Here is a 72,089-nt window from a genome sequence, read left to right as displayed (position 1 = left end):
ATTTAATTCCCATGCAATTTCTGTGCTTCATCGTCAATAAGAAGGTCAGCTGGATACAGTAAACCTGAAGTGAAGCATCGGAATCTATAACTAGTGTCACAGGAATGGTTCAAAACATAGTCAGTAGGAAGAGACAATTATTTTGTACTTAAGTCGGCATTGTGCCATTTGTATTTAATTAAGATGCAATTTCTGTGTTTCATCGTCAATAAGAAGGTCAGAGGGACACAGTAAACCTGTAGTGAAGCATCGGAATCTGTAACTAGTGTCACAGGAATGGTTCAAAACATAGACAGTAAGAAGGGTCAGTCTTCTTGTACTGAAGTCGGCATTGTGCCTTTTGTATTTAATTCCGATGCAATATCTGTGTTTCTTCGTCATTAAGAAGGTCAGAGGGATACAGTAAACCTGAAGTGAAGTATCGGAATCTATAACTAGTGTAACAGAAATGGTTCAAACCATTGACAGTAAGATGAGTTAGTGTTCTTGTACTGAAGTCGGCATTGTGCCTTTTGTATTTAATTAAGATGCTATTTCTGTGTTTCATCGTCAATAAGAAGGTCAGAGGGATACAGTAAACCTGAAGTGAAGCATCGGAATCTATAACTAGTGTCACAGGAATGGTTCAAAACATAGACAGTAAGAAGGGTCAGTCTTCTTGTACTGAAGTCGGCATTGTGCCTTTTGTATTTAATTCCGATGCAATATCTGCGTTTCTTCGTCATTAAGAAGGTCAGAGTTATACAGTAAAACTGAAGTGAAGCATCGGAATCTATAACTAGTGTCACAGAAATGGTTCAAAACATAGACAGTAAGAAGAGCCAGTCTTCTTGTACTTGAGTCTGCATTGTGCCTTTTGTATTTAATTAGGATGCAATTTCTGTGTTTCATTGTCAATAAGAAGGTCAGAGGAATACAGTAAACCTGAAGTGAAGCATCGGAATCTATAACTAGTGTAACAGGAATGGTTCAAACCATTGACTGTCAGATGAGTTGGTGTTCTTGTACTGAAGTCGGCATTGTGCCTTTTGTATTTAATTAAGATGCTATTTCTGTGTTTCACCGTCAATAAGAAGGTCAGAGGGATACAGTAAACCTGAAGTGAAGCATCGGAATCTATAACTAGTGTCACAGGAATGGTTCAAAACATATACAGTAAGAAGAGTCAGTCTTCTTGTACTTAAGTCGGCATTGTGCCTTTTGTATATAATTACGATGCAATTTCTGTGTTTCGTCGTCAATAAGAAGGTCAGCTGGATACAGTTACCTGAAGTGAATCATCGGAATCTATAACTAATGTCACCGGAATTGTAGAAAACATTGACAACAAGAAGAGTCAGTCTTCTTGTACTTAAATCGGCATTGTGACCTTTGTATTTAATTAAGATGCAATTTCTGTGTTTCATCGTCGATAAAGAGGTCAGAGGGATACAGTAAAACTGAAGTGAAGCATGGGAACCTATAACTAGTGTCACAGGAATGGTTCAAATCATAGACAGTAAGAAGAGTCAGTCTTCTTGTACTTATGTCGGCATTGTGCCTTTTGTATTAAATTCCGATGCAATTTCTGTGTTTCATCGACAATAAGAAGGTCAGAGGGATACAGTAAAACTGAAGTGAAGCATGGGAACCTATAACTAGTGTCACAGGAATGGTTCAAAACATAGACAGTAAGAAGAGTCAGTCTTCTTGTACTTAAGTCTGCATTTTGCCTTTTGTATTTAATTCCGATGCAATTTCTGTGCTTCATCGTCAATAAGAAGGTCAGCTGGATACAGTAAACCTGAAGTGAAGGATCGGAATCTATAACTAGTGTCACAGGCATGGTTCAAAACGTAGTCAGTAGGAAGAGTCGGTTATCTTGTACTTAAGTCGGCATTGTGCCTTTTGTATTTAATTAAGATGCAATTTCTGTGTTTCATCGTCAATAGGAAGGTGAAACGGATACAGTAAACCTGAAGTGAAGCAATGGAATCTATAACTAGTGTCACAGGAATGGTTCAAATCATAGACAGTAGGAAGAGTCAGTCTTCTTCTACTTAAGTCGGCATTGTGCCTTTTGTATTTAATTCCGATGCAATTTCTGTGTTTCATCGTCAATTAGAAGGTCAGAGGGATACAGTAAAACTGAAGTGAACCATGGGAACCTGTAACTAGTGTCACAGGAATGGTTCAAATCATAGACAGTAAGAAGAGTCAGTCTTCTTGTACTTAAGTCGGCATTTTGCCTTTTTGTATTTAATTCCGATGCAATTTCTGTGCTTCATCGTCAATAAGAAGGTCAGCTGGATACAGTAAACCTGAAGTGAAGCATCGGAATCTATAACTAGTGTCACAGGAATGGCTCAAAACATAGACAGTAAGAAGAGCCAGTCGGCTTGTACTTGAGTCGGCTTTCCTGCCTTTTGTATTTAATTCCGATGAATTTTCTGTGTTTGATCGTCAATAAGAAGGTCAGAGGGATATAGTAAACCTGAAGTAAACCATCGGAATCTATAACTAGTGTCACAGGAATGGTTCAAAACATTGACAGTAAGAAGAGTCAGTCTTCTTGTACTTAAGTCGGCATTGTGCCTTTTTGTATACAATTCCGATGCAATTTCTGTGTTTCATCGTCAATAAGAAGCTCACAGGGATACAGTAAACCTGAAGTGAAGCATCGGAATCTATAACTAGTGTCACAGGAAAGGTTCAAATCATAGACAGTAAGAAGAGTCACTCTTTTTGTGCTTAAGTCGGCATTTTGCCATTTGTATTTAATTCCGATGCAATTTCTGTGTTTCATCGTCAATACGAAGGTCAGAGGGATACAGTGAACCTAAAGTGAAGCATCGGAATCTATAACTAGTGTCACAGGAATGGTCCAAGCAAAGACAGTGGGATGGGTCAGTCTTCTTGTACTTAAGTCGGCATTGTGCCTTTTGTATTTAATTCCGATGCAATATCTGTGTTTCTACGTCAATAAGAAGGTCAGAGGGATACAGTACACCTGAAGTGAAGCATCAGAATCTATAACTAGTGTCACAGAAATGGTTTAAATCATAGATAGTAAGAAGAGCCAGTCTTCTTGTACTTGAGTCGGCATTGTGCCTTTTGTATTTAATTCCGATGCAATTTATGTGTTTCTTTGTCTATAAGAAGGTCAGAGGGAATCAGTAAACCTACAGTCAAGCATCGGAAACTATAACTAGTATCACAGGAAAGGTTAGAAACATAGACAGTAAGAAGAGTCAGTCTTTTTGTACTTAAGATGCATTGTGCCTTTTGTGTTTAATTCCGATGCAATTTCTGTGATTCATCGTCAATACGAAGGTCAGAGGGATACAGTAAACCTGAAGTGAAGCATCGGTATCTATAACTAGTGTCACAGGAACGGTTCAAAACTTAGACAGTAAGAAGGGTCAGTCTTCTTGTACTTGAGTCGCATGGTGCCTTTTGTATTAAATTCCGATGCAATTTCTGTGTTTCATCGTCAATAAGAAGGTCAGAGGGATACAGTAAACCTGAAGTGAAGCATCGGAATCTATAACTAGTGTCACAGGAATGGTTCAAAACATAGACAGTAAGAAGGGTCAGTCTTCTTGTAGTGAAGTACTCATTGTGCCTTTTGTATTTAATTCCGATGCAATATCTGTGTTTCTTCGTCATTAAGAAGGTCAGAGTTATACAGTAAAACTGAAGTGAAGCATCGGAATCTATAACTAGTGTCACAGAAATGGTTCAAAACATAGACAGTAAGAAGAGCCAGTCTTCTTGTACTTGAGTCGGCATTGTGCCTTTTGTATTTAATTAGGATGCAATTTCTGTGTTTCATTGTCAATAAGAAGGTCAGATGGATAAAGTAAACCTGAAGTGAAGCATCGGAATCTATAACTAGTGTCACAGGAATGGTTCAAAACATAGACAGTAAGAAGACCCATTCTTTTTGTACTTAAGTCGGCATTGTGCATTTTGTATTTGATTCCGATGCAATTTACGTGTTTCATCGTCATTAAGAACGTCAGAGGGAAGTGAAGCATCGGAATCTATAACTAGTGTAACAGGAATGGTTCAAACCATTGACTGTCAGATGAGTTAGTGTTCATGTACTGAAGTCGGCATTGTGCCTTTTGTATTTAATTAAGATGCTATTTCTGTGTTTCATCGTCAATAAGAAGGTCAGAGGGATACAGTAAACCTGAAGTGAAGCATCGGAATCTATAACTAGTGTCACAGGAATGGTTCAAAACATATACAGTAAGAAGAGTCAGTCTTCTTGTACTTCTGTCGGCATTGTGCCTTTTGTATATAATTACGATGCAATTTCTGTGTTTCGTCGTCAATAAGAAGGTCAGCTGGATACAGTTACCTGAAGTGAATCATCGGAATCTATAACTAATGTCACCGGAATGGTAGAAAACATTGACAATAAGAAAAGTCAGTCTTCTTGTACTTAAGTCGGCATTGTGCCTTTTGTATTTAATTAAGATGCAATTTCTGTGTTTCATCGTCGATAAAGAGGTCAGAGGGATACAGAAAACCTGAAGTGAAGCATCGGAATCTAAAACTAGTGTCACAGGATTGGTTCAAAGCATAGACTTTGGAAAGAGTCAGTCTTCTTGTACTTATGTCGGCATTGGGCCTTTTATATTTAATTCCGATTGCAATTTCTGTGTTTCATCGTCAATAAGAAGGTCAGAGGGATACAGTAAAACTGAAGTGAAGCATGGGAACCTATAACTAGTGTCACAGGAATGGTTCAAATCATAGACAGTAGGAAGAGTCAGTCTTCTTCTACTTAAGTCGGCATTGTGCCTTTTGTATTTAATTCCGATGCAATTTCTGTGATTCATCGTCAATAAGAAGGTCAGAGGGATACAGTAAAACTGAAGTGAAGCATGGGAACCTGTAACTAGTGGTCACAGGAATGGTTTCAAATCATAGACAGTAAGAAGAGTCAGTCTTCTTGTACTTAAGTCGGGCATTTTGCCTTTTGTATTTAATTCCGATGCAATTTCTGTGCTTCATCGTCAATAAGAAGGTCAGCTGGATACAGTAAACCTGAAGTGAAGCATCGGAATCTATAACTAGTGTCACAGGAATGGCTCAAAACATAGACAGTAAGAAGAGCCAGTCGTCTTGTACTTGAGTCGGCTTTGTGCCTTTTGTATTTAATTCCGATGGATTTTCTGTGTTTGATCGTCACATAAGAAGGTCAGAGGGATATAGTAAACCTGAAGGAAACCATCGGAATCTATAACTAGTGTCACAGGAATGGTTTAAAGCATTGACAGTAAGAAGAGTCAGTCTTCTTGTACTTAAGTCGGGATTGTGCCTTTTGTATATAATTCCGATGCAATTTCTGTGTTTCATCGTCAATAAGAAGCTCACAGGGATACAGTAAACGAGTAAACCTGAAGTGAAGCATCGGAATCTATAACTAGTGTCACAGGAATGGTTCAAATCATAGACAGCAAGAAGAGTCACTCTTTTTGTACTTAAGTCGGCATTTTGCCATTTGTATTTAATTCCGATGCAATTTCTGTGTTTCATCGTCAATACGAAGGTCAGAGGGTAACAGTCAACCTGAACTGAAGCATCGGAATCTATAACTAGTGTCACAGGAATGGTTCAAAACAAAGACAGTGGGATGGGTCAGTCTTCTTGTACTTAAGTCGTCATTGTGCCTTTTGTATATAATTCCGATGCAATTTCTGTGTTTCATCGTCAATAAGAAGCTCACAGGGATACAGTAAACCTGAAGTGAAGCATCGGAATCTATAACTAGTGTCACAGAAATGGTTTAAATCATAGACAGTTAGAAGAGCCAGTCTTCTTGTACTTGAGTCGGCATTGTGCCTTTTGTATTTAATTCCGATGCAATTTATGTGTTTCTTTGTCTATAAGAAGGTCAGAGGGAATCAATAAATCTAAAGTCAAGCATCGGAATCTATAACTAGTGTAACAGGAATGGTTCAAACCATTGACTGTCAGATGAGTTAGTGTTCTTGTACTGAAGTCGGCATTGTGCCTTTTGTATTTAGTTAAGATGCAATTTCTGTGTTTCATCGTCGATAAAGAGGTCAGAGGGATACAGAAAACCTGAAGTGAAGCTTCGGAATCTAAAACTAGTGTCACAGGATTGGTTCAAAACGTAGACATTAGGAAGAGTCAGTCTTCTTGTACTTATGTCGGCATTGTGCCTTTCGTATTTAATTCCGATGCAATTTCTGTGTTTCATCGTCAATAAGAAGGTCAGAGGGATACAGTGGACCTGAAGTGAAGCATCGGAATCTATAACTAGTGTCACAGGAATGGTTCAAAACAAAGACAGTGGGATGGGTCAGTCTTCTTGTACTTAAGTCGTCATTGTGCCTTTTGTATTTAATTCCGAGCAATATCTGTGTTTCTACGTCAATAAGAAGGTCAGAGGGATACAGTAAACCTGAAGTGAAGCATCGGAATCTATAACTAGTGTCACAGAAATGGTTTAAATCATAGACAGTAAGAAGAGCTAGTCTTCTTGTACTTGAGTCGGCATTGTGCCTTTTGTATTTAATTCAGATGCAATTTATGTGTTTCATCGTCGATAAAGAGGTCAGAGGGATACAGAAAACCTGAAGTGAAGCATCGGAATCTAAAACTAGTGTCACAGGATTGGTTCAAAACATAGACATTAGGAAGAGTCAGTCTTCATGTACTTATGTCGGTATTGTGCCTTTTGTATTTAATTCCGATGCAATTTCTGTGCTTCATCGTCAATAAGACGGTCAGCTGGATACAGTAAACCTGAAGTGAAGCATCGGAAACTATAACTAGTGTCACAGGAATGGTTCAAAACGTAGTCAGTAGGAAGAGTCAGTTATCTTGCACTTAAGTCGGCATTGTGCCTTTTGTATTTAATTAAAATGCAATTTCTGTGTTTCATCGTCAATAGGAAGGTCAGAGGGATACAGTAAAACTGAAGTGAAGCATGGGAATCTGTAACTAACGTCACAGGAATGGTTCAAATCATAGACAGTAAGAAGAGTCAGTCTTCTTGTACTTAAGTCGGCATTTTGCCTTTTGTATTTAATTCCGATGCAATTTCTGTGCTTCATCGTCAATAAGAAGGTCAGCTGGATACAGTAAACCTAGTGTCACAGGAATGGCTCAAAACATAGACAGTAAGAAGTGCCAGTCGTCTTGTACTTGAGTCGGCATTGTGCCTTTTGTATTTAATTCCGATGAATTTTCTGTGTTTGATCGTCAATAAGAAGGTCAGAGGGATACAGTGAACCTGAAGTGAAGCATCGGAATCTATAACTAGTGTCACAGGAATGGTTCAAAACAAAGACAGTGGGATGGGTCAGTCTTCTTGTACTTAAGTCGTCATTGTGCATTTTGTATTTAATTCTGATGCAATATCTGTGTTTCATCGTCAATACGAAGGTCAGAGGGATACAGTAAACCTGAAGTGAAGCATCGGCATCAATAACGAGTGTCACAGGAATGTTTCAAATCATAGACAGTAGGAAGAGTCAGTCTTCTTCTACTTAAGTCGGCATTGTGCCTTTTGTATTTATTTCCGATGCAATAAATGTGTTTCTTTGTCTATAAGAAGGTCAGAGGGAATCAGTAAACCTAAAGTCAAGCATCGGAATCTATAACTAGTGTCACAGGAAAGGTTCAAATCTTAGACAGTAAGAAGGGTCAGTCTTCTTGTACTTAAGTCGGCATTGTGCCTTTTGTATTTAATTCCGATGCAATATCTGTGTTTCTTCGTCAATATGAAGGTCAGAGGGATATAGTAATCCTGAAGGGATGCATCGGAATCTATAACTAGTGTCACAGAAATGGTTCAAAACATAGACAGTAAGAAGAGCCAGTCTTCTTGTACTTGAGTCGGCATTGTGCCCTTTGTATTAAATTCCGGTGCAATTTCTGTGTTTCATCGTCAATAAGAAGGTCAGTGGGATACAATAAACCTGAAGTGAAGCATCGGAATTTATAACTAGTGTCACAGAAATGGTTCAAAACATAGACAGTAAGAAGAGCCAGTCTTCTTGTATTTGAGTCGGCATTGTGCCTTTTGTATTTAATTAGGATGCAAGTTCTGTGTTTCATTGTCAATAAGAAGGTCAGAGGGATACAGTAAACCTGAAGTGAAGCATCGGAATCTATAACTAGTGTCACAGGAATGGTTCAAAGCATAGACAGTAAGAAGACCCATTCTTTTTGTACTTAAGTCGGCATTGTGCATTTTGTATTTAATTCCGATGCGTTTTACGTGTTTCACCGTCAATAAGAAGGTCACCTGGATACAGTAAACCTGAAGTGAAGCATCGGAATCTATAACGAGTGTCACAGGAATGGTTCAAATCATAGACAGTAGGAAGAGTCACTCTTCTTATACTTAAGTCGGCATTGTGCCTTTTGTATTTAATTCCGATGCAATTTCTGTGTTTCATCGTCAATAAGATGGTCAGAGGGATACAGTACAACCGAAGTGAAGCATGGGAACCTGTAACTAGTGTCACAGTAATGGTTCAAAACATAGACAGTAAGAAGAGTCAGTCTTCTTGTACTTAAGTCGGCATTTTGCCTTTTGTATTTAATTCCGATGCAATTTCTGTGCTTCATCGTCAATAAGAAGGTCAGCTGGATACGGTAAACCTGAAGTGAAGCATCGGAATCTATAACGAGTGTTACAGGAATGGCTCAAAACATAGACAGTAAGAAGAGCCAGTCGTCTTGTACTTGAGTCGGCATTGTGCCTTTTGTATTTAATTCTGATGCAATATCTGTGTTTCTACGTCAATAAGAAGGTCAGAGGGATACAGTAAACCTGAAGTGAAGCATCGGAATCTATAACTAGTGTCACAGAAATGGTTTAAATCATAGACAGTAAGAAGAGCCAGTCTTCTTGTGCTTGAGTCGGCATTGTGCCTTTTGTATTTATTTCCGATGCAATTTATGTGTTTCTTTGTCTATAAGAAGGTCAGAGGGAATCAGTAAACCTAAAGTCAAGCATCGGAATCTATAACTAGTGTCACAGGAAAGGTTCGAAACATAGACAGTAACCAGAGTCAGTCTTTTTGTACTTAAGATGGCATTGTGCCTTTTGTATTTAATTCCGATGCAATTTCTGTGTTTCATCCTCAATACGAAGGTCAGAGGGATACAGTAAACCTGAAGTGAAGCATCGGCATCTATAACGAGTGTCACAGGAATGGTTCAAATCATAGACAGTAGGAAGAGTCAGTCTTCTTCTACTTAAGTCGGCATTGTGCCTTTTGTACTTAATTCCGATGCAATTTCTGTGTTTCATCGTCAATAAGAAGGTCAGAGGGATACAGTAAAACTGAAGTGAAGCATGGGAATCTGTAACTAGTGTCACAGGAATGGTTCAAATCATAGACAGTAAGAAGAGTCAGTCTTCTTGTACTTAAGTCGGCATTTTGCCTTTTGTATTTATTTCCGATGCAATATATGTGTTTCTTTGTCTATAAGAAGGTCAGAGGGAATCAGTAAACCTAAAGTCAAGCATCGGAATCTATAATTAGTGTCACAGGAAAGGTTCAAATCTTAGACAGTAAGAAGGGTCAGTCTTCTTGTACTTAATTCGGCATTGTGCCCTTTGTATTAAATTCCGATGCAATTTCTGTGTTTCATCGTCAATAAGAAGGTCAGTGGGATACAATAAACCTGAAGTGAAGCATCGGAATCTATAACTAGTGTCACAGGAATGGTACAAAGCATAGACATTAAGAAGGGTCAGTCTTCTTGTACTGAAGTCGTCATTGTGCCTTTTGTATTTAATTCTGATGCAATATCTGTGTTTCATTGTCAATAAGAAGGTCAGAGGGATACAGTAAACCTGAAGTGAAGCATCGGAATCCATAACTAGTGTCACAGGAATGGTTCAAAGCATAGACAGTAAGAAGACCCATTCTTTTTGTACTTAAGTCGGCATTGTGCATTTTGTATTTAATTCCGATGCGTTTTACGTGTTTCACCGTCAATAAGAAGGTCACCTGGATACAGTAAACCTGAAGTGAAGCATCGGAATCTATAACGAGTGTCACAGGAATGGTTCAAATCATAGACAGTAGGAAGAGTCAATCTTCTTATACTTAAGTCGGCATTGTGCCTTTTGTGTTTAATTCCGATGCAATTTCTGTGTTTCATCGTCAATAAGAAGGTCAGAGGGATACAGTAAAACCCAAGTGAAGCATGGGAACCTGTAACTAGTGTCACAGTAATGGTTCAAAACATAGACAGTAAGAAGAGTCAGTCTTCTTGTACTTAAGTCGGCATTTTGCCTTTTGTATTTAATTCCGATGCAATTTCTGTGCTACATCGTCAATAAGAAGGTCAGCTGGATACGGTAAACCTGAAGTGAAGCATCGGAATCTATAACTAGTGTCACAGGAATGGTTCAAATCATAGACAGTAAGAAGAGTCACTCTTTTTGTACTTAAGTCGGCATTTTGTCATTTGTATTTAATTCCGATGCAATTTCTGTGTTTCATCGTCAATACGAAGGTCAGAGGGATACAGTGAACCTGAAGTGAAGCATCGGAATCTATAACTAGTGTCACAGGAATGGTTCAAAACAAAGACAGTGGGATGGGTCAGTCTTCTTGTACATAAGTCGTCATTGTGCCTTTTGTATTTAATTCTGATGCAATATCTGTGTTTCTACGTCAATAAGAAGGTCAGAGGGATACAGTAAACCTGAAGTGAAGCATCGGAATCTATATCTAGTGTCACAGAAATGGTTTAAATCATAGACAGTAAGAAGAGCCAGTCTTCTTGTACTTGAGTCGGCATTGTGCCTTTTGTATTTATTTCCGATGCAATTTCTGTGTTTCTTTGTCTATAAGAAGGTCAGAGGGAATCAGTAAACCTAAAGTCAAGCATCGGAATCTATAACTAGTGTCACAGGAAAGGTTCGAAACATAGACAGTAACCAGAGTCAGTCTTTTTGTACTTAAGATGGCATTGTGCCTTTTGTATTTAATTCCGATGCAATTTCTGTGTTTCATCGTCAATACGAAGGTCAGAGGGATACAGTAACCCGAAGTGAAGCATCGGTATCTATAACTAGTGTCACAGGAATGGTTCAAAACTTAGACAGTAAGAAGGGTCAGTCTTCTTGTACTTAAGTCGGCATTGTGCCTTTTGTATTTAATTCCGATGCAATATCTGTGTTTCTTCGTCAATAAGAAGGTCAGAGGGTTATAGTTATCCTGAAGGGATGCATCGGAATCTATAACTAGTGTCACAGAAATGGTTCAAAACATAGACAGTAAGAAGAGCCAGTCTTCTTGTACTTGAGTCGGCATTGTGCCTTTTGTATTAAATTCCGATGCAATTTCTGGGTTTCATCGTCAATAAGAAGGTCAGTGGGATGCAGTAAACCTGAAGTGAAGCATCGGAATCTATAACTAGTGTCACAGGAATGGTTCAAAACATAGACAGTAAGAAGGGTCAGTCTTCTTGTACTGAAGTCGGCATTGTGCCTTTTGTATTTAATTCCGATGCAATTTATGTGTTTCTTTGTCTATAAGACGGTCAGAGGGAATCAGTAAACCTAAAGTCAAGCATCGGAATCTATAACTAGTGTCACAGGAAAGGTTCGAAACATAGACAGTAAGAAGAGTCAGTCTTTTTGTACTTAAGATGGCATTGTGCCTTTTGTATTTAATTCCGATGCAATTTCTGTGTTTCATCGTCAATACGAAGGTCAGAGGGATACAGTAAACCTGAAGTGAAGCATCGGTATCTATAACTAGTGTCACAGGAATGGTTCAAAACGTAGACAGTAAGAAGGGTCAGTCTTCTTGTACTTAAGTCGGCATTGTGCCTTTTGAACTTAATTCCGATGCAATATCTGTGTTTCTTCGTCATTAAGAAGGTCAGAGTTATACAGTAAAACTGAAGTGAAGCATCGGAATCTATAACTAGTGTCACAGAAATGGTTCAAAACATAGACAGTAAGAAGAGCCAGTCTTCTTGTACTTGAGTCGGCATTGTGCCTTTTGCATTTAATTAGGATGCAAATTCTGTGTTTCATTGTCAATAACAAGGTCAGAGGGATACAGTAAACCTGAAGTGAAGCATCGGAATCTATAACTAGTGTCACAGGAATGGTTCAAAACATAGACAGTAAGAAGGCCCATTCATTTTGTACTAAGTCGGCATTGTGCACTTTGTATTTAATTCCGATGCAATTTACGTGTTTCATCGTCAATAAGAAGGTCAGAGGGATACAGTAAACCTGAAGTGAAGCATCGGAATCTATAACTAGTGTCACAGGAATGGTTCAAAACATATACAGTAAGAAGAGTCAGTCTTCTTGTACTTAAGTCGGCATTGTGCCTTTTGTATATAATTACAATGCAATTTCTGTGTTTCGTCGTCAATAAGAAGGTCAGCTGGATACAGTTACCTGAAGTGAATCATCGGAATCTATAACTAATGTCACCGGAATGGTAGAAAACATTGACAATAAGAAGAGTCAGTCTTCTTGTACTTAAGTCGGCATTGTGCCTTTTGTATTTAATTAAGATGCAATTTCTGTGTTTCATCGTCGATAAAGAGGTCAGAGGGATACAGTAAAACTGAAGTGAAGCATGGGAACCTATAACTAGTGTCACAGGAATGGTTCAAATCATAGACAGTAAGAAGAGTCAGTCTTCTTGTACTCAAGTCGGCATTTTGCATTTTGTATTTAATTCCGATGCAAATTCTGTGCTTCATCGTCAATAAGAAGGTCAGCTGGATACAGTAAACCTGAAGTGAAGCATCGGAATCTATAACTAGTGTCACAGGAATGGCTCAAAACATAGACAGTAAGAAGAGCCAGTCTTCTTGTACTTGAGTCGTCATTGTGCCTTTTGTATTTAATTCCGATGAATTTTCTGTGTTTCATCGTCAATAAGAAGCTCACAGGTATACAGTAAACCTGAAGTGAAGCATCGGAATCTATAACTAGTGTCACAGGAATGGTTCAAAACGTAGTCAGTAGGAAGAGTCAGTTATCTTGTACTTAAGGCGGCATTGTGCCTTTTGTATTTAATTAAAATGCAATTTCTGTGTTTCATCGTCAATAGGAAGGTGAAAGGGATATAGTAAACCTGAAGTGAAGCATCGGAATCTATAACGAGTGTCACAGGAATGGTTCAAATCATAGACAGTAGGAAGAGTCAGTCTTCTTCTACTTAAGTCGGCATTGTGCCTTTTGTATTTAATTCCGATGCAATTTCTGTGTTTCATCGTCAATAAGAAGGTCAGAGGGATACAGTAAAACTGAAGTGAAGCATGGGAACCTGTAACTAGTGTCACAGGAATGGTTCAAATCATAGACAGTAAGAAGGGTCAGTCTTCTTGTACTTAAGTCGGCATTTTGCCTTTTGTATTTAATTCCGATGCAATTTCTGTGCTTCATCGTCAATAAGAAGGTCAGCTGGTTACAGTAAACCTGAAGTGAAGCATCGGAATCTATAACTAGTGTCACAGGAATGGCTCAAAACATAGACAGTAAGAAGAGCCAGTCGCCTTGTACTTCAATCGGCATTGTGCCTTTTGTATTTAATTCCGATGAATTTTCTGTGTTTGATCGTCAATAAGAAGGTCAGAGGGATATAGTAAACCTGAAGTAAACCATCGGAATCTATAACTAGTGTCTCAGGAATGGTTCAAACATTGACAGTAAGAAGAGTCAGTCTTCTTGTACTTAAGTCGGCATTGTGCCTTTTGTATATAATTCCGATGCAATTTCTGTGTTTCATCGTCAATAAGAAGCTCACAGGGATACAGTAAACCTGAAGTGTAGCATCGGAATCTATAACTAGTGTCACCGGAATGGTTCAAATCATAGACAGTAAGAAGAGTCACTCTTTTTGTACTTAAGTCGGCATTTTGCCATTTGTATTTAATTCCGATGCAATTTCTGTGTTTCATCGTCAATACGAAGGTCAGAGGGATACAGTGAACCTGAAGTGAAGCATCGGAATCTATAACTAGTGTCACAGGAATCGTTCAAAACAAAGACAGTGGGATTGGTCAGTCTTCTTGTACTTAAGTCGTCATTGTGCCTTTTGTATTTAATTCCTATGCAATATCTGTGTCTCTACGTCAATAAGAAGGTCAGAGGGATACAGTAAACCTGAAGTGAAGCATCGGAATCTATAACTAGTGTCACAGAAATGGTTTAAATCATAGACAGTAAGAAGAGCCAGTCTTCTTGTACTTGAGTCGGCATTAAGCCTTTTGTATTTAATTCCGATGCAATTTATGTGTTTCTTTGTCTATAAGAACGTCAGAGGGAATCAGTAAACCTAAAGTCAAGCATCGGAATCTATAACTAGTGTCACAGGAAAGATTCGAAACATAGACAGTAAGAAGATTCAGTCTTTTTGTACTTAAGATGGCATTGTGCCTTTTGTATTTAATTTCGATGCAATTTCTGTGTTTCATCGTCAATACGAAGGTCAGAGGGATACAGTAAACCTGTAGTGAAGCATCGGTATCTATAACTAGTGTCACAGGAATGGTTCAAAACGTAGACAGTAAGCAGGGTCAGTCTTCTTGTACTTAAGTCGGCATTGTGCCTTTTGTATTTAATTCCGATGTAATATCTGTGTTTCTTCGTCATTAAGAAGGTCAGAGTTATACAGTAAAACTGAAGTGAAGCATCGGAATCTATAACTAGTGTCACAGAAATGGTTCAAAACATAGACAGTAAGAAGAGCCAGTCTTCTTGTACTTGAGTCGGCATTGTGCCTTTTGCATTTAATTAGGATGCAATTTCTGTGTTTCATTGTCAATAAGAAGGTCAGAGGGATACAGTAAACCTGAAGTGAAGCATTGGAATCTATAACTAGTGTCACAGGAATGGTTCAAAACATAGACAGTAAGAAGACCCAGTCTTTTTGCACTTAAGTCGGCATTGTGCACTTTGTATTTAATTCCGATGCAATTTACGTGTTTCATTGTCAATAAGAAGGTCAGAGGGATACAGTAAACCCGAAGTGAAGCATCGGAATCTATAACTAGTGTAACAGGAATGGTTCAAACCATTGACTGTCAGATGAGTTAGTGTTCTTGTATTGAAGTCGGCATTGTACCTTTTGTATTTAATTAAGATGCTATTTCTGTGTTTCATCGTCAATAAGAAGGTCAGAGGGATACAGTAAACATGAAGTGAAGCATCGGAATCTATAACTAGTGTCACAGGAATGGTTCAAAACATATACAGTAAGAAGAGTCAGTCTTCTTGTACTTAAGTCGGCATTGTGCCTTTTGTATATAATTACAATGCAATTTCTGTGTTTCATCGTCAATAAGAAGGTCAGCTGCATACAGTAAACCTGAAGTGAAGCATCGGAATCTATAACTAGTGTCACAGGAATGGCTCAAAACATAGACAGTAAGAAGAGCCAGTCTTCTTGTACTTGAGTCGGCATTGTGCCTTTTGTATTTAATTCCGATGAATTTTCTGTGTTTCATCGTCAATAAGAAGCTGACAGGTATACAATAAACCTGAAGTGAAGCATCGGAATCTATAACTAGTGTCACAGGAATGGTTCAAAACATAGACAGTAAGAAGAGTCAGTCTTTTTGTACTTAACACGGCATTGTGCCTTTTGTATTTAATTCCGATGCAATTTCTGTGTTTCATCGTCAATACGAAGGTCAGAGGGATACAGTAAACCTGAAGGGAAGCATCGGAATCTATAACTAGTGTCACAGAAATGGTTTAAATCATAGACAGTAAGAAGAGCCAGTCTTCTTGTACTTGAGTCGCCATTGTGCCTTTTGTATTTAATTCAGATGCAATTTATGTGTTTCTTTGTCTATAAGAAGGTCAGAGGGATTCAGTAAACCTAAAGCCAAGCATCGGAATCTATAACTAGTGTCACAGGAATGGTTCAAAACATAGACAGTAAGAAGAGTCAGTCTTTTTGTACTTAACACGGCATTGTGCCTTTTGTATTTAATTCCGATGCAATTTCTGTGTTTCATCGTCAATACGAAGGTCAGAGGGATACAGTAAACCTAAAGTGAAGCATCGGTATCTATAACTAGTGTCACAGGAATGGTTCAAAACTTAGACAGTGAGAAGGGACAGTCTTCTTGTACTTGAGTCGGCATTGTGCCTTTTGTATTTAATTAGGATGCAATTTCTGTGTTTCATTGTCAATAAGAAGGTCAGAGGGATACAGTAAACCTGAAGTGAAGCATCGGAATCTATAACTAGTGTCACAGGAATGGTTCAAAACATAGACAGTAAGAAGACCCATTCTTTTAGTACTTAAGTCCGCATTGTGCATTTTATATTTAATTCCGATGCAATTTACGTGTTTCATCGTCAATAAGAAGGTCAGAGGGACACAGTAAACCCGAAGTGAAGCATCGGAATCTATAACTAGTGTCACAGGAATGGTTCAAAACATAGTCAGTAGGAAGAGACTGTTATTTTGTACTTAAGTCGGCATTGTGCCATTTGTATTTAATTAAGATGCAATTTCTGTGCTTCATCGTCAATATGAAGGTGAAAGGGATACAGTAAACCTGAAGTGAAGCATCGGAATCTATAACTAGTGTCACAGGAATGGTTCAAAACATAGACAGTAGGAAGAGTCAGTCTTCTTGTACTTAAGTCGGCATTGTGCCTTTTGTATTTAATTCCAATGCAATTTCTGTGTTTCATCGTCAATAAGAAGGTCACAGGGATACAGTAAAACTGAAGTGAAGCATGGGAACCTATAACTAGTGTCACAGGAATGGTTCAAATCACAGACAGTAAGAAGAGTCAGTCCTCTTGTACTTAAGTCGGCATTTTGCCTTTTGTATTTAATTCCGATGCAATTTCTGTGCTTCATCGTCAATAAGAAGGTCAGCTGGATACTGTAAACCTGAAGTGAAGCATCGGAATCTATAACTAGTGTCACAGGAATGGCTCAAATCATAGTCGGCATTGTGCCTTTTGTATTTAATTCCGATGAATTTTCTGTGTTTCATCGTCAATAAGAAGCTCACAGGGATACAGTAAACCTGAAGTGAAGCATCGGAATCCACAACTAGTGTCACAGGAGTGGTTCAAAAGATAGACAGTAAGAAGAGTCACTCTTTTTGTTCTTAAGTCGGCGTTGTGCCATTTGTATTTAATTCCGATGCAATTTCTGTGTTTCATCGTCAATACGATGGTCAGAGGGATACAGTGAACCTGAAGTGAAGCATCGGAATCTATAACTAGTGTCACAGGAATGGTTCAAAACAAAGACAGTAGGATGGGTCAGTCTTCTTGTACTTAAGTCGGCATTGTGCCTTTTGTATTTAACTCCGATGCAATATCTGTGTTTCTTCGTCAATACGAAGGTCAGAGGGATACAGTAAACCTAAAGTGAAGCATCGGTATCTATAACTAGTGTCACAGGAATGGTTCAAAACTTAGACAGTAAGAAGGGACAGTCTTCTTGTACTTAAGTCGGTATTGTGCCTATTGTATTTGATTCCTATGTAATATCTGTGTTTCTTCGTCAATAAGAAGGTCAGAGGGATACAGTAATCCTGAAGGGAAGCATCGTAATCTATAACTAGTGTCACAGAAATGGTTCAAAACATAGACAGTAAGAAGAAGCATTCCTCTTGTACTTGAGTCGGCATTGTGCCTTTTGTATTAAATTCCGATGTAATTTCTGTGTTTCATCGTCAATAAAAAGGTCAGAGGGATACAGTAAACCCGAAGTGAAGCATCAGAATCTATAACTAGTGTCACAGGAATGGTTCAAAACATAGACAGTAAGAAGGGTCAGTCTTCTTGTACTTAAGTCGGCATTGTGCCTTTTGTATTTAATTCCGATGCAATATCTGTGTTTTTTCGTCATTAAGAAGTTCAGACGGATAGAGTAAAACTGAAGTAAAGCATCGGAATCTATAACTAGTGTCGCAGAAATGGTTCAAAACATAGACAGTAAGAACAGCCAGTCGTCTTGTACTTGAGTCGGCATTGTGCCTTTTGTATTTAATTAGGATGCAATTTCTGTGTTTCATCGTCAATAAGAAGGTCAGAGGGATACAGTAAACCTGAAGTGAAGCACCGGAATCTATAACTAGTGTCACAGGAATGGTTCAAAACATAGACACTAAGAAGACCCATTCTTCTTGTACTTAAGTCGGCATTGTGCCTTTTGTATTTAATTCCGATGCAATTTACGTGTTTCATCGTCAATAAGAAGGTCAGAGGGATACAGTAAACCTGAAGTGAAGCATCGGAATCTATAACTAATGTCACAGGAATGGTTCAAATCATAGACAGTGAGAAGAGTCACTCTTTTTGTACTTAAGTCGGCATTTTGCCATTTGTATTTAATTCCGATGCAATTTCTGTGTTTCATCGTCAATACGAAGGTCAGAGGGATACAGTGAACCTGAAGTGAAGCATCGGAATCTATAACTAGTGTCACAGGAATGGTTCAAAACAAAGACAGTGGGATGGGTCAGTCTTCTTGTACTTCAGTCGGCATTGTGCCTTTTGTATTTAATTCCGATGCAATATCTGTGTTTCTACGTCAATAAGAAGGTCAGAGGGATACAGTAAACCTGAAGTGAAGCTTCGGAATCTATAACTAGTGTCACAGATATGGTTTAAATCATAGACAGTAAGAAGAGCCAGTCTTCTTGTACTTGAGTCGGAATTGTGCCTTTTGTATTTAATTCCGATGCAATTTATGTGTTTCTTTGTCTATAAGAAGGTCAGAGGGATTCAGTAAACCTAAAGTCAAGCATCGGAATCTATAACTAGTGTGACAGGAATGGTTCAAAACATAGACAGTAAGAAGAGTCAGTCTATTTGTACTTAAGACGGCATTGTGCCTTTTGTATTTAATTCCGATGCAATTTCTGTGTTTCATCGTCAATACGAAGGTCAGAGGGATTCGGTAAACCTAAAGTGAAGCATCGGTATCTATAACTAGTGTCACAGGAATGGTTCAGAACATAGACAGTAAGAAGAAGCATTCTTCTTGTACTTGAGTCGGCATTGTGCCTTTTGTATTAAATTCCGATGTCATTTCTGTGTTTCATCGTCAATAAAAAGGTCAGAGGGATACAGTAAACCTGAAGTGAAGCATCGGTATCTATAACTAGTGTCACAGGAATGGTTCAGAACATAGACAGTAAGAAGAAGCATTCTTCTTGTACTTAAGTCGGCATAGTGCCTTTTGTATATAATTACGATGCAATTTCTGTGTTTCATCGTCAATAAGAAGGTCAGCTGGATACAGTTACCTGAAGTGAATCATCGGAATCTATAACTAATGTCACCGGAATGGTAGATAACATTGACAGTAAGAAGAATCAGTCTTCTTGAACTTAAGTCGGCATTGTGCCTTTTGTATTTAATTAAGATGCAATTTCTGTGTTTCATCGTCAATAAAGAGGTCAGAGGGATACAGAAAACCTGAAGTGAAGCATCGGAATCTATAACTAGTGTCACAGGAATGGTTCAAAACATAGTCAGTAGGAAGAGTCAGTTATCTTGTACTTAAGAGGGCATTGTGCCTTTTGTATTTAATTAAGATGCAATTTTTGTGTTTCATCGTCAATAGGAAGGCGAAAGGGATACAGTAAACCTGAAGTGGAGCTTCGGAATCTATAACTAGTGTCACAGGAATGGTTCAAAACATAGACAGTAGGAAGAGTCAGTTTTCTTGTACTTAAGTCGGCATTGTGCCTTTTGTATTTAATTCCGATGCAATATATGTGTTTCTTCATCAATAAGAAGGTCAGAGGGATACAGTTATTTTGAAGGGAAGCATCGGAATCTATAACTAGTGTCACAGAAATTGTTGAAAAAAAAGACAGTAATAACAGGCATTCTTCTTGTACTTGAGTCGGCATTGTGCCTTTTGTATTAAATTCCGATGCAATTTTTGTGTTCCATCGTCAATAGGAAGGTGAAAGGGATACAGTAAACCTGAAGTGAAGCTTCGGAATCTATAACTAGTGTCACAGGAATGGTTCAAATCATAGACAGTAGGAAGAGTCAGTCTTCTTGTACTTAAGTCGGCATTGTGCCTTTTGTACATAATTCCGATGCAATTTCTGTGTTTCATCGTCAATAAGAAGCTCAGAGGGACACAGTAAACCTGATGTGAAGCATCGGAATCAATAACTAGTGTCAGAGGTATGGTTCAAAACATAGACAGTAAGAAGATTCAGTTTTCTTGTACTTAAGTCGGCATTGTGCCTCTTGTATATAATTACGATGCAATTTCTGTTTTTCATCGTCAACAAGAGGGTCAGCTGGATACAGTTACCTGAAGTGAATCATCGGAATCTATAACTAATGTCACCTGAATGGTAGAAAACATTGACAGTAAGAAGAGTCAGTCCTCTTGTACTTAATTCGGCATTGTGCATTTTGTATTTAATTAAGATGCAATTTCTGTTTCATCGTCAATAAAGATGTCAGAGCGATACAGAAAACCTGAAGTGAAGCATCGGAATCTAAAACTAGTGTCACAGGATTGGTTCAAAACATAGACATTAGGAAGAGTCAGTCTTCTTGTACTGAAGTCGGCATTGTGCCTTTTGTATTGAATTAAGATGCAATTTATGTGTTTCATCGTCAATAGGAAGGTGAAAGGGGTACTTTAAACCTGAAGTGAAGCTTCGGAATCTATAACTACTGTCACAGGAATGGTTCAAAACATAGACAGTAGGAAGAGTCATTCTTCTTGTACTAAAGTCGGCATTGTGCCTTTTGTACACAATTCCGATGCAATTTCTGTGTTTCATCGTCAATAAGAAGGTCAGCTGGATACAGTAAACCTGAAGTGAAGCATCGGAATCTATAACTAGTGTCACAGGAATGGTTCAAAACATAGTCAGTAGGAAGAGTCAGTTATCATGTACTTAAGTCGGAGTTGTGCCTTTGTATTGAATTAAGATGCAATTTCTGTGTTTCATCGTCAATAGGAAGGTGAAAGGGGTACTGTAAACCTGAAGTGAAGCTTCGGAATCTATAACTACTGTCACAGGAATGGTTCAAAACATAGACAGTAGGAAGAGTCAGTCTTCTTGTACTAAAGTCGGAATTGTGCCTTTTGTACACAATTCCGATGCAATTTCTGTGTTTCATCGTCAATAAGAAGGTCAGCTGGATACAGTAAACCTGAAGTGAAGCATCGGAATCTATAACTAGTGTCACAGGAATGGTTCAAAACATAGTCAGTAGGAAGAGTCAGTTATCTTGTACTTAAGTCGGCGTTGTGCCTTTTGTATTGAATTAAGATGCAATTTCTGTGTTTCATCGTCAATAGGAAGGTGAAAGGGGTACTGTAAACTTGAAGTGAAGCTTCGGAATCTATAACTACTGTCACAGGAATGGTTCAAAACATAGACAGTAGGAAGAGTCAGTCTTCTTGTACTAAAGTCGGCATTGTGCCTTTTGTACACAATTCCGATGCAATTTCTGTGTTTCATCGTCAATAAGAAGGTCAGCTGGATACAGTTACCTGAAGTGAATCATCGGAATCTATAACTAATGTCACCGGAATAGTAGAAAACATTGACAGTAAGAAGAGTCAGTCTTCTTGTTCTTAATTCGGCATTGTGCCTTTTGTATTTAATTAAGATGCAATTTCTGTGTTTCATCGTCAATTGGAAGGTGAAAGGGATACTGTAAACCTGAAGTGAAGCATCGGAATCTATAACTAGAGTCACAGGAATGGTTCAAAACTTAGACAGTAAGAAGAGTCAGTGGGCATTGTGACTCTTGTATTTAATTCCGATATAATTTACGTTGTTCGTTTTGTATTTAATTCCGATTCAATTTCTGTGTTTCATCGTCAATAAGAAGGACCAAGGTCTACAGTAAACCTGCAGTAAAACATCGGAATCTATAACTAGTGTCACAGGAATGGTTCAAACATAGTCAGTAAGATGAGTCAATCTTCTTGTATTTAAGTCGGCATTGTGCCTCTTGTACTCAATTCCGATTCAATTTCTGTGTCTCATTGTCAATACGATGGTCAGAGGGATACAGTAAACCTGAAGTAAAGCATCGGAATGTGGAAATTTTGTCACAGGAATGGTTCAAAACATAGACAGTAGAAAGAGTCAGTCTTCTTGTACTTAAGTCGGCATTGTGCCATTTGTATTTAGTTCCGATGCAATTTCTGAGTTTAATCGTCAATAAGAAGGTCCAAGGGATACAGTAAACCTGAAGTGAAGCATCGGAATCTATATCTAGTGTCACAGGAATGGTTCAAAACAAAGTCAGTAAGAAGAGTCAGTCTTCTTGTACTTAACTCGGCATTGTGCCTTTTGTATTTAATTCCGATGTAGTTTCTGTGTTTCATCGTCAATAGGACGGTCCAAGGGATACAGTAAACCTGAAGTGAAGCATCGGAATCTACAACTAGTGTCACAGGAATGGATCAAGATATGGTCAGTAAGAAGATCCAGTCTTCTTGTACTTAAGTCGACATTGTGCCTTTTCTATTTAATTCCGTTGCAATTTCTGCGTTTCATCGTCAAAAAGAAGGTCAGAGGGATACAGTAAACCTGAAGTGAAGCATCGGAATCTATAAGTAGTGTCACAGTAATGGTTCAAAACATAGACAGTAGGAAGAGTCAGTTTTCTTCTACTTAAGTCGGCATTGTGCCTTTTGTATTTAATTCCGATGCAATATCTGTGTTTCATCGTTGATATGAAGGTCAGAGGGATACAGTAAACCTGAAGTGAAGCATCGGAATCTAGAACTTTTGTCACAGGAATGGTTCAAAACATAGACAGTAAGAAGAGTCAATCTTCTTGAATTTAAGTCGGCATTGTGCCTTTTGTACTCAATTCCGATTCAATTTCTGTGTCTCATCGTCAATACGATGGTCAGAGGCATACAGTAAAATGGAAGTGAAGCATCGGAATCTAGAACTTTTGTCACAGGAATGGTTCAAAACATAGACAGTAAGAAAGGTCCGTCTTCTTGTACTTAAGTATTCATTGTGCCTTTTGTATTTAATTCCGATGCAATTTCTGTGTGTCATCGTCAATAAGAAGTTCCAAGGGATACACTAAACCTGAAATGAAGCATCGGAATCTCTAACTAATGTAACGGGAAAGGTTCATCACATGGTCGGTAAGAAGAGTCTGTCTGCTTGTACTTAAGACGGCAATGTGCCTTTTCTATTTAATTCCGATGCAATTTCTGTGTTTCATCGTCAATAAGAAGGTCCAAGGGATACAGTAAACATGAAGTGGAGCATCGGAATCCATATCTAGTGTAACAGGAATGGTTCAACACATAGTCAGTAAGAAGAGTCAGTCTGCTTGTACTTAAGTCTGCATTGTGCCTTTGTATTTAATTCCGATGCACTATCTGTGTTTCATCGTTGATATGAAGGTCAGAGGGTTACAGTAAACCTGAAGTGAAACATCGGAATCTAGAACTTTTGTCACAGGAATGGTTCAAAACATAGACAGTAATAAGGGTCCGTCTTCTTGTACTTAAGTATTCATTGGGCCTTTTGTATTTAATTCCGATGCAATTTCTGTGTTTCATCGTCAATGAGAACGACCAAGGGATACAGAAGTACATAGTCAGTAAGAAGAGTCAGTCTGCTTGTACTTAAGTCTGCATTGTGCCTTTGTATTTAATGCCGATGCACTATCTGTGTTTCATCGTTGATATGAAGGTCAGAGGGTTACAGTAAACCTGAAGTGAAACATCGGAATCTAGAACTTCTGTCACAGGAATGGTTCAAAACATAGACAGTAATAAGGGTCCGTCTTCTTGTACTTAAGTATTCATTGGGCCTTTTGTATTTAATTCCGATGCAATTTCTGCGTTTCATCGTCAATGAGAACGACCAAGGGATACAGAAAACCTGAAGTGAATCATCGGAATCTATAACTAGTGTCACAGGAATGGTTCATACAAAGTCAGTAAGAAGAGTCAGTCTTCTAGTACTTAATTCGGCAATGTGCCTTTTGTATTTAATTCAGATGCTATTTCAGTGTTTCTTCGTCAATACGAGGGTCCAAGGGATACAGTACAGCTGAAGTGAAGCATCGGAATCTGTAACTAGTGTCACAGGAATGGTACAAAACATAGTCAGTAAGAAGAGTGAATCTTTTTGTATTTAAGTCGGCATTGTGCCTTTTGTATTCAATTCCGATTCAATTTCTGTAATTCATCGTCAATAAGATTGTCAGAAGGATACAGTAAACCTGAAGTGAAGCATCGGAATGTAGAACTTTTGTCACAGGAATTGTTCAAAACATAGACAGTAAGAAGGGTCCGTCTTCTTGTACTTAAGTATTCATTGTGCATTTGTATTTAATTCCGATGCAATTTCTGTGTTTCATCGTCAATAACAAGGACCAAGGTATACAGTAAACCTGAAGTATAGCATCGGAATCCATAACTAGTGTCACAGGAATGGTTCAAAACATAGACACTAAGAAGAGTCAGTCTGCTTGTACTTAAGTCGGCATTGTGAATTTTCTATTTAATTCCGACGCAATTTCTGTGTTTCATCGTCAAAAAGATGGTCAGAGGGATACAGTAAGCCTCAAGTGAAGCATCGGAATCTATAAGTAGTGTCAAAGGAATGGTTCAAAACATAGACAGAAGGAAGAGTCAATCTTCTTGTACTTAAGTTGGCATTGTGCGTTTTGTATTTAATTCCGATGCACTATCTGTGTGTCATCGTCAATAAGAAGGTCCAAGGGATACAGTGAATCTGAAATGAAGCATCGGAATCTATAACTAGTGTCACACGAATGGTTCAAAACATAGACAGTAGGAAGAGTCAGTCTTCTTGTACTTAAGTCGGCATTGTGCCTTTTCTATTTAATTCCGATCCAATTTCTGTGTTTCGTCGCCAATAAGAAGGTCCAAGGGATACAGTAAACCTGACGTGAAGCGTCGGAATCTATAACTAATGTCACAGGATTCGTTCAAAGCATAGACAGAAGGAAGTGACAGTCTTCTTGTACTTAAGTCGGCATTGTGCCTTTTGTATTTAATTCCGATGCGATATCTGTGTTTCATCGTTGATATGAAGGTCAGAGGGTTACAGTAAACCTGAAGTGAAGCCTCGGATTCTAGAACTTTTGTCACAGGAATGGTTCAAAACATAGACAGTAAGAAGAGTCAATCTTCTTGTATTTAAGTCGGCATTGTGTCTTTTGTATTCAATTCCGATGCAATTTCTGTGTTTCATCGTCAATAAGAAGGACCAAGGGATACAGTAAACCTGAAGTGAAGCATCGGAATCTATAACTAGTGTCACAGGAATGGTTGATACAAAGTCAGTAAGAAGAGTCAGTCTTCTAGTACTTAAGTCGGCAATGTGCATTTTGCATTTAATTCAGATGCTATTTCTGAGATTCATCGTCAATAATAAGGTCAGAGGGACACAGTAAACCGGAAATGAAGCATCGGAATCTATAACTAGTGTCACAGGAATGGATCCAAACATAGTAAGAAGAGTCAGTCTTCTTGTACTTCAGTCGGCATTGTGCATTTACTATTTAATTCCGATGCAATTTCTGTGTTTTGTCACCAATAAGAAAGACCAAGGGATACAGTAAACCTGACGTGAAGCATCGGAATCTCTAACTAGTGTCACAGGAATGGTTCCAAACATAGACAGTAGGAAGAGTCAGTCTTCTTGTACATAAGTCGGCATTGTGCCTTTTCTATTTAATTCCGATGCAATTTCTGTGTTTTGTCACCAATAAGAAAGACCAAGGGATACAGTAAACCTGACGTGAAGCATCGGAATCTATAACTAATGTCACAGGATTCGTTCAAAACATAGACAGAAGGAAGAGACAGTCTTCTTGTACTTAAGTCGGCATTGTGCCTTTTGTACTTAATTCCGATGCAATATCTGTGTTTCATCGTTGATATGAAGGTCAGAGTAATACAGTAAACCTGAAGTGAAGCATCGGAATCTATAACTTTTGTCACAGGAATGGATTAAAACATTGACAGTAAGAAGGGTCCGTCTTCTTGCATTTAAGTATTCATTGTGCCTTTTGTATTTAATTCCGATGCAATTTCTGTGTTTCATCGTCAATAAGAAGGACCAAGGGATACAGTAAACTTGAAGTGAAGCATCGGAATCTATAACTAGTGTCACTGGAATGGTTCATACAACGTCAGTAAGAAGAGTCAGTCTTCTAGTACTGAAGTCGGCAATGTGCCTTTTGTATTTAATTCAGATGCTATTTCTGTGTTTCATCGTCAATAAGAAGGTCAGAGGGACACAGTAAACCTGCAGTGAAGCATCGGAATCTATAACTAGTGTCAAAGGATTGGTTCAAACCACAGACACTAAGAAGGGTCCATCCTCTTGTGCTTAAGTATTCATTGTGCGTTTTGTATTTATTTCCGATTCAATTTCTGTGTTTCATCGTCAATAAGAAGGACCAAGGTCTACAGTGAACCTGCAGTAAAACATCGGAATCTATAACTAGTGTCACAGGAATGGTTCAAACATAGTCAGTAAGATGAGTCAATCTTCTTGTATTTAAGTCGGCATTGTGCCTATTGTACTCAATTCCGATTCAATTTCTGTGTTTCATTGTCAATACGATGGTCAGAGGGATACAGTAAACCTGAAGTGAAGCATCGGAATCTGGAACTTTTGTCACAGGAATGGTTCAAAACATGGGCAGTAGAAGAGTCAGTCTTCTTGTACTTAAGTCGGCATTGTGCCATTTGTATTTAGTTCCGATGCAATTTCTGAGTTTAATCGTCGATACGAAGGTCAGAGGGATACAGTAAACCTGAGGTGAAGCATCGGTATCTCTAACTAGTGTCACAGGAATGGTTCTAAATTTAGACAGTAAGAAGTGTCAGTCTTCTTGTACTTCAGTCGGCATTGTGCCTTTTGTATTTAATTCCGATGCAATATCTGTGTTTCTTCGTCAATAAGAAGGTCAGAGGGATACAGTTATTTTGAAGGGAAGCATCGGAATCTATAACTAGTGTCACAGAATTTGTTGAAAAAAAAGACAGTAAGAAGAGGCATTCTTCTTGTACTTGAGTCGGCATTGTGCCTTTTGTATTAAATTCCGATGCAATTTTTGTGTTCCATCGTCAATAGGAAGGTGAAAGGGATACAGTAAACCTGAAGTGAAGCTTCGGAATCTATAACTAGTGTCACAGGAATGGTTCAAAACATAGACAGTAGGAAGAGTCAGTCTTCTTGTACTTAAGTCGGCATTGTGCCTTTTGTACATAATTCCGATGCAATTTCTGTGTTTCATCGTCAATAAGAAGCTCAGAGGGACACAGTAAACCTGATGTGAAGCATCGGAATCAATAACTTGTGTCAGAGGTATGGTTCAAAACATAGACAGTAAGAAGATTCAGTTTTCTTGTACTTAAGTCGGCATTGTGCCTCTTGTATATAATTACGATGCAATTTCTGTTTTTCATCGTCAACAAGAGGGTCAGCTGGATACAGTTACCTGAAGTGAATCATCGGAATCTATAACTAATGTCACCTGAATGGTAGAAAACATTGACAGTAAGAAGAGTCAGTCTTCTTGTTCTTAATTCGGCATTGTGCCTTTTGTATTTAATTAAGATGCAATTTCTGTGTTTCATCGTCAATTGGAAGGTGAAAGGGATACTGTAAACCTGAAGTGAAGCATCGGAATCTATAACTAGAGTCACAGGAATGGTTCAAAACTTAGACAGTAAGAAGAGTCAATCTTCTTGTATTTAAGTCGGCATTGTGTCTTTTGTATTCAATTCCGATGCAATTTCTGTGTTTCATCGTCAATAAGAAGGACCAAGGGATGCAGTAAACCTGAAGTGAAGCATCGGAATCTATAACTAGTGTCACAGGAATGGTTCAAAACATAGTCAGTAGGAAGAGTCAGTTATCTTGTACTTAAGTCGGCGTTGTGCCTTTTGTATTGAATTAAGATGCAATTTCTGTGTTTCATCGTCAATAGGAGGGTGAAAGGGGTACTGTAAACCTGAAGTGAAGCTTCGGAATCTATAACTATTGTCACAGGAATGGTTCAAAACATAGACAGTAGGAAGAGTCAGTCTTCTTGTACTAAAGTCGGCATTGTGCCTTTTGTACACAATTCCGATGCAATTTCTGTGTTTCATCGTCAATAAGAAGGTCAGCTGGATACAGTTACCTGAAGTGAATCATCGGAATCTATAACTAATGTCACCGGAATGGTAGAAAACATTGACAGTAAGAAGAGTCAGTCTTCTTGTTCTTAATTCGGCATTGTGCCTTTTGTATTTAATTAAGATGCAATTTCTGTGTTTCATCGTCAATTGGAAGGTGAAAGGGATACTGTAAACCTGAAGTGAAGCATCGGAATCTATAACTAGAGTCACAGGAATGGTTCAAAACTTAGACAGTAAGAAGAGTCAGTCGGCATTGTGACTCTTGTATTTAATTCCGATATAATTTACGTTGTGCGTTTTGTATTTAATTCCGATTCAATTTCTGTGTTTCATCGTCAATAAGAAGGACCAAGGTCTACAGTAAACCTGCAGTAAAACATCGGAATCTATAACTAGTGTCACAGGAATGGTTCAAACATAGTCAGTAAGATGGGTCAATCTTCTTGTATTTAAGTCGGCATTGTGCCTCTTGTACTCAATTCCGATTCAATTTCTGTGTCTCATTGTCAATACGATGGTCAGAGGGATACAGTAAACCTGAAGTAAAGCATCGGAATCTGGAACTTTTGTCACAGGAATGGTTCAAAACATAGACAGTAGAAAGAGTCAGTCTTCTTGTACTTAAGTCGGCATTGTGCCATTTGTATTTAGTTCCGATGCAATTTCTGAGTTTAATCGTCAATAAGAAGGTCCAAGCGATACAGTAAACCTGAAGTGAAGCATCGGAATCTATATCTAGTGTCACAGGAATGGTTCAAAACAAAATCAGTAAGAAGAGTCAGTTTTCTTGTACTTAACTCGGCATTGTGCCTTTTGTATTTAATTCCGATGTAGTTACTGTGTTTCATCGTCAATAGGACGGTCCAAGGGATACAGTAAACCTGAAGTGAAGCATCGGAATCTACAACTAGTGTCACAGGAATGGATCAAGATATGGTCAGTAAGAAGTTCCAGTCTTCTTGTACTTAAGTCGACATTGTGCCTTTTCTATTTAATTCCGATGCAATTTCTGCGTTTCATCGTCAAAAAGAAGGTCAGAGGGATACAGTAAACCTGAAGTGAAGCATCGGAATCTATAAGTAGTGTCACAGTAATGGTTCAAAGCATAGACAGTAGGAAGAGTCAGTTTTCTTCTACTTAAGTCGGCATTGTGCCTTTTGTATTTAATTCCGATGCAATATCTGTGTTTCATCGTTGATATGAAGGTCAGAGGGATACAGTAAACCTGAAGTGAAGCATCGGAATCTAGAACTTTTGTCACAGGAATGGTTCAAAACGTAGACAGTAAGAAGAGTCAATCTTCTTGAATCTAAGTCGGCATTGTGCCTTTTGTACTCAATTCCGATTCAATTTCTGTGTCTCATCGTCAATACGATGGTCAGAGGCATACAGTAAAATGGAAGTGAAGCATCGGAATCTAGAACTTTTGTCACAGGAATGGTTCAAAACATAGACAGTAAGAAAGGTCCGTCTTCTTGTACTTAAGTATTCATTGTGCCTTTTGTATTTAATTCCGATGCAATTTCTGTGTGTCATCGTCAATAAGAAGTTCCAAGGGATACAGTAAACATGAAGTGGAGCATCGGAATCCATATCTAGTGTAACAGGAATGGTTCAACACATAGTCAGTAAGAAGAGTCAGTCTGCTTGTACTTAAGTCTGCATTGTGCCTTTGTATTTAATTCCGATGCACTATCTGTGTTTCATCGTTGATATGAAGGTCAGAGGGTTACAGTAAACCTGAAGTGAAACCTCGGAATCTAGAACTTTTGTCACAGGAACGGTTCAAAACATAGACAGTAATAAGGGTCCGTCTTCTTGTACTTAAGTATTCATTGAGCCTTTTGTATTTAATTCCGATGCAATTTCTGTGTTTCATCGTCAATGAGAACGACCAAGGGATACAGAAAACCTGAAGTGAATCATCGGAATCTATAACTAGTGTCACAGGAATGGTTCATACAAAGTCAGTAAGAAGAGTCAGTCTTCTAGTACTTAAGTCGGCAATGTGCCTTTTGTATTTAATTCAGATGCTATTTCAGTGTTTCTTCGTCAATACGAGGGTCCAAGGGATACAGTACAGCTGAAGTGAAGCATCGGAATCTGTAACTAGTGTCACAGGCATGGTACAAAACATAGTCAGTAAGAAGAGTGAATCTTTTTGTATTTAAGTCGGCATTGTGCCTTTTGTATTCAATTCCGATTCAATTTCTGTAATTCATCGTCAATAAGATTGTCAGAGGGATACAGTAAACCTGAAGTGAAGCATCGGAATGTAGAACTTTTGTCACAGGAATTGTTCAAAACATAGACGGTAAGAAGGGTCCGTCTTCTTGTGCTTAAGTATTCATTGTGCATTTGTATTTAATTCCGATGCAATTTCTGTGTTTCATCGTCAATAAGAAGGACCAAGGTATACAGTAAACCTGAAGTATAGCATCGGAATCCATAACTAGAGTCACAGGAATGGTTCAAAACATAGACACTAAGAAGAGTCAGTCTGCTTGTACTTAAGTCGGCATTGTGAATTTTCTATTTAATTCCGACGCAATTTCTGTGTTTCATCGTCAAAAAGATGGTCAGAGGGATACAGTAAGCCTCAAGTGAAGCATCGGAATCTATAAGTAGTGTCAAAGGAATGGTTCAAAACATAGACAGAAGGAAGAGTCAATCTTCTTGTACATAAGTTGGCATTGTGCGTTTTGTATTTAATTCCGATGCACTATCTGTGTGTCATCGTCAATAAGAAGGTCCAAGGGATACAGTAAATCTGAAATGAAGCATCGGAATCTATAACTAGTGTCACAGGAATGGTTCAAAACATAGACAGTAGGAAGAGTCAGTCTTCTTGTACTTAAGTCGGCATTGTGCCTTTTGTATTTAATTCCGATGCAATATCTGTGTTTCATCGTTGATATGAAGGTCAGAGGGTTACAGTAAAACTGAAGTGAAGCATCGGAATCTAGAACTTTTGTCACAGGAATGGTTCAAAACATAGACAGTAAGAAGAGTCAATCTTCTTGTATTTAAGTCGGCATTGTGTCTTTTGTATTCAATTCCGATGCAATTTCTGTGTTTCATCGTCAATAAGAAGGACCAAGGGATGCAGTAAACCTGAAGTGAAGCATCGGAATCTATAACTAGTGTCACAGGAATGGTTGATACAAAGTCAGTAAGAAGAGTCAGTCTTCTAGTACTTAAGTCGGCAATGTGCCTTTTGCATTTAATTCAGATGCTATTTCTGAGATTCATCGTCAATAATAAGGTCAGAGTGACACAGTAAACCGGAAATGAAGCATCGGAATCTATAACTAGTGTCACAGGAATGGTTCAAAACATAGTCAGTAAGAAGAGTCAATCTTCTTGTTTTTAAGTCGGCTTTGTGCCTTTTGTACTCAATTCCGATTCAATTTCTGTGTCTCATCGTCAATACCATGGTCAGAGGGATACAGTAAAATTGAAGTGAAGCATCGGAATCTATACCTAGTGTCACAGGAATTGTTCAAACATAGACAGTAGGAAGAGTCAGTATTCTTGTACTTAAGTTGGCATTGTGCCTTTTGTATTTAATTCCGATGCACTATCTGTGTGTCATCGTCAATAAGAAGGTCCTAGGGATACAGTAAATCTGAAATGAAGCATCAGAATTTATAACTAGTGTCACAGGAATGGTTCAAATATAGACAGTAGGAAGATTCAGTCTACATGTACTTAATTCGGCATTGTGCCTTTTGTATTTATATCCAAAGCAATTTCTGTGTTTCATCGTCAATAAGAAGGTCAGAGGGATACAGTAAACCTGAAGTGAAGCATCGGAATCTCTAACTAGTGTCACAGGAATGGTTCCAAACATAGACAGTAGGAAGAGTCAGTCTTCTTGTACATAAGTCGGCATTGTGCCTTTTCTATTTAATTCCGATGCAATTTCTGTGTTTTGTCACCAATAAGAAAGTCCAAGGGATACAGTAAACCTGACGTGAAGCATCGGATTCTATAACTAATGTCACAGGATTCGTTCAAAACATAGACAGAAGGAAGAGTCAGTCTTCTTGTACTTAAGTCGGCATTGTGCCATTTGTATTTAGTTCCGATGCAATTTCTGAGTTTAATCGTCAATAAGAAGGTCCAAGGGATACAGTAAACCTGAAGTGAATCATCGGAATCTATATCTAGTGTCACAGGAATGGTTCAAAACAAAGTCAGTAAGAAGAGTCAGTCTTCTTGTACTTAACTCGGCAATGTGCCTTTGGTATTTAATTCCGATGTAGTTTCTGTGTTTCATCGTCAATAGGACGCTCCAAGGGATACAGTAAACCTGAAGTCAAGCATCGGAATCTATAACTAGTGTCACAGGAATGGATCAAGATATGGTCAGTAAGAAGAGGCAGTCTTCTTGTACTTAAGTCGACATTGTGCCTTTTCTATTTAATTCCGATGCAATTTCTGCGTTTCAACGTCAAAAAGAAGGTCAGACGGATACAGTAAACCTGAAGTGAAGCATCGGAATCTATAAGTAGTGTCACAGTAATGGTTCAAAACATAGACAGTAGGAAGAGTCAGTTTTCTTGTACTTAAGTCGGCATTGTGCCTTATCTATTTAATTCCGATGCAATTTCTGTGTTTCGTCGCCAATACGAAGGTCCAAGGGATACAGTAAACCTGACGTGAAGCATCGGAATCTATAACTAATATCAGAGGATTCGATCAAATCTTAGACAGTAGGAAGAGTCAGTCTTCTTGTACTTAAGTTGGCATTGTGCCTTTTGTATTTTATTCCGATGCACTATCTGTGTGTCATCGTCAATAAGAAGTTCCAAGGGATACAGTAAACCTGAAATGGAGCATCGGAATCCATAACTAGTGTCACAGGAAAGGTTCCAAACATAGACAGTAGGAAGAGTCAGTCTTCTTGTACTTAAGTCGGCATTGATCCCTTTTCAATTGAATTCCGATGCAATTTTGTGTTATCGTCAATAAACAAGTCAGAGGGATACAGTAAACCTGAAGTGAAGCATCGGAATCTATAACTAGTGTCACAGGAATGCTTCACATAAAGTCAGTAAGAAGAGTCAGTCTTCTAGTACTTAAGTCGGCAATGTGCCTTTTGTATTTAATTCAGATGCTATTTCAGTGTTTCTTCGTCAATACGAGGGTCCAAGGGATACAGTACAGCCGAAGTGAAGCATCGGAATCTGTAACTAGTGTCACAGGAATGGTACAAAACATAGGCAGTAAGAAGAGTGAATCTTCTTGTATTTAAGTCGGCATTGTGCCTTTTGTATTCAATTCCGATTCAATTTCTGTGTTTCATCGTCAATAAGATTGTCAGAGGGATACAGTAAACCTGAAGTGAAGCATCGGAATCTAGAACTTTTGTCACAGGAATGGTTCAAAACATAGACAGTAGGAAGAGTCAGCCTTCTTGTACTTACGTCGGCATTGTGCCTTTTGTATTTAATTCAGATGCTATTTCTGTGTTTCATCGTCAATAAGAAGGACCAAGGTATACAGTAAACCTGAAGTATAGCATCGGAATCTATAACTAGTGTCACAGGAATGGTTCAAAACATAGACACTAAGAAGAGTCAGTCTTCTTGTACTTAAGTCGGCATTGTGCCTTTTCTATTTAATTCCGACGCAATTTCTGTGTTTCATCGTCAAAAAGATGGTCAGAGGGATACAGTAAACCTGAAGTGAAGCATCGGAATCTATAAGTAGTGTCAAAGGAATGGTTCAAAACATAGACAGAAGGAAGAGTCAAACTTCTTGTACTTAAGTTGGCATTGTGCCTTTTGTATTTAATTCCGATGCACTATCTGTGTGTCATCGTCAATAAGAAGGTCCAAGGGATACAGTAAATCTGAAATGAAGCATCGGAATCTATAACTAGTGTCACAGGAATGGTTCAATACATAGACAGTAGGAAGAGTCAGTCTTCTTGTACTTAAGTCGGCATTGTGCCTTTTCTATTTAATTCCGATGCAATTTCTGTGTTTCGTCGCCAATAAGAAGGTCCAAGGGATACAGTAAACCTGACGTGAAGCGTCGGAATCTATAACTAATGTCACAGGGTTCGTTCAAAGCATAGACAGAAGGAAGAGACAGTCTTCTTGTACTTAAGTCGGCATTGTGCCTTTTGTATTTAATTCCGATGCAATATCTGTGTTTCATCGTTGATATGAAGGTTAGAGGGATACAGTAAACCTGAAGTGAAGCATCGGAATCTAGAACTTTGGTCACAGGAATGGTTCAAAACATAGACAGTAATAAGGGTCCGTCTTCTTGTACTTAAGTATTCATTGGGCCTTTTGTATTTAATTCCGATGCAATTTCTGTGTTTCATCCTCAATGAGAACGACCAAGGGATACAGAAAACCTGAAGTGAATCATCGGAATCTATAACTAGTGTCACAGGAATGGTTCATACAAAGTCAGTAAGAAGAGTCAGTCCTCTAGTACTTAAGTCGGCAATGTGCCTTTTGTATTTAATTCAGATGCTATTTCTGTGTTTCATCGTCAATAAGAAGGACCAAGGTATACAGTAAACCTGAAGTATAGCATCGGAATCTATAACTAGTGTCACAGGAATGGTTCAAAACATAGACACTAAGAAGAGTCAGTCTTCTTGTACTTAAGTCGGCATTGTGCCTTTTCTATTTAATTCCGACGCAATTTCTGTGTTTCATCGTCAAAAAGATGGTCAGAGGGATACAGTAAACCTGAAGTGAAGCATCGGAATCTATAAGTAGTGTCACAGGAATGGTTCAAAACATAGTCAGTAAGAAGAGTCAATCTTCTTGTATTTAAGTCGGCTTTGTGCCCTTTGTACTCAATTCCGATTCAATTTCTGTGTCTCATCGTCAATACCATGGTCAGAGGGATACAGTAAAATTGAAGTGAAGCATCGGAATCTATACCTAGTGTCACAGGAATTGTTCAAACATAGACAGTAGGAAGAGTCAGTATTCTTGTACTTAAGTTGGCATTGTGCCTTTTGTATTTAATTCCGATGCACTATCTGTGTGTCATCGTCAATAAGAAGGTCCTAGGGATACAGTAAATCTGAAATGAAGCATCGGAATTTATAACTAGTGTCACAGGAATGGTTCAAATATAGACAGTAGGAAGATTCAGTCTACATGTACTTAATTCGGCATTGTGCCTTTTGTATTTATATCCAAAGCAATTTCTGTGTTTCATCGTCAATAAGAAGGTCAGAGGGATACAGTAAACCTGAAGTGAAGCATCGGAATCTCTAACTAGTGTCACAGGAATGGTTCCAAACATAGACAGTAGGAAGAGTCAGTCTTCTTGTACATAAGTCGGCATTGTGCCTTTTCTATTTAATTCCGATGCAATTTCTGTGTTTTGTCACCAATAAGAAAGTCCAAGGGATACAGTAAACCTGACGTGAAGCATCGGAATCTATAACTAATGTCACAGGATTCGTTCAAAACATAGACAGAAGGAAGAGACAGTCTTCTTGTACTTAAGTCGGCATTGTGCCTTTTGTACTTAATTCCGATGCAATATCTGTGTTTCATCGTTGATATGAAGGTCAGAGGGATACAGTAAACCTGAAGTGAAGCATCGGAATCTATAACTTTTGTCACAGGAATGGATCAAAACATTGACAGTAAGAAGGGTCCGTCTTCTTGCTTTTAAGTATTCATTGTGCCTTTTGTATTTAATTCCGATGCAATTTCTGTGTTTCATCGTCAATAAGAAGGACCAAGGGATACAGTAAACTTGAAGTGAAGCATCGGAATCTATAACTAGTGTCACTGGAATGGTTCATACAACGTCAGTAAGAAGAGTCAATCTTCTAGTACTGAAGTCGGCAATGTGCCTTTGGTATTTAATTCCGATGTAGTTTCTGTGTTTCATCGTCAATAGGACGGTCCAAGGGATACAGTAAACCTGAAGTCAAGCATCGGAATCTATAACTAGTGTCAAAGGATTGGTTCAAACCACAGACACTAAGAAGGGTCCATCCTCTTGTGCTTAAGTATTCATTGTGCGTTTTGTATTTATTTCCGATTCAATTTCTGTGTTTCATCGTCAATAAGAAGGACCAAGGTCTACAGTAAACCTGCAGTAAAACATCGGAATCTATAACTAGTGTCACAGGAATGGTTCAAACATAGTCAGTAAGATGAGTCAATCTTCTTGTATTTAAGTCGGCATTGTGCCTCTTGTACTCAATTCCGATTCAATTTCTGTGTTTCATTGTCAATACGATGGTCAGAGGGATACAGTAAACCTGAAGTGAAGCATCGGAATCTGGAACTTTTGACACAGGAATGGTTCAAAACATAGACAGTAGAAAGAGACAGTCTTCTTGTACTTAAGTCGGCATTGTGCCATTTGTATTTAGTTCCGATGCAATTTCTGAGTTTAATCGTCAATAAGAAGGTCCAAGGGATACAGTAAACCTGAAGTGAAGCATCGGAATCTATATCTAGTGTCACAGGAATGGTTCAAAACAAAGTCAGTAAGAAGAGTCAGTCTTCTTGTACTTAACTCGGCAATGTGCCTTTGGTATTTAATTCCGATGTAGTTTCTGTGTTTCATCGTCAATAGGACGGTCCAAGGGATACAGTAAACCTGAAGTCAAGCATCGGAATCTATAACTAGTGTCACAGGAATGGATCAAGATATGGTCAGTAAGAAGAGGCAGTCATCTTGTACTTAAGTCGACATTGTGCCTTTTCTATTTAATTCCGATGCAATTTCTGCGTTTCAACGTCAAAAAGAAGGTCAGACGGATACAGTAAACCTGAAGTGAAGCATCGGAATGTATAAGTAGTGTCACAGTAATGGTTCAAAACATAGACAGTAGGAAGAGTCAGTTTTCTTGTACTTAAGTCGGCATTGTGCCTTATCTATTTAATTCCGATGCAATTTCTGTGTTTCGTCGCCAATACGAAGGTCCAAGGGATACAGTAAACCTGACGTGAAGCATCGGAATCTATAACTAATATCAGAGGATTCGATCAAATCATAGACAGTAGGAAGAGTCAGTCTTCTTGTACTTAAGTTGGCATTGTGCCTTTTGTATTTTATTCCGATGCACTATCTGTGTGTCATCGTCAATAAGAAGTTCCAAGGGATACAGTAAACCTGAAATGAAGCATCGGAATCTCTAACTAATGTAACAGGAAAGGTTCATCACATAGTCAGTAAGAAGAGTCTGTCTGCTTGTTATTAAGACGGCATTGTGCCTTTTCTATTTAATTCCGATGGAATTTCTGTGTTTCATCGTCAATAAGGAGGTCCAAGGGATACAGTAAACATGAAATGGAGCATCGGAATCCATAACTAGTGTCACAGGAAAGGTTCCAAACATAGACAGTAGGAAGAGTCAGTCTTCTTGTACTTAAGTCGGCATTGATCCCTTTTCAATTGAATTCCGATGCAATTTTGTGTTTCATCGTCAATAAACAAGTCAGAGGGATACAGTAAACCTGAAGTGAAGCATCGGAATCTATAACTAGTGTCACAGGAATGGTTCATATAAAGTCAGTAAGAAGAGTCAGTCTTCTAGTACTTAAGTCGGCAATGTGCCTTTTGTATTTAATTCAGATGCTATTTCAGTGTTTCTTCGTCAATACGAGGGTCCAAGGGATACAGTACTGCCGAAGTGAAGCATCGGAATCTGTAACTAGTGTCACAGGAATGGTACAAAACATAGGCAGTAAGAAGAGTGAATCTTCTTGTATTTAAGTCGGCAATTCCGATTCAATTTCTGTGTTTCATCGTCAATAAGATTGTCAGAGGGATACAGTAAACCTGAAGTGAAGCATCGGAATCTAGAACTTTTGTCACAGGAATGGTTCAAAACATAGACAGTAGGAAGAGTCAGCCTTCTTGTACTTAAGTCGGCATTGTGCCTTTTCTATTTAATTCCGATGCAATTTCTGTGTTTCGTCGCCAATAAGAAGGTCCAAGGGATACAGTAAACCTGACGTGAAGCATCGGAATCTAGAACTTTTGTCACAGGAATGGTTCAAAACATAGACAGTAATAAGGGTCCGTCTTCTTGTACTTAAGTATTCATTGGGCCTTTTGTATTTAATTCCGATGCAATTTCTGTGTTTCATCGTCAATGAGAACGACCAAGGGATACAGAAAACCTGAAGTGAATCATCGGAATCTATAACTAGTGTCACAGGAATGGTTCATACAAAGTCAGTAAGAAGAGTCAGTCTTCTAGTACTTAAGTCGGCAATGTGCCTTTTGTATTTAATTCAGATGCTATTTCTGTGTTTCATCGTCAATAAGAAGGACCAAGGTATACAGTAAACCTGAAGAATAGCATCGGAATCTATAACTAGTGTCACAGGAATGGTTCAAAACATAGACACTAAGAAGAGTCAGTCTTCTTGTACTTAAGTCGGCATTGTGCCTTTTCTATTTAATTCCGACGCAATTTCTGTGTTTCATCGCCAAAAAGATGGTCAGAGGGATACAGTAAACCTGAAGTGAAGCATCGGAATCTATAAGTAGTGTCAAAGGAATGGTTCAAAACATAGACAGAAGGAAGAGTCAAACTTCTTGTACTTAAGTTGGCATTGTGCCTTTTGTATTTAATTCCGATGCACTATCTGTGTGTCATCGTCAATAAGAAGGTCCAAGGGATACAGTAAATCTGAAATGAAGCATCGGAATCTATAACTAGTGTCACAGGAATGGTTCAATACATAGACAGTAGGAAGAGTCAGTCTTCTTGTACTTAAGTCGGCATTGTGCCTTTTCTATTTAATTCCGATGCAATTTCTGTGTTTCGTCGCCAATAAGAAGGTCCAAGGGATACAGTAAACCTGACGTGAAGCGTCGGAATCTATAACTAATGTCACAGGGTTCGTTCAAAGCATAGACAGAAGGAAGAGACAGTCTTCTTGTACTTAAGTCGGCATTGTGCCTTTTGTATTTAATTCCGATGCAATATCTGTGTTTCATCGTTGATATGAAGGTTAGAGGGATACAGTGAACCTGAAGTGAAGCATCGGAATCTAGAACTTTTGTCACAGGAATGGTTCAAAACATAGACAGTAAGAAGAGTCAATCTTCTTGAATTTAAGTCGGCATTGTGCCTCTTGTACTCAATTCCGATTCAATTTCTGTGTCTCATCGTCAATACGATGGTCAGAGGCATACAGTAAAATGGAAGTGAAGCATCGGAATCTAGAACTTTTGTCACAGGAATGGTTCAAAACATAGACAGTAAGAAAGGTCCGTCTTCTTGTACTTAAGTATTCATTGTGTCTTTTGTATTTAATTCCGATGCAATTTCTGTGTGTCATCGTCAATAAGAAGTTCCAAGGGATACAGTAAACCTGAAACGAAGCATCGGAATCTATAACTAGTGTCACAGGAATGGTTCAATACATAGACAGTAGGAAGAGTCAGTCTTCTTGTACTTAAGTCCACATTGTGCCTTTTCTATTTAATTCCGATGCAATTTCTGTGTTTCGTCGCCAATAAGAAGGTCCAAGGGATACAGTAAACCTGACGTGAAGCGTCGGAATCTATAACTAATGTCACAGGATTCGTTCAAAGCATAGACAGAAGGAAGAGACAGTCTTCTTGTACTTAAGTCGGCATTGTGCCTTTTGTATTTAATTCCGATGCAATATCTGTGTTTCATCGTTGATTTGAAGGTTAGAGGGATACAGTAAACCTGAAGTGAAGCATCGGAATCTAGAACTTTGGTCACAGGAATGGTTCAAAACATAGACAGTAATAAGGGTCCGTCTTCTTGTACTTAAGTATTCATTGGGCCATTTGTATTTAATTCCGATGCAATTTCTGTGTTTCATCCTCAATGAGAACGACCAAGGGATACAGAAAACCTGAAGTGAATCATCGGAATCTATAACTAGTGTCACAGGAATGGTTCATACAAAGTCAGTAAGAAGAGTCAGTCTTCTAGTACTTAAGTCGGCAATGTGCCTTTTGTATTTAATTCAGATGCTATTTCTGTGTTTCATCGTCAATAAGAAGGACCAAGGTATACAGTAAACCTGAAGTATAGCATCGGAATCTATAACTAGTGTCACAGGAATGGTTCAAAACATAGACACTAAGAAGAGTCAGTCTTCTTGTACTTAAGTCGGCATTGTGCCTTTTCTATTTAATTCCGACGCAATTTCTGTGTTTCATCGTCAAAAAGATGGTCAGAGGGATACAGTAAACCTGAAGTGAAGCATCGGAATCTATAAGTAGTGTCAAAGGAATGGTTCAAAACATAGACAGAAGGAAGAGTCAATCTTCTTGTACTTAAGTTGGCATTGTGCCTTTTGTATTTAATTCCGATGCACTATCTGTGTGTCATCGTCAATAAGAAGGTCCAAGGGATACAGTAAATCTGAAATGAAGCATCGGAATCTATAACTAGTGTCACAGGAATGGTTCAATACATAGACAGTAGGAAGAGTCAGTCTTCTTGTACTTAAGTCCACATTGTGCCTTTTCTATTTAATTCCGATGCAATTTCTGTGTTTCGTCGCCAATAAGAAGGTCCAAGGGATACAGTAAACCTGACGTGAAGCGTCGGAATCTATAACTAATGTCACAGGATTCGTTCAAAGCATAGACAGAAGGAAGAGACAGTCTTCTTGTACTTAAGTCGGCATTGTGCCTTTTGTATTTAATTCCGATGCAATATCTGTGTTTCATCGTTGATTTGAAGGTTAGAGGGATACAGTAAACCTGAAGTGAAGCATCGGAATCTAGAACTTTGGTCACAGGAATGGTTCAAAACATAGACAGTAATAAGGGTCCGTCTTCTTGTACTTAAGTATTCATTGGGCCATTTGTATTTAATTCCGATGCAATTTCTGTGTTTCATCCTCAATGAGAACGACCAAGGGATACAGAAAACCTGAAGTGAATCATCGGAATCTATAACTAGTGTCACAGGAATGGTTCATACAAAGTCAGTAAGAAGAGTCAGTCTTCTAGTACTTAAGTCGGCAATGTGCCTTTTGTATTTAATTCAGATGCTATTTCTGTGTTTCATCGTCAATAAGAAGGACCAAGGTATACAGTAAACCTGAAGTATAGCATCGGAATCTATAACTAGTGTCACAGGAATGGTTCAAAACATAGACACTAAGAAGAGTCAGTCTTCTTGTACTTAAGTTGGCATTGTGCCTTTTCTATTTAATTCCGACGCAATTTCTGTGTTTCATCGTCAAAAAGATGGTCAGAGGGATACAGTAAACCTGAAGTGAAGCATCGGAATCTATAAGTAGTGTCACAGGAATGGTTCAAACATAGTCAGTAAGAAGAGTCAATCTTCTTGTATTTAAGTCGGCTTTGTGCCTTTTGTACTCAATTCCGATTCAATTTCTGTGTCTCATCGTCAATACCATGGTCAGAGGGATACAGTAAAATTGAAGTGAAGGCATCGGAATCTATACCTAGTGTCACAGGGAATTGTTCAAACATAGACAGTAGGAAGAGTCAGTATTCTTGTACTTAAGTTGGCATTGTGCCTTTTGTATTTAATTCCGATGCACTATCTGTGTGTCATCGTCAATAAGAAGGTCCTAGGGATACAGTAAATCTGAAATGAAGCATCGGAATTTATAACTAGTGTCACAGGAATGGTTCAAATATAGACAGTTGGAAGATTCAGTCTACATGTACTTAATTCGGCATTGTGCCTTTTGTATTTATATCCAAAGCAATTTCTGTGTTTCATCGTCAATAAGAAGGTCAGAGTGATACAGTAAACCTGACGTGAAGCATCGGAATCTATAACTAATGTCACAGGATTCGTTCAAAACATAGACAGAAGGAAGACAGTCTTCTTGTACTTAAGTCGGCATTGTGCCTTTTGTACTTAATTCCGATGCAATATCTGTGTTTCATCGTTGATATGAAGGTCAGAGGGATACAGTAAACCTGAAGTGAAGCATCGGAATCTATAACTTTTGTCACAGGAATGGATCAAAACATTGACAGTAAGAAGGGTCCGTCTTCTTGCATTTAAGTATTCATTGTGCCTTTTGTATTTAATTCCGATGCAATTTCTGTGTTTCATCGTCAATAAGAAGGACCAAGGGATACAGTAAACTTGAAGTGAAGCATCGGAATCTATAACTAGTGTCACTGGAATGGTTCATACAACGTCAGTAAGAAGAGTCAATCTTCTAGTACTGAAGTCGGCAATGTGCCTTTTGTATTTAGTTCAGATGCTATTTCTGTGTTTCATCGTCAATAAGAAGGTCAGAGGGACACAGTAAACCTGAAGTGAAGAATCGGAATCTATAACTAGTGTCAAAGGATTGGTTCAAACCACAGACACTAAGAAGGGTCCATCCTCTTGTGCTTAAGTATTCATTGTGCGTTTTGTATTTATTTCCGATTCAATTTCTGTGTTTCATCGTCAATAAGAAGGACCAAGGTCTACAGTAAACCTGCAGTAAAACATCGGAATCTATAACTAGTGTCACAGGAATGGTTCAAACATAGTCAGTAAGATGAGTCAATCTTCTTGTATTTAAGTCGGCATTGTGCCTCTTGTACTTAATTCCGATTCAATTTCTGTGTTTCATTGTCAATACGATGGTCAGAGGGATACAGTAAACCTGAAGTGAAGCATCGGAATCTGGAACTTTTGTCACAGGAATGGTTCAAAACATAGACAGTAATAAGGGTCCGTCTTCTTGTACTTAAGTATTCATTGGGCCTTTTGTATTTAATTCCGATGCAATTTCTGTGTTTCATCGTCAAAAAGATGGTCAGAGGGATACAGTAAACCTGAAGTGAAGCATCGGAATCTATAAGTAGTGTCACAGGAATGGTTCAAAACATAGTCAGTAAGAAGAGTCAATCTTCTTGTACTTAAGTCGGCATTGTGCCTTTTCTATTTAATTCCGACGCAATTTCTGTGTTTCATCGTCAAAAAGATGGTCAGAGGGATACAGTAAACCTGAAGTGAAGCATCGGAATCTATAAGTAGTGTCAAAGGAATGGTTCAAAACATAGACAGAAGGAAGAGTCAAACTTCTTGTACTTAAGTTGGCATTGTGCCTTTTGTATTTAATTCCGATGCACTATCTGTGTGTCATCGTCAATAAGAAGGTCCAAGGGATACAGTAAATCTGAAATGAAGCATCGGAATCTATAACTAGTGTCACAGGAATGGTTCAATACACAGACAGTAGGAAGAGTCAGTCTTCTTGTACTTAAGTCGGCATTGTGCCTTTTCTATTTAATTCCGATGCAATTTCTGTGTTTCGTCGCCAATAAGAAGGTCCAAGGGATACAGTAAACCTGACGTGAAGCGTCGGAATCTATAACTAATGTCACAGGGTTCGTTCAAAGCATAGACAGAAGGAAGAGACAGTCTTCTTGTACTTAAGTCGGCATTGTGCCTTTTGTATTTAATTCCGATGCAATATCTGTGTTTCATCGTTGATATGAAGGTTAGAGGGATACAGTAAACCTGAAGTGAAGCATCGGAATCTAGAACTTTGGTCACAGGAATGGTTCAAAACATAGACAGTAATAAGGGTCCGTCTTCTTGTACTTAAGTATTCATTGGGCCTTTTGTATTTAATTCCGATGCAATTTCTGTGTTTCATCCTCAATGAGAACGACCAAGGGATACAGAAAACCTGAAGTGAATCATCGGAATCTATAACTAGTGTCACAGGAATGGTTCATACAAAGTCAGTAAGAAGAGTCAGTCTTCTAGTACTTAAGTCGGCAATGTGCCTTTTGTATTTAATTCAGATGCTATTTCTGTGTTTCATCGTCAATAAGAAGGACCAAGGTATACAGTAAACCTGAAGTATAGCATCGGAATCTATAACTAGTGTCACAGGAATGGTTCAAAACATAGACACTAAGAAGAGTCAGTCTTCTTGTACTTAAGTCGGCATTGTGCCTTTTCTATTTAATTCCGACGCAATTTCTGTGTTTCATCGTCAAAAAGATGGTCAGAGGGATACAGTAAACCTGAAGTGAAGCATCGGAATCTATAAGTAGTGTCACAGGAATGGTTCAAAACATAGTCAGTAAGAAGAGTCAATCTTCTTGTATTTAAGTCGGCTTTGTGCCTTTTGTACTCAATTCCGATTCAATTTCTGTGTCTCATCGTCAATACCATGGTCAGAGGGATACAGTAAAATTGAAGTGAAGCATCGGAATCTATACCTAGTGTCACAGGAATTGTTCAAACATAGACAGTAGGAAGAGTCAGTATTCTTGTACTTAAGTTGGCATTGTGCCTTTTGTATTTAATTCCGATGCACTATCTGTGTGTCATCGTCAATAAGAAGGTCCTAGGGATACAGTAAATCTGAAATGAAGCATCGGAATTTATAACTAGTGTCACAGGAATGGTTCAAATATAGACAGTAGGAAGATTCAGTCTACATGTACTTAATTCGGCATTGTGCCTTTTGTATTTATATCCAAAGCAATTTCTGTGTTTCATCGTCAATAAGAAGGTCAGAGGGATACAGTAAACCTGAAGTGAAGCATCGGAATCTCTAACTAGTGTCACAGGAATGGTTCCAAACATAGACAGTAGGAAGAGTCAGTCTTCTTGTACATAAGTCGGCATTGTGCCTTTTCTATTTAATTCCGATGCAATTTCTGTGTTTTGTCACCAATAAGAAAGTCCAAGGGATACAGTAAACCTGACGTGAAGCATCGGAATCTATAACTAATGTCACAGGATTCGTTCAAAACATAGACAGAAGGAAGAGACAGTCTTCTTGTACTTAAGTCGGCATTGTGCCTTTTGTACTTAATTCCGATGCAATATCTGTGTTTCATCGTTGATATGAAGGTCAGAGGGATACAGTAAACCTGAAGTGAAGCATCGGAATCTATAACTTTTGTCACAGGAATGGATCAAAACATTGACAGTAAGAAGGGCCCGTCTTCTTGCATTTAAGTATTCATTGTGCCTTTTGTATTTAATTCCGATGCAATTTCTGTGTTTCATCGTCAATAAGAAGGACCAAGGGATACAGTAAACTTGAAGTGAAGCATCGGAATCTATAACTAGTGTCACTGGAATGGTTCATACAACGTCAGTAAGAAGAGTCAATCTTCTAGTACTGAAGTCGGCAATGTGCCTTTGGTATTTAATTCCGATGTAGTTTCTGTGTTTCATCGTCAATAGGACGGTCCAAGGGATACAGTAAACCTGAAGTCAAGCATCGGAATCTATAACTAGTGTCAAAGGATTGGTTCAAACCACAGACACTAAGAAGGGTCCATCCTCTTGTGCTTAAGTATTCATTGTGCGTTTTGTATTTATTTCCGATTCAATTTCTGTGTTTCATCGTCAATAAGAAGGACCAAGGTCTACAGTAAACCTGCAGTAAAACATCGGAATCTATAACTAGTGTCACAGGAATGGTTCAAACATAGTCAGTAAGATGAGTCAATCTTCTTGTATTTAAGTCGGCATTGTGCCTCTTGTACTCAATTCCGATTCAATTTCTGTGTTTCATTGTCAATACGATGGTCAGAGGTATACAGTAAACCTGAAGTGAAGCATCGGAATCTGGAACTTTTGACACAGGAATGGTTCAAAACATAGACAGTAGAAAGAGACAGTCTTCTTGTACTTAAGTCGGCATTGTGCCATTTGTATTTAGTTCCGATGCAATTTCTGAGTTTAATCGTCAATAAGAAGGTCCAAGGGATACAGTAAACCTGAAGTGAAGCATCGGAATCTATATCTAGTGTCACAGGAATGGTTCAAAACAAAGTCAGTAAGAAGAGTCAGTCTTCTTGTACTTAACTCGGCAATGTGCCTTTGGTATTTAATTCCGATGTAGTTTCTGTGTTTCATCGTCAATAGGACGGTCCAAGGGATACAGTAAATCTGAAGTCAAGCATCGGAATCTATAACTAGTGTCACAGGAATGGATCAAGATATGGTCAGTAAGAAGAGGCAGTCATCTTGTACTTAAGTCGACATTGTGCCTTTTCTATTTAATTCCGATGCAATTTCTGCGTTTCAACGTCAAAAAGAAGGTCAGACGGATACAGTAAACCTGAAGTGAAGCATCGGAATGTATAAGTAGTGTCACAGTAATGGTTCAAAACATAGACAGTAGGAAGAGTCAGTTTTCTTGTACTTAAGTCGGCATTGTGCCTTATCTATTTAATTCCGATGCAATTTCTGTGTTTCGTCGCCAATACGAAGGTCCAAGGGATACAGTAAACCTGACGTGAAGCATCGGAATCTATAACTAATATCAGAGGATTCGATCAAATCATAGACATTAGGAAGAGTCAGTCTTCTTGTACTTAAGTTGGCATTGTGCCTTTTGTATTTTATTCCGATGCACTATCTGTGTGTCATCGTCAATAAGAAGTTCCAAGGGATACAGTAAACCTGAAATGAAGCATCGGAATCTCTAACTAATGTAACAGGAAAGGTTCATCACATAGTCAGTAAGAAGAGTCTGTCTGCTTGTTATTAAGACGGCATTGTGCCTTTTCTATTTAATTCCGATGGAATTTCTGTGTTTCATCGTCAATAAGGAGGTCCAAGGGATACAGTAAACATGAAATGGAGCATCGGAATCCATAACTAGTGTCACAGGAAAGGTTCCAAACATAGACAGTAGGAAGAGTCAGTCTTCTTGTACTTAAGTCGGCATTGATCCCTTTTCAATTGAATTCCGATGCAATTTTGTGTTTCATCGTCAATAAACAAGTCAGAGGGATACAGTAAACCTGAAGTGAAGCATCGGAATCTATAACTAGTGTCACAGGAATGGTTCATATAAAGTCAGTAAGAAGAGTCAGTCTTCTAGTACTTAAGTCGGCAATGTGTCTTTTGTATTTAATTCAGATGCTATTTCAGTGTTTCTTCGTCAATACGAGGGTCCAAGGGATACAGTACTGCCGAAGTGAAGCATCGGAATCTGTAACTAGTGTCACAGGAATGGCACAAAACATAGGCAGTAAGAAGAGTGAATCTTCTTGTATTTAAGTCGGCATTGTGCCTTTTGTATTCAATTCCGATTCAATTTCTGTGTTTCATCGTCAATAAGATTGTCAGAGGGATACAGTAAACCTGAAGTGAAGCATCGGAATCTAGAACTTTTGTCACAGGAATGGTTCAAAACATAGACAGTAGGAAGAGTCAGCCTTCTTGTACTTAAGTCGGCATTGTGCCTTTTCTATTTAATTCCGATGCAATTTCTGTGTTTCGTCGCCAATAAGAAGGTCCAAGGGATACAGTAAACCTGACGTGAAGCATCGGAATCTAGAACTTTTGTCACAGGAATGGTTCAAAACATAGACAGTAATAAGGGTCCGTCTTCTTGTACTTAAGTATTCATTGGGCCTTTTGTATTTAATTCCGATGCAATTTCTGTGTTTCATCGTCAATGAGAACGACCAAGGGATACAGAAAACCTGAAGTGAATCATCGGAATCTATAACTAGTGTCACAGGAATGGTTCATACAAAGTCAGTAAGAAGAGTCAGTCTTCTAGTACTTAAGTCGGCAATGTGCCTTTTCTATTTAATTCAGATGCTATTTCTGTGTTTCATCGTCAATAAGAAGGACCAAGGTATACAGTAAACCTGAAGAATAGCATCGGAATCTATAACTAGTGTCACAGGAATGGTTCAAAACATAGACACTAAGAAGAGTCAGTCTTCTTGTACTTAAGTCGGCATTGTGCCTTTTCTATTTAATTCCGACGCAATTTCTGTGTTTCATCGCCAAAAAGATGGTCAGAGGGATACAGTAAACCTGAAGTGAAGCATCGGAATCTATAAGTAGTGTCAAAGGAATGGTTCAAAACATAGACAGAAGGAAGAGTCAAACTTCTTGTACTTAAGTTGGCATTGTGCCTTTTGTATTTAATTCCGATGCACTATCTGTGTGTCATCGTCAATAAGAAGGTCCAAGGGATACAGTAAATCTGAAATGAAGCATCGGAATCTATAACTAGTGTCACAGGAATGGTTCAATACATAGACAGTAGGAAGAGTCAGTCTTCTTGTACTTAAGTCGGCATTGTGCCTTTTCTATTTAATTCCGATGCAATTTCTGTGTTTCGTCGCCAATAAGAAGGTCCAAGGGATACAGTAAACCTGACGTGAAGCGTCGGAATCTATAACTAATGTCACAGGGTTCGTTCAAAGCATAGACAGAAGGAAGAGACAGTCTTCTTGTACTTAAGTCGGCATTGTGCCTTTTGTATTTAATTCCGATGCAATATCTGTGTTTCATCGTTGATATGAAGGTTAGAGGGATACAGTGAACCTGAAGTGAAGCATCGGAATCTAGAACTTTTGTCACAGGAATGGTTCAAAACATAGACAGTAAGAAGAGTCAATCTTCTTGAATTTAAGTCGGCATTGTGCCTCTTGTACTCAATTCCGATTCAATTTCTGTGTCTCATCGTCAATACGATGGTCAGAGGCATACAGTAAAATGGAAGTGAAGCATCGGAATCTAGAACTTTTGTCACAGGAATGGTTCAAAACATAGACAGTAAGAAAGGTCCGTCTTCTTGTACTTAAGTATTCATTGTGTCTTTTGTATTTAATTCCGATGCAATTTCTGTGTGTCATCGTCAATAAGAAGTTCCAAGGGATACAGTAAACCTGAAACGAAGCATCGGAATCTCTAACTAATGTAACGAGAAAGGTTCATCACATCGTCGGTAAGAAGAGTCTGTCTGCTTGTACTTAAGATGGCATTGTGCCTTTTCTATTTAATACCGATGCAATTTCTGTGTTTCATCGTCAATAAGAAGGTCCAAGGGATACAGTAAACATGAAGTGGAGCATCGGAATCCATATCTAGTGTAACAGGAATGGTTCAACACATAGTCAGTAAGAAGAGTCAGTCTGCTTGTACTTAAGTCTGCATTGTGCCTTTGTATTTAATTCCGATGCACTATCTGTGTTTCATCGTTGATATGAAGGTCAGAGGGCTACAGTAAACCTGAAGTGAAACATCGGAATCTATAACTAGTGTCACAGGAATGGTTCATACAAAGTCAGTAAGAAGAGTCAGTCTTCTAGTACTTAAGTCGGCGATGTGCCTTTTGTATTTAATTCAGATGCTATTTCTGTGTTTCATCGTCAATAAGAAGGACCAAGGTATACAGTAAACCTGAAGTATAGCATCGGAATCTATAACTAGTGTCACAGGAATGGTTCAAAACATATACACTAAGAAGAGTCAGTCTTCTTGTACTTAAGTCGGCATTGTGCCTTTTCTATTTAATTCCGACGCAATTTCTGTGTTTCATCGTCAAAAAGATGGTCAGAGGGATACAGTAAACCTGAAGTGAAGCATCGGAATCTATAAGTAGTGTCAAAGGAATGGTTCAAAACATAGACAGAAGGAAGAGTCAATCTTCTTGTACTTAAGTTGGCATTGTGCCTTTTGTATTTAATTCCGATGCACTATCTGTGTGTCATCGTCAATAAGAAGGTCCAAGGGATACAGTAAATCTGAAATGAAGCATCGGAATCTATAAGTAGTGTCACAGGAATGGTTCAATACATAGACAGTAGGAAGAGTCAGTCTTCTTGTACTTAAGTCGGCATTGTGCCTTTTCTATTTAATTCCGATGCAATTTCTGTGTTTCGTCGCCAATAAGATGGTCCAAGGGATACAGTAAACCTGACGTGAAGCGTCGGAATCTATAACTAATGTCACAGGATTCGTTCAAAGCATAGACAGAAGGAAGAGACAGTCTTCTTGTACTTAAGTCGGCATTGTGCCTTTTGTATTTAATTCCGATGCAATATCTGTGTTTCATCGTTGATATGAAGGTTAGAGGGATACAGTAAACCTGAAGTGAAGCATCGGAATCTAGAACTTTGGTCACAGGAATGGTTCAAAACATAGACAGTAATAAGGGTCCGTCTTCTTGTACTTAAGTATTCATTGGGCCATTTGTATTTAATTCCGATGCAATTTCTGTGTTTCATCCTCAATGAGAACGACCAAGGGATACAGAAAACCTGAAGTGAATCATCGGAATCTATAACTAGTGTCACAGGAATGGTTCATACAAAGTCAGTAAGAAGAGTCAGTCTTCTAGTACTTAAGTCGGCAATGTGCCTTTTGTATTTAATTCAGATGCTATTTCTGTGTTTCATCGTCAATAAGAAGGACCAAGGTATACAGTAAACCTGAAGTATAGCATCGGAATCTATAACTAGTGTCACAGGAATGGTTCAAAACATAGACACTAAGAAGAGTCAATCTTCTTGTATTTAAGTCGGCTTTGTGCCTTTTGTACTCAATTCCGATTCAATTTCTGTGTCTCATCGTCAATACCATGGTCAGAGGGATACAGTAAAATTGAAGTGAAGCATCGGAATCTATACCTAGTGTCACAGGAATTGTTCAAACATAGACAGTAGGAAGAGTCAGTATTCTTGTACTTAAGTTGGCATTGTGCCTTTTGTATTTAATTCCGATGCACTATCTGTGTGTCATCGTCAATAAGAAGGTCCTAGGGATACAGTAAATCTGAAATGAAGCATCGGAATTTATAACTAGTGTCACAGGAATGGTTCAAATATAGACAGTAGGAAGATTCAGTCTACATGTACTTAATTCGGCATTGTGCCTTTTGTATTTATATCCAAAGCAATTTCTGTGTTTCATCGTCAATAAGAAGGACCAAGGGATACAGTAAACTTGAAGTGAAGCATCGGAATCTATAACTAGTGTCACTGGAATGGTTCATACAACGTCAGTAAGAAGAGTCAATCTTCTAGTACTGAAGTCGGCAATGTGCCTTTTGTATTTAGTTCAGATGCTATTTCTGTGTTTCATCGTCAATAAGAAGGTCAGAGGGACACAGTAAACCTGAAGTGAAGAATCGGAATCTATAACTAGTGTCAAAGGATTGGTTCAAACCACAGACACTAAGAAGGGTCCATCCTCTTGTGCTTAAGTATTCATTGTGCGTTTTGTATTTATTTCCGATTCAATTTCTGTGTTTCATCGTCAATAAGAAGGACCAAGGTCTACAGTAAACCTGCAGTAAAACATCGGAATCTATAACTAGTGTCACAGGAATGGTTCAAACATAGTCAGTAAGATGAGTCAATCTTCTTGTATTTAAGTCGGCATTGTGCCTCTTGTACTCAATTCCGATTCAATTTCTGTGTTTCATTGTCAATACGATGGTAGGAGGGATACAGTAAACCTGAAGTGAAGCATCGGAATCTGGAACTTTTGTCACAGGAATGGTTCAAAACATAGACAGTAGAAAGAGTCAGTCTTCTTGTACTTAAGTCGGCATTGTGCCATTTGTATTTAGTTCCGATGCAATTTCTGAGTTTAATCGTCAATAAGAAGGTCCAAGGGATACAGTAAACCTGAAGTGAAGCATCGGAATCTATATCTAGTGTCACAGGAATGGTTCAAAACAAAGTCAGTAAGAAGAGTCAGTCTTCTTGTACTTAACTCGGCAATGTGCCTTTGGTATTTAATTCCGATGTAGTTTCTGTGTTTCATCGTCAATAGGACGGTCCAAGGGATACAGTAAACCTGAAGTCAAGCATCGGAATCTATAACTAGTGTCACAGGAATGGATCAAGATATGGTCAGTAAGAAGAGGCAGTCTTCTTGTACTTAAGTCGACATTGTGCCTTTTCTATTTAATTCCGATGCAATTTCTGCGTTTCAACGTCAAAAAGAAGGTCAGACGGATACAGTAAACCTGACGTGAAGCATCGGAATCTATAACTAATATCAGAGGATTCGATCAAATCATAGACAGTAGGAAGAGTCAGTCTTCTTGTACTTAAGTTGGCATTGTGCCTTTTGTATTTTATTCCGATGCACTATCTGTGTGTCATCGTCAATAAGAAGTTCCAAGGGATACAGTAAACCTGAAATGAAGCATCGGAATCTCTAACTAATGTAACAGGAAAGGTTCATCACATAGTCAGTAAGAAGAGTCTGTCTGCTTGTTATTGAGACGGCATTGTGCCTTTTTCATTTAATTCCGATGGAATTTCTGTGTTTCATCGTCAATAAGGAGGTCCAAGGGATACAGTAAACATGAAATGGAGCATCGGAATCCATAACTAGTGTCACAGGAAAGGTTCCAAACATAGACAGTAGGAAGAGTCAGTCTTCTTGTACTTAAGTCGGCATTGATCCCTTTTCAATTGAATTCCGATGCAATTTTGTGTTTCATCGTCAATAAACAAGTCAGAGGGATACAGTAAACCTGAAGTGAAGCATCGGAATCTATAACTAGTGTCACAGGAATGGTTCATATAAAGTCAGTAAGAAGAGTCAGTCTTCTAGTACTTAAGTCGGCAATGTGCCTTTTGTATTTAATTCAGATGCTATTTCAGTGTTTCTTCGTCAATACGAGGGTCCAAGGGATACAGTACTGCCGAAGTGAAGCATCGGAATCTGTAACTAGTGTCACAGGAATGGTACAAAACATAGGCAGTAAGAAGAGTGAATCTTCTTGTATTTAAGTCGGCATTGTGCCTTTTGTATTCAATTCCGATTCAATTTCTGTGTTTCATCGTCAATAAGATTGTCAGAGGGATACAGTAAACCTGAAGTGAAGCATCGGAATCTAGAACTTTTGTCACAGGAATGGTTCAAAACATAGACAGTAGGAAGAGTCAGCCTTCTTGTACTTAAGTCGGCATTGTGCCTTTTCTATTTAATTCCGATGCAATTTCTGTGTGTCATCGCCAATAAGAAGTTCCAAGGGATACAGTAAACCTGAAATGAAGCATCGGAATCTCTAACTAACGTAACGGGAAAGGTTCATCACATCGTCGGTAAGAAGAGTCTGTCTGCTTGTACTTAAGACGGCATTGTGCCTTTTCTATTTAATACCGATGCAATTTCTGTGTTTCATCGTCAATAAGAAGGTCCAAGGGATACAGTAAACATGAAGTGGAGCATCGGAATCCATATCTAGTGTAACAGGAATGGTTCAACACATAGTCAGTAAGAAGAGTCAGTCTGCTTGTACTTAAGTCTGCATTGTGCCTTTGTATTTAATTCCGATGCACTATCTGTGTTTCATCGTTGATATGAAGGTCAGAGGGTTACAGTAAACCTGAAGTGAAACATCGGAATCTAGAACTTTTGTCACAGGAATGGTTCAAAACATAGACAGTAATAAGGGTCCGTCTTCTTGTACTTAAGTATTCATTGGGCCTTTTGTATTTAATTCCGATGCAATTTCTGTGTTTCATCCTCAATGAGAACGACCAAGGGATACAGAAAACCTGAAGTGAATCATCGGAATCTATAACTAGTGTCACAGGAATGGTTCATACAAAGTCAGTAAGAAGAGTCAGTCTTCTAGTACTTAAGTCGGCAATGTGCCTTTTGTATTTAATTCAGATGCTATTTCTGTGTTTCATCGTCAATAAGAAGGACCAAGGTATACAGTAAACCTGAAGTATAGCATCGGAATCTATAACTAGTGTCACAGGAATGGTTCAAAACATAGACACTAAGAAGAGTCAGTCTTCTTGTACTTAAGTCGGCATTGTGCCTTTTCTATTTAATTCCGACGCAATTTCTGTGTTTCATCGTCAAAAAGATGGTCAGAGGGATACAGTAAACCTGAAGTGAAGCATCGGAATCTATAAGTAGTGTCAAAGGAATGGTTCAAAACATAGACAGAAGGAAGAGTCAATCTTCTTGTACTTAAGTTGGCATTGTGCCTTTTGTATTTAATTCCGATGCACTATCTGTGTGTCATCGTCAATAAGAAGGTCCAAGGGATACAGTAAATCTGAAATGAAGCATCGGAATCTATAACTAGTGTCACAGGAATGGTTCAATACATAGACATTAGGAAGAGTCAGTCTTCTTGTACTTAAGACGGCATTGTGCCTTTTCTATTTAATACCGATGCAATTTCTGTGTTTCATCGTCAATAAGAAGGTCCAAGGGATACAGTAAACATGAAGTGGAGCATCGGAATCCATATCTAGTGTAACAGGAGTGGTTCATCACATAGTCAGTAAGAAGAGTCAGTCTGCTTGTACTTAAGTCTGCATTGTGCCTTTGTATTTAATTCCGATGCACTATCTGTGTTTCATCGTTGATATGAAGGTTAGAGGGATACAGTAAACCTGAAGTGAAGCATCGGAATCTAGAACTTTGGTCACAGGAATGGTTCAAAACATAGACAGTAATAAGGGTCCGTCTTCTTGTACTTAAGTATTCATTGGGCCTTTTGTATTTAATTCCGATGCAATATCTGTGTTTCATCCTCAATGAGAACGACCAAGGGATACAGAAAACCTGAAGTGAATCATCGGAATCTATAACTAGTGTCACAGGAATGGTTCATACAAAGTCAGTAAGAAGAGTCAGTCTTCTAGTACTTAAGTCGGCAATGTGCCTTTTGTATTTAATTCAGATGCTATTTCTGTGTTTCATCGTCAATAAGAAGGACCAAGGTATACAGTAAACCTGAAGTATAGCATCGGAATCTATAACTAGTGTCACAGGAATGGTTCAAAACATAGACACTAAGAAGAGTCAGTCTTCTTGTACTTAAGTCGGCATTGTGCCTTTTCTATTTAATTCCGACGCAATTTCTGTGTTTCATCGTCAAAAAGATGGTCAGAGGGATACAGTAAACCTGAAGTGAAGCATCGGAATCTATAAGTAGTGTCAAAGGAATGGTTCAAAACATAGACAGAAGGAAGAGTCAATCTTCTTGTACTTAAGTTGGCATTGTGCCTTTTGTATTTAATTCCGATGCACTATCTGTGTGTCATCGTCAATAAGAAGGTCCAAGGGATACAGTAAATCTGAAATGAAGCATCGGAATCTATAAGTAGTGTCACAGGATTCGTTCAAAGCATAGACAGAAGGAAGAGACAGTCTTCTTGTACTTAAGTCGGCATTGTGCCTTTTGTATTTAATTCCGATGCAATATCTGTGTTTCATCGTTGATATGAAGGTTAGAGGGATACAGTAAACCTGAAGTGAAGCATCGGAATCTAGAACTTTGGTCACAGGAATGGTTCAAAACATAGACAGTAATAAGGGTCCGTCTTCTTGTACTTAAGTATTCATTGGGCCATTTGTATTTAATTCCGATGCAATTTCTGTGTTTCATCCTCAATGAGAACGACCAAGGGATACAGAAAACCTGAAGTGAATCATCGGAATCTATAACTAGTGTCACAGGAATGGTTCATACAAAGTCAGTAAGAAGAGTCAGTCTTCTAGTACTTAAGTCGGCAATGTGCCTTTTGTATTTAATTCAGATGCTATTTCTGTGTTTCATCGTCAATAAGAAGGACCAAGGTATACAGTAAACCTGAAGTATAGCATCGGAATCTATAACTAGTGTCACAGGAATGGTTCAAAACATAGACACTAAGAAGAGTCAATCTTCTTGTATTTAAGTCGGCTTTGTGCCTTTTGTACTCAATTCCGATTCAATTTCTGTGTCTCATCGTCAATACCATGGTCAGAGGGATACAGTAAAATTGAAGTGAAGCATCGGAATCTATACCTAGTGTCACAGGAATTGTTCAAACATAGACAGTAGGAAGAGTCAGTATTCTTGTACTTAAGTTGGCATTGTGCCTTTTGTATTTAATTCCGATGCACTATCTGTGTGTCATCGTCAATAAGAAGGTCCTAGGGATACAGTAAATCTGAAATGAAGCATCGGAATTTATAACTAGTGTCACAGGAATGGTTCAAATATAGACAGTAGGAAGATTCAGTCTACATGTACTTAATTCGGCATTGTGCCTTTTGTATTTATATCCAAAGCAATTTCTGTGTTTCATCGTCAATAAGAAGGTCAGAGGGATACAGTAAACCTGACGTGAAGCATCGGAATCTATAACTAATGTCACAGGATTCGTTCAAAACATAGACAGAAGGAAGACAGTCTTCTTGTACTTAAGTCGGCATTGTGCCTTTTGTACTTAATTCCGATGCAATATCTGTGTTTCATCGTTGATATGAAGGTCAGAGGGATACAGTAAACCGGAAGTGAAGCATCGGAATCTATAACTTTTGTCACAGGAATGGATCAAAACATTGACAGTAAGAAGGGTCCGTCTTCTTGCATTTAAGTATTCATTGTGCCTTTTGTATTTAATTCCGATGCAATTTCTGTGTTTCATCGTCAATAAGAAGGACCAAGGGATACAGTAAACTTGAAGTGAAGCATCGGAATCTATAACTAGTGTCACTGGAATGGTTCATACAACGTCAGTAAGAAGAGTCAATCTTCTAGTACTGAAGTCGGCAATGTGCCTTTTGTATTTAGTTCAGATGCTATTTCTGTGTTTCATCGTCAATAAGAAGGTCAGAGGGACACAGTAAACCTGAAGTGAAGAATCGGAATCTATAACTAGTGTCAAAGGATTGGATCAAACCACAGACACTAAGAAGGGTCCATCCTCTTGTGCTTAAGTATTCATTGTGCGTTTTGTATTTATTTCCGATTCAATTTCTGTGTTTCATCGTCAATAAGAAGGACCAAGGTCTACAGTAAACCTGCAGTAAAACATCGGAATCTATAACTAGTGTCACAGGAATGGTTCAAACATAGTCAGTAAGATGAGTCAATCTTCTTGTATTTAAGTCGGCATTGTGCCTCTTGTACTCAATTCCGATTCAATTTCTGTGTTTCATTGTCAATACGATGGTAGGAGGGATACAGTAAACCTGAAGTGAAGCATCGGAATCTGGAACTTTTGTCACAGGAATGGTTCAAAACATAGACAGTAGAAAGAGTCAGTCTTCTTGTACTTAAGTCGGCATTGTGCCATTTGTATTTAGTTCCGATGCAATTTCTGAGTTTAATCGTCAATAAGAAGGTCCAAGGGATACAGTAAACCTGAAGTGAAGCATCGGAATCTATATCTAGTGTCACAGGAATGGTTCAAAACAAAGTCAGTAAGAAGAGTCAGTCTTCTTGTACTTAACTCGGCAATGTGCCTTTGGTATTTAATTCCGATGTAGTTTCTGTGTTTCATCGTCAATAGGACGGTCCAAGGGATACAGTAAACCTGAAGTCAAGCATCGGAATCTATAACTAGTGTCACAGGAATGGATCAAGATATGGTCAGTAAGAAGAGGCAGTCTTCTTGTACTTAAGTCGACATTGTGCCTTTTCTATTTAATTCCGATGCAATTTCTGCGTTTCAACGTCAAAAAGAAGGTCAGACGGATACAGTAAACCTGATGTGAAGCATCGGAATGTATAAGTAGTGTCACAGTAATGGTTCAAAACATAGACAGCAGGAAGAGTCAGTTTTCTTGTACTTAAGTCGGCATTGTGCCTTATCTATTTAATTCCGATGCAATTTCTGTGTTTCGTCGCCAATACGAAGGTGCAAGGGATACAGTAAACCTGACGTGAAGCATCGGAATCTATAACTAATATCAGAGGATTCGATCAAATCATAGACAGTAGGAAGAGTCAGTCTTCTTGTACTTAAGTTGGCATTGTGCCTTTTGTATTTTATTCTGATGCACTATCTGTGTGTCATCGTCAATAAGAAGTTCCAAGGGATACAGTAAACCTGAAATGAAGCATCGGAATCTCTAACTAATGTAACAGGAAAGGTTCATCACATAGTCAGTAAGAAGAGTCTGTCTGCTTGTTATTAAGACGGCATTGTGCCTTTTCTATTTAATTCCGATGGAATTTCTGTGTTTCATCGTCAATAAGGAGGTCCAAGGGATACAGTAAACATGAAATGGAGCATCGGAATCCATAACTAGTGTCACAGGAAAGGTTCCAAACATAGACAGTAGGAAGAGTCAGTCTTCTTGTACTTAAGTCGGCATTGATCCCTTTTCAATTGAATTCCGATGCAATTTTGTGTTTCATCGTCAATAAACAAGTCAGAGGGATACAGTAAACCTGAAGTGAAGCATCGGAATCTATAACTAGTGTCACAGGAATGGTTCATATAAAGTCAGTAAGAAGAGTCAGTCTTCTAGTACTTAAGTCGGCAATGTGCCTTTTGTATTTAATTCAGATGCTATTTCAGTGTTTCTTCGTCAATACGAGGGTCCAAGGGATACAGTACTGCCGAAGTGAAGCATCGGAATCTGTAACTAGTGTCACAGGAATGGTACAAAACATAGGCAGTAAGAAGAGTGAATCTTCTTGTATTTAAGTCGGCATTGTGCCTTTTGTATTCAATTCCGATTCAATTTCTGTGTTTCATCGTCAATAAGATTGTCAGAGGAATCCGACGCATAACTGATACTTAATTGTAATGTTAATGACCTCCTATTGACGATGGAACACTCAAATTGCGTCTAGTTTCAATACATCGACATTCAGCCGACTTGTCTCGAAGGGTCTATTGCTGCCTCGGGCACCTTATTGTCGTTCTCCTGTGAGTCTACTTTTTCGAATCCGACGCTATACTGATTGTAAATTGTAACGTTCACCGCCTCCTAATGACGATGGAACACTCAAATTACGTCGAGATTCAATACATCGTCCTCCACCCGACTTATCTACAAGGGGATATTGCTGCCTCGGGCAACTTATGATCCGTCCCCTGTGAGTCTAGATTTTCGAATCCGACGCATAACTGATGCTTAATTGTAATGTTAATGGCCTCCTAATGACGATGGAACACTCAAATTGCGTCTAGTTTCAATACGTCATCATTCAGCCGACTTCTCTCCAAGGTTCTATTGCTGCCTCGGGTACCTTATGGTCGTTCTCCTGTGAGTCTAATTTTTCGAATCCGACGCTAAACTGATCGTTAATTTTAACGTTCAGGGCCTCCTAATGACGATGGAACACTCAAATTACGTCCAGAATCAATAGATCGTCCTCCAGCTGACTTGTCTCCAAGGGGATATTGCTGCATCGGTCACCATATGATTCGTATCCGACGCAAAACTGATAGTTAATTGTAACGTTCAGCGCCTCGTAATGACGATGGAACACTCAAATTGCGTCGAGATTCAATACATCGTCATTCAGCCGACTTGTCTCCAAGGGTCAATTGCTGCCCAGGGCACCTTATGGCCGTTCTCCTGTGAGTCTAGATTTTCGTATCCGACGCAAAACTGTTAGTTAATTGTAAGGTTCAGCGCCTCCTAATGGCGAATCAACACTAAAATTGCGTCGAGATTCAATACATCGTCCTCCAGCCGACTTGTCTCCAAGGGTGTATTGCTGCGTCGGGCACCTTATGGTCGTTCTCCTGTGAGTCTAGATTTTCGAATCCGACGCAAAGCTGACAGTTAATTGTAACGTTCTTCACCTCCTATTGACGATGGAACACTCAAATTGCGTCGAGATGCAATACATCGACCTCCAGCCGACTTGTCTCCAAGGGTCTATTGCTGCCTCGGGCACCTTATGGTCGTTCTCCTGTGAGTCTACATTTTCGAATCCGACGCATAACTGATACTTAATTGTAATGTTAATGGCCTCCTATTGACGATGGAACACTCAAATTGCGTCTAGTTTCAATACATCGCCATTCAGCCGACTTGTCTCGAAGGGTCTATTGCTGCCTCGGGCACCTTATCGTCGTTCTCCTGTGAGTCTACTTTTTCGAAACCGACGCTAAACTGATTGTTAATTGTAACGTTCAGCGCCTCCTAATGACGATGGAACACTCAAATTGCGTCGCGATACAATACATCGTACTCCAGCCGACTAGTCTCCAAGGGTCTATTGCTGCCTCGGGCACCTTAAGGTCGTTCTCCTGTAAGTCTAGATTTTCGAATCCGACGCATTGCTGATAGTTAATTGTAACGTTTAGCGCCTCCTAATGACAATGGAACACTAAAATTTTGTCGAGATTGAATACATCGTCATTCAGCCCACTTATCTCCAAGGGTTTATTGCTGCCTCTGGCGCCTTATGGTGGTTCTCCTGTGAGTCTAGGTTTTCGAAACCGACGCAAAACTGATAGTTAATTGTAACGTTCAGGGACTCTAATGACGATGGAACACTCAAATTGCGTCGAGATGCAATATATCGACCTCCAGCCGACTTGTCTCCAAGGGTCTATTGCTGCCTCGAGCACCTTATGGTCGTTCTCCTCAGAGTCTAGATTTTCGAATCCGACGCAAAACTGATAGTTAATTGTAAAGCTCAGGGCCTCCTAATGACGATGGAACACTCAAATTACGTCGAGATTCAATACATCGTCCTCCAGCCTCCTTGTCTCCAAGCGCATATTGCTGCCTCGGGCACCATATGGTCCGTCTCCTATGACTCTAGATTTTCGTATCCGACCCAAAACTGATAGATAATTGTAACGTTAAGCGCCTCCTAATTACGATGCAACACTCAAATTGCGTCGAGATTCAATACCTCGTCCTCCAGCCGACTTATCTACAAGGGGATATTGCTGCCTCGGCCAACTTATGATCCCTCTCCTGTGAGTCTAGATTTTCGAATCCGACGCATAACTGATACTTAATTGTAATGTTAATGACCTCCTATTGACGATGGAACACTCAAATTGCGTCTAGTTTCAATACATCGCCATACAGCCGACTTGTCTCGAAGGGTCTATTGCTGCCTCGGGCACCTTATCGTCGTTCTCCTGTGAGTCTACTTTTTCGAATCCGACGCTAAACTGATTGTTAATTGTAACGTTCAGCGCCTCCTAATGACGATGGAACACTCAAATTGCGTCCAGATTCAATACATCGTCCTCCAGCCGACTTGTCTCCAAGGGTCTATTGCTGCCTCGGGCACCTTAAGGTCGTTCTCCTGTGAGTCTAGATTTTCGAATCCGACGCATTGCTGATAGTTAATTGTAACGTTCAGCGCCTCCTAACGACAATGGAACACTAAAATTTTGTCGAGATTCAATACATCGTCATTCAGCCGACTTGTCTCCAAGGGTTTATTGCTGTCTCTGGCGCCTTATGGTGGTTCTCCTGTGAGTCTAGGTTTTCGAAACCGACGCAAAACTGATAGTTAATTGTAACGTTCAGGGACTCTAATGACGATGGAACACTCAAATTGCGATGAGATGCAATATATCGACCTCCAGCCGACTTGTCTCCAAGGGTCTATTGCTGCCTCGAGCACCTTATGGTCGTTCTCCTCAGAGTCCAGATTTTCGAATCCGACGCAAAACTGATTGTTAATTTTAACGTTCAGGGCCTCCTAATGACGATGGAACACTCAAATTACGTCCAGAATCAATACATCGTCCTCCAGCCGACTTGTCTCCAAGGGGATATTGCTGCATCAGTCACCATATGATACGTCTCCTGTGAGTCTAGATTTTCGTATCCGACGCAAAACTGATAGTCAATTGTAACGTTCAGTGCCTCGTAATGACGATGGAACACTCAAATTGCGTCGAGATTCAATACATCGTCATTCAGCCGTCTTGTCTCCAAGGGTCAATAGCTGCCTCGGGCACCTTATGGTCGTTCTCCTGTGAGTCTAGATTTTCGTATCCGACGCAAAACTGATAGTTAATTGTAACGTTCAGCGCCTCCTAATGGCGAATCAACACTCAAATTGCGTCGAGATTCAATACATCGTCCTCCAGCCGACTTATCTACAAGGGGATATTGCTGCCTCGAGCAACTTATGATCCGTCTCCTGTGAGTCTACATTTTCGAATCCGACGCATAACTGATGCTTAATTGTAATGTTAATGGCCTCCTAATGACGATGGAACACTCAAATTGAGTCTAGTTTCAATACATCGTCATTCAGCCGACTTGTCTCCAAGGGTCTATTGCTGCCTCGGGCACCTTAAGGTCGTTCTCCTGTGAGTCTACTTTTTCGAATCCGACGCTAAACTGATCGTTAATTTTAACGTTCAGGGCCTCCTAATGACGATGGAACACTCAAATTACGTCCAGAATCAATAGATCGTCCTCCAGCTGACTTGTCTCCAAGGGGATATTGCTGCATCGGTCACCATATGATTCGTATCCGACGCAAAACTGATAGTTAATTGTAACGTTCAGCGCCTCGTAATGACGATGGAACACTCAAATTGCGTCGAGATTCAATACATCGTCATTCAGCCGACTTGTCTCCAAGGGTCAATTGCTGCCCAGGGCACCTTATGGCCGTTCTCCTGTGAGTCTAGATTTTCGTATCCGACGCAAAACTGTTAGTTAATTGTAAGGTTCAGCGCCTCCTAATGGCGAATCAACACTAAAATTGCGTCGAGATTCAATACATCGTCCTCCAGCCGACTTGTCTCCAAGGGTGTATTGCTGCGTCGGGCACCTTATGGTCGTTCTCCTGTGAGTCTAGATTTTCGAATCCGACGCAAAGCTGACAGTTAATTGTAACGTTCTTCACCTCCTATTGACGATGGAACACTCAAATTGCGTCGAGATGCAATACATCGACCTCCAGCCGACTTGTCTCCAAGGGTCTATTGCTGCCTCGGGCACCTTATGGTCGTTCTCCTGTGAGTCTACATTTTCGAATCCGACGCATAACTGATACTTAATTGTAATGTTAATGGCCTCCTATTGACGATGGAACACTCAAATTGCGTCTAGTTTCAATACATCGCCATTCAGCCGACTTGTCTCGAAGGGTCTATTGCTGCCTCGGGCACCTTATCGTCGTTCTCCTGTGAGTCTACTTTTTCGAATCCGACGCTAAACTGATTGTTAATTGTAACGTTCAGCGCCTCCTAATGACGATGGAACACTCAAATTGCGTCGCGATTCAATACATCGTACTCCAGCCGACTAGTCTCCAAGGGTCTATTGCTGCCTCGGGCACCTTAAGGTCGTTCTCCTGTGAGTCTAGATTTTCGAATCCGACGCATTGCTGATAGTTAATTGTAACGTTCAGCGCCTCCTAATGACAATGGAACACTAAAATTTTGTCGAGATTGAATACATCGTCATTCAGCCGACTTATCTCCAAGGGTTTATTGCTGCCTCTGGCGCCTTATGGTGGTTCTCCTGTGAGTCTAGGTTTTCGAAACCGACGCAAAACTGATAGTTAATTGTAACGTTCAGGGACTCTAATGACGATGGAACACTCAAATTGCGTCGAGATGCAATATATCGACCTCCAGCCGACTTGTCTCCAAGGGTCTATTGCTGCCTCGAGCACCTTATGGTCGTTCTCCTCAGAGTCTAGATTTTCGAATCCGACGCAAAACTGATAGTTAATTGTAAAGCTCAGGGCCTCCTAATGACGATGGAACACTCAAATTACGTCGAGATTCAATACATCGTCCTCCAGCCTCCTTGTCTCCAAGCGCATATTGCTGCCTCGGGCACCATATGGTCCGTCTCCTATGACTCTAGATTTTCGTATCCGACCCAAAACTTATAGATAAGTGTAACGTTAAGCGCCTCCTAATTACGATGCAACACTCAAATTGCGTCGAGATTTAATACATCGTCCTCCAGCAGACTTATCTACAAGGGGATATTGCTGCCTCGGCCAACTTATGATCCCTCTCCTGTGAGTCTAGAATTTCGAATCCGACGCATAACTGATACTTAATTGTAATGTTAATGACCTCCTATTGACGATGGAACACTCAAATTGCGTCTAGTTTCAATACATCGCCATACAGCCGACTTGTCTCGAAGGGTCTATTGCTGCCTCGGGCACCTTATCGTCGTTCTCCTGTGAGTCTACTTTTTCGAATCCGACGCTAAACTGATTGTTAATTGTAACGTTCAGCGCCTCCTAATGACGATGGAACACTCAAATTGCGTCCAGATTCAATACATCGTCCTCCAGCCGACTTGTCTCCAAGGGTCTATTGCTGCCTCGGGCACCTTAAGGTCGTTCTCCTGTGAGTCTAGATTTTCGAATCCGACGCATTGCTGATAGTTAATTGTAACGTTCAGCGCCTCCTAACGACAATGGAACACTAAAATTTTGTCGAGATTCAATACATCGTCATTCAGCCGACTTGTCTCCAAGGGTTTATTGCTGTCTCTGGCGCCTTATGGTGGTTCTCCTGTGAGTCTAGGTTTTCGAAACCGACGCAAAACTGATAGTTAATTGTAACGTTCAGGGACTCTAATGACGATGGAACACTCAAATTGCGATTAGATGCAATATATCGACCTCCAGCCGACTTGTCTCCAAGGGTCTATTGCTGCCTCGAGCACCTTATGGTCGTTCTCCTCAGAGTCCAGATTTTCGAATCCGACGCAAAACTGATTGTTAATTTTAACGTTCAGGGCCTCCTAATGACGATGGAACACTCAAATTACGTCCAGAATCAATACATCGTCCTCCAGCCGACTTGTCTCCAAGGGGATATTGCTGCATCAGTCACCATATGATACGTCTCCTGTGAGTCTAGATTTTCGTATCCGACGCAAAACTGATAGTTAATTGTAACGTTCAGTGCCTCGTAATGACGATGGAACACTCAAATTGCGTCCAGATTCAATACATCGTCCTCCAGCCGACTTGTCTCCAAGGGTCTATTGCTGCCTCGGGCACCTTAAGGTCGTTCTCCTGTGAGTCTAGATTTTCGAATCCGACGCATTGCTGATAGTTAATTGTAACGTTCAGCGCCTCCTAACGACAATGGAACACTAAAATTTTGTCGAGATTCAATACATCGTCATTCAGCCGACTTGTCTCCAAGGGTTTATTGCTGTCTCTGGCGCCTTATGGTGGTTCTCCTGTGAGTCTAGGTTTTCGAAACCGACGCAAAACTGATAGTTAATTGTAACGTTCAGGGACTCTAATGACGATGGAACACTCAAATTGCGATGAGATGCGATATATATCGATCTCCAGCCGACTTGTCTCCAAGGGTCTATTGCTGCCTCGGGCACCTTAAGGTCGTTCTCCTGTGAGTCTACTTTTTCGAATCCGACGCAAAACTGATTGTTAATTTTAACGTTCAGGGCCTCCTAATGACGATGGAACACTCAAATTACGTCCAGAATCAATAGATCGTCCTCCAGCTGACTTGTCTCCAAGGGGATATTGCTGCATCGGTCACCATATGATTCGTATCCGACGCAAAACTGATAGTTAATTGTAACGTTCAGCGCCTCGTAATGACGATGGAACACTCAAATTGCGTCGAGATTCAATACATCGTCATTCAGCCGACTTGTCTCCAAGGGTCAATTGCTGCCCAGGGCACCTTATGGCCGTTCTCCTGTGAGTCTAGATTTTCGTATCCGACGCAAAACTGTTAGTTAATTGTAAGGTTCAGCGCCTCCTAATGGCGAATCAACACTAAAATTGCGTCGAGATTCAATACATCGTCCTCCAGCCGACTTGTCTCCAAGGGTGTATTGCTGCGTCGGGCACCTTATGGTCGTTCTCCTGTGAGTCTAGATTTTCGAATCCGACGCAAAGCTGACAGTTAATTGTAACGTTCTTCACCTCCTATTGACGATGGAACACTCAAATTGCGTCGAGATGCAATACATCGACCTCCAGCCGACTTGTCTCCAAGGGTCTATTGCTGCCTCGGGCACCTTATGGTCGTTCTCCTGTGAGTCTACATTTTCGAATCCGACGCATAACTGATACTTAATTGTAATGTTAATGGCCTCCTATTGACGATGGAACACTCAAATTGCGTCTAGTTTCAATACATCGCCATTCAGCCGACTTGTCTCGAAGGGTCTATTGCTGCCTCGGGCACCTTATCGTCGTTCTCCTGTGAGTCTACTTTTTCGAATCCGACGCTAAACTGATTGTTAATTGTAACGTTCAGCGCCTCCTAATGACGATGGAACACTCAAATTGCGTCGCGATTCAATACATCGTACTCCAGCCGACTAGTCTCCAAGGGTCTATTGCTGCCTCGGGCACCTTAAGGTCGTTCTCCTGTGAGTCTAGATTTTCGAATCCGACGCATTGCTGATAGTTAATTGTAACGTTCAGCGCCTCCTAATGACAATGGAACACTAAAATTTTGTCGAGATTGAATACATCGTCATTCAGCCGACTTATCTCCAAGGGTTTATTGCTGCCTCTGGCGCCTTATGGTGGTTCTCCTGTGAGTCTAGGTTTTCGAAACCGACGCAAAACTGATAGTTAATTGTAACGTTCAGGGACTCTAATGACGATGGAACACTCAAATTGCGTCGAGATGCAATATATCGACCTCCAGCCGACTTGTCTCCAAGGGTCTATTGCTGCCTCGAGCACCTTATGGTCGTTCTCCTCAGAGTCTAGATTTTCGAATCCGACGCAAAACTGATAGTTAATTGTAAAGCTCAGGGCCTCCTAATGACGATGGAACACTCAAATTACGTCGAGATTCAATACATCGTCCTCCAGCCTCCTTGTCTCCAAGCGCATATTGCTGCCTCGGGCACCATATGGTCCGTCTCCTATGACTCTAGATTTTCGTATCCGACCCAAAACTGATAGATAATTGTAACGTTAAGCGCCTCCTAATTACGATGCAACACTCAAATTGCGTCGAGATTCAATACATCGTCCTCCAGCCGACTTATCTACAAGGGGATATTGCTGCCTCGGCCAACTTATGATCCCTCTCCTGTGAGTCTAGAATTTCGAATCCGACGCATAACTGATACTTAATTGTAATGTTAATGACCTCCTATTGACGATGGAACACTCAAATTGCGTCTAGTTTCAATACATCGCCATACAGCCGACTTGTCTCGAAGGGTCTATTGCTGCCTCGGGCACCTTAAGGTCGTTCTCCTGTGAGTCTAGATTTTCGAATCCGACGCATTGCTGATAGTTAATTGTAACGTTCAGCGCCTCCTAACGACAATGGAACCCTAAAATTTTGTCGAGATTCAATACATCGTCATTCAGCCGACTTGTCTCCAAGGGTTTATTGCTGTCTCTGGCGCCTTATGGTGGTTCTCCTGTGAGTCTAGGTTTTCGAAACCGACGCAAAACTGATAGTTAATTGTAACGTTCAGGGACTCTAATGACGATGGAACACTCAAATTGCGATGAGATGCAATATATCGACCTCCAGCCGACTTGTCTCCAAGGGTCTATTGCTGCCTCGAGCACCTTATGGTCGTTCTCCTCAGAGTCCAGATTTTCGAATCCGACGCAAAACTGATTGTTAATTTTAACGTTCAGGGCCTCCTAATGACGATGGAACACTCAAATTACGTCCAGAATCAATACATCGTCCTCCAGCCGACTTGTCTCCAAGGGGATATTGCTGCATCAGTCACCATATGATACGTCTCCTGTGAGTCTAGATTTTCGTATCCGACGCAAAACTGATAGTTAATTGTAACGTTCAGTGCCTCGTAATGACGATGGAACACTCAAATTGCGTCCAGATTCAATACATCGTCCTCCAGCCGACTTGTCTCCAAGGGTCTATTGCTGCCTCGGGCACCTTAAGGTCGTTCTCCTGTGAGTCTAGATTTTCGAATCCGACGCATTGCTGATAGTTAATTGTAACGTTCAGCGCCTCCTAACGACAATGGAACACTAAAATTTTGTCGAGATTCAATACATCGTCATTCAGCCGACTTGTCTCCAAGGGTTTATTGCTGTCTCTGGCGCCTTATGGTGGTTCTCCTGTGAGTCTTGGTTTTCGAAACCGACGCAAAACTGATAGTTAATTGTAACGTTCAGGGACTCTAATGACGATGGAACACTCAAATTGCGATGAGATGCAATATATCGACCTCCAGCCGACTTGTCTCCAAGGGTCTATTGCTGCCTCGAGCACCTTATGGTCGTTCTCCTCAGAGTCCAGATTTTCGAATCCGACGCAAAACTGATTGTTAATTTTAACGTTCAGGGCCTCCTAATGACGATGGAACACTCAAATTACGTCCAGAATCAATACATCGTCCTCCAGCCGACTTGTCTCCAAGGGGATATTGCTGCATCAGTCACCATATGATACGTCTCCTGTGAGTCTAGATTTTCGTATCCGACGCAAAACTGATAGTTAATTGTAACGTTCAGTGCCTCGTAATGACGATGGAACACTCAAATTGCGTCCAGATTCAATACATCGTCATTCAGCCGACTTGTCTCCAAGGGTCAATTGCTGCCCCGGGCACCTTATGGTCGTTCTCCTGTGAGTCTAGATTTACGTATCCGACGCAAAACTGATAGTTAATTGTAACGTTCAGCGCCTCCTAATGGCGAATCAACACTCAAATTGCGTCGAGATTCAATACATCGTCCTCCAGCCGACTTATCTACAAGGGGATATTGCTGCCTCGAGCAACTTATGATCCGTCTCCTGTGAGTCTACATTTTCGAATCCGACGCATAACTGATGCTTAATTGTAATGTTAATGGCCTCCTAATGACGATGGAACACTCAAATTGCTTCTAGTTTCAATACATCGTCATTCAGCCGACTTGTCTCCAAGGGTGTATTGCTGCCTCGGGCACCTTATGGTCGTTCTCCTGTGAGTCTACTTTTTCGAATCCGACGCTAAACTGATTGTTAATTGTAACGTTCAGCGCCTCCTAATGCCGAATCAACACTCAAATTGCGTCGAGATTCTATACATCGTCCTCCAGCCGACTTGTCTCCAAGGGTGTATTGCTGCGTCGGGCACCTTATGGTCGTTCTCCTGTGAGTCTAGATTTTCGAATCCGACGCAAAGCTGACAGTTAATTGTAACGTTCTTGACCACCTATTGATGATGGAACACTCAAATTGCGTCGAGATGCAATACATCGACCTCCAGCCGACTTGTCTCCAAGGGTCTATTGCTGCCTCGGGCACCTTATGGTCGTTCTCCTGTGAGTCTAGATTTTCGATTCCGACTCATAACTGGTGCTTATTTGTAACGTTAATGGCCTCCTAATGACGATGGAACACTCAAATTGCGTCTAGTTTCAATACAGCGTCATTCAGCCGACTTGTCTCCAAGGGGATATTGCTGCCTTGGGTACCATATGGTCCGTCTACTGTGAGTGTAGATTTTCGAATCCGACGCGAAACTGCAAGTTAATTGTAACGTTCAGTGCCTCCTAATGACGTTGGAAGACTCAAATTGCAACGAGATGCAATACATCGTCCTTCAGCCGACTTGTCTCCAAGAGTCTCTTGCTGCCTCTGGCACCTTATGGTGGTTCTCCTGTGAGTCTAGATTTTCGAATCCGACGCAAAGCTGATAGTTAATTTATCGTTCTTGACCTCCTAATGACGATGGAACACTCAAATTGCGTCGAGATGCAATACATCAATCTCCAGCCGACTTGTCTCCAAGGGTCTATTGCTGCCTCGGGCACCTTATGGTCGTTCTCCTGTGAGTCTACATTTTCGAATCCGACGCATAACAGATAGTTAATTGTAATGTTCAGCGCCTCCAATTGACGATGCAACACTCAAATTGCGTCGAGATTCAATACACGGTCCTCCAGCCGACTTATCTACAAGGGGATATTGCTGCCACGGGCAACTTATGATCCGTCTGCTGTGAGTAGATTTTCGAATCCGACGCATAACTGATCGTTAATTGTAATGTTAATGGCCTCCTATTGACGATGGAACACTCAAATTGCGTCTAGTTTCAATACATCGTCCTCCAGTCGACTTGTCTTCAAGGGGATATTGCTGCCACGGGCACCATATGGTAGCTCTCCTATGACTCTAGATTTTCGTATCCAACCCAAAACTGATAGTTAACTGTAACGTTCAGCGCCTCCTAATGACGATGCAACACTAAAATTGCGTCGAGATTCAATACATCGTTTTCCAGCCGACTTATCTACAAGGGGATATTGCTGCCTCGGGCAACTTATGATCCGTCTCCTGTGAGTCTAGATTTTTGATTCCGACGCATAACTGGTGCTTAATTGTAATGTTAATGGCCTCCTAATGACGATGGAACACTCAAATTGCGTCGAAATTCTATACGTCGTCTTCCAGCCGACTTGACTCCAAGGATCTATTGCTGCCTCGGGCATCTTATGGTCGTTCTCCTGTGAGTCTAGATTTTCGAATCCGACGCATAACTGATAGTTAATTGTAATGTTCAGCGCCTCCTAATGACGATGGAACACTCAAATTGCGTCGAGATTAAATACATCGTCATTCAGCCGACTTGTCTCCAAGAGTCTATTGCTGCCTCGGGCACATTATCGTCGTTCTCCAGTGAGTCTAAATTTGCAAATCAAACGAAAAACTGATTGTTAATTGTAACGTTCAGGGCCTCCTAACGAATATGGAGCACTCAAATTGCGTCGAGATTCAGTACATCGTCTTCCAGCCGCCTTGTCTCCCAGGGGATGTTGCTGCCTCGGGCTCAACATGTTCCGTCTCCTGTGAGTCTAGATTTTCGTATCCGACGCAAAACTGATACTTAATTGTTACGTTCAGCGCCTCCTAATGGCGAATCAACACTCAAATTGCGTCGAGATTCAATACATCGTCCTCCAGCCGACTTATCTACAAGGGGATATTGCTGCCTCGAGCAACTTATGATCCGTCTCCTGTGAGTCTACATTTTCGAATCCGACGCATAACTGATGCTTAATTGTAATGTTAATGGCCTCCTAATGACGATGGAACACTCAAATTCGTCTAGTTTCAATACATCGTCATTCAGCCGACTTGTCTCCAAGGGTCTATTGCTGCCTCGGGCACCTTAAGGTCGTTCTCCTGTGAGTCTACTTTTTCGAATCCGACGCTAAACTGATCGTTAATTTTAACGTTCAGGGCCTCCTAATGACGATGGAACACTCAAATTACGTCCAGAATCAATAGATCGTCCTCCAGCTGACTTGTCTCCAAGGGGATATTGCTGCATCGGTCACCATATGATTCGTATCCGACGCAAAACTGATAGTTAATTGTAACGTTCAGCGCCTCGTAATGACGATCGAACACTCAAATTGCGTCGAGATTCAATACATCGTCATTCAGCCGACTTGTCTCCAAGGGTCAATTGCTGCCCAGGGCACCTTATGGCCGTTCTCCTGTGAGTCTAGATTTTCGTATCCGACGCAAAACTGTTAGTTAATTGTAAGGTTCAGCGCCTCCTAATGGCGAATCAACACTAAAATTGCGTCGAGATTCAATACATCGTCCTCCAGCCGACTTGTCTCCAAGGGTGTATTGCTGCGTCGGGCACCTTATGGTCGTTCTCCTGTGAGTCTAGATTTTCGAATCCGACGCAAAGCTGACAGTTAATTGTAACGTTCTTCACCTCCTATTGACGATGGAACACTAAAATTTTGTCGAGATTGAATACATCGTCATTCAGCCGACTTATCTCCAAGGGTTTATTGCTGCCTCTGGCGCCTTATGGTGGTTCTCCTGTGAGTCTAGGTTTTCGAAACCGACGCAAAACTGATAGTTAATTGTAACGTTCAGGGACTCTAATGACGATGGAACACTCAAATTGCGTCGAGATGCAATATATCGACCTCCAGCCGACTTGTCTCCAAGGGTCTATTGCTGCCTCGAGCACCTTATGGTCGTTCTCCTCAGAGTCTAGATTTTCGAATCCGACGCAAAACTGATAGTTAATTGTAAAGCTCAGGGCCTCCTAATGACGATGGAACACTCAAATTACGTCGAGATTCAATACATCGTCCTCCAGCCTCCTTGTCTCCAAGCGCATATTGCTGCCTCGGGCACCATATGGTCCGTCTCCTATGACTCTAGATTTTCGTATCCGACCCAAAACTGATAGATAATTGTAACGTTAAGCGCCTCCTAATTACGATGCAACACTCAAATTGCGTCGAGATTCAATACATCGTCCTCCAGCAGACTTATCTACAAGGGGATATTGCTGCCTCGGCCAACTTATGATCCCTCTCCTGTGAGTCTAGAATTTCGAATCCGACGCATAACTGATACTTAATTGTAATGTTAATGACCTCCTATTGACGATGGAACACTCAAATTGCGTCTAGTTTCAATACATCGCCATACAGCCGACTTGTCTCGAAGGGTCTATTGCTGCCTCGGGCACCTTATCGTCGTTCTCCTGTGAGTCTACTTTTTCGAATCCGACGCTAAACTGATTGTTAATTGTAACGTTCAGCGCCTCCTAATGACGATGGA

The sequence above is a fragment of the Schistocerca piceifrons genome, unplaced genomic scaffold (assembly GCF_021461385.2).
Source record: "Schistocerca piceifrons isolate TAMUIC-IGC-003096 unplaced genomic scaffold, iqSchPice1.1 HiC_scaffold_2479, whole genome shotgun sequence".
Taxonomy (NCBI): domain Eukaryota; kingdom Metazoa; phylum Arthropoda; class Insecta; order Orthoptera; family Acrididae; genus Schistocerca; species Schistocerca piceifrons.
Note: the sequence above shows the minus strand (reverse complement) of the source record.